The sequence below is a fragment of the Pezoporus occidentalis genome, unplaced genomic scaffold (genome assembly GCF_034315485.1).
Source record: "Pezoporus occidentalis ecotype Australia unplaced genomic scaffold, CSIRO_AGI_Poc_V1 ctg59, whole genome shotgun sequence".
Lineage (NCBI taxonomy): Eukaryota > Metazoa > Chordata > Aves > Psittaciformes > Psittacidae > Pezoporus > Pezoporus occidentalis.
In genome coordinates, this window is record NW_026915932.1 from 2,488,083 (window position 1) to 2,559,795 (window position 71,713).

General features: G+C 39.1%; 2 protein-coding genes across 4 annotated transcripts in view; both read left to right on the top strand.

The window, feature by feature from the left end:
- The first annotated feature begins 9,323 nt into the window (after window positions 1-9,323).
- ACSL3 (acyl-CoA synthetase long chain family member 3) lies at window positions 9,324-46,316 on the top strand. Of its 2 annotated transcripts, none has more exons than XR_009968533.1 (15): window positions 9,324-9,450; window positions 13,982-14,403; window positions 20,892-21,069; window positions 25,250-25,359; window positions 26,623-26,761; window positions 29,031-29,181; window positions 29,774-29,897; window positions 30,179-30,250; window positions 30,761-30,900; window positions 31,625-31,797; window positions 32,644-32,718; window positions 33,683-33,874; window positions 35,117-35,231; window positions 39,406-39,599; window positions 39,800-39,937. XR_009968533.1 is itself a non-coding variant. In XM_062638862.1 (15 exons), the coding sequence occupies exons 2-15, from the start codon at window positions 14,053-14,055 to the stop codon at window positions 42,258-42,260; spliced, it is 2,142 nt and encodes a 713-aa protein (XP_062494846.1). In that variant the 5' UTR covers window positions 9,324-9,450; window positions 13,982-14,052; the 3' UTR covers window positions 42,261-46,316. The 2 variants fall into 2 exon arrangements, 1 of the variants encoding a protein (XP_062494846.1); XM_062638862.1 differs by lacking the exon at window positions 39,406-39,599 and adding an exon at window positions 42,097-46,316 and having other exon boundaries at window positions 39,800-39,957.
- Window positions 46,317-70,733: 24,417 nt separating this feature from the next.
- Window positions 70,734-71,713, top strand: part of KCNE4 (potassium voltage-gated channel subfamily E regulatory subunit 4) — a 2,131-nt gene continuing 1,151 nt past the window's right edge. Inside the window, exons 1-2 of one of the 2 annotated variants that reach the window (XM_062638864.1) lie at window positions 70,734-70,991; window positions 71,361-71,713. The exon at window positions 71,361-71,713 is cut by the window's right edge and continues 1,151 nt beyond it. In XM_062638864.1, the coding sequence (XP_062494848.1) occupies window positions 71,438-71,713 (276 nt within the window). In that variant the 5' untranslated portion in view covers window positions 70,734-70,991; window positions 71,361-71,437. The remainder of the gene's footprint in view (window positions 70,992-71,360) is intronic. The other variant, XM_062638863.1, reaches the window with a different exon arrangement.

Consider the following 71,713-nt stretch of genomic DNA (forward strand, 5'->3'; position numbering starts at 1 on the left):
TCAGGAGCACTAACTAAAATGGACATTCATAAAGAAACTTCTGACAACTTTTGTTTTCAAAAATCTGTCATTCGCCAATAAATTAAGTTTTATATAAATAAAAAAAAAAAAAATCTGACCACATCCTGTATTATGTATTCACATTCACAGTTGCGGCCAGGTCCAGGGTGTGAAAGAATGCAAAGATCTGCTGTCCTCATTTTGTCTGTGCATCTGTAAATGTTTATGCATCTCTAGATGTGTATGCACCGAAGATAACAAGAGTACCAGTACAGTGGTTGAATTTTTTATATATTTATATATGCTTTTTACATATATATGTATAAAATACCGTTAACTTAATCTTGCGTAATGCAGTTTGGGATTCTTTTTTAAAATGCAAGATGTAATTGTTTGGGTTTTGAAATGATAGTGCCTTTCGTCATGAAACAGATGAAATATGTTGTTTATATTTTTCTATAGAAATATTTGATAGTTTATTCTGGACTTCCAGTTTGCCAATTTGTGTTAATCTAATCTGACCATCTGTGTAACACAGGCAAGACAGTTTTGCCTAAGAATATTCACAGAACTCCTGAAAATGTGATTGGTACTTTCCTTTTATAAAAAAGGTCAGTGTTCTTGTTTTTTAAAAGTTAATGGTGAGGAGTCTGCTCAGCTTGGTAGGTCGGTGATTTGATCCTGTTTACATAATCACAGGCTAAGGGTGTGTTCGTTTTCCCTGAATAGAAAACCAGGGGTCCCTTCTGCTAAAACCTGCATCTACCTGCACAGCATTTGCATACTGTTTCTGAACTACTGACTTGAATTATGTACTGTGAGGAGTTAGCTCCTCACCTTCATACCCTCTGGTCCGTACCTGTGGGTACTGGATATTGCCCTCTGATTTTAGGGATTGGAACTAGATGACACATCCAACCCAAAACAGCCTGTGATTTTCAACACCTGTGTTTATATGTTTTCTTTTTAAGGGTGACACATAAAGACTTGGAGGCTTAAGACCATGCTTCTTTAATTCTTCACATAGATTATAATGGCCTCTAGTTGAGTGAGTCTTTGTTTTGCATTTGTTTTGTGCTATGGAATTGTTGGGCATGTTCATAACTGACGGGGAAGGTGAGGTTGTCGTGATAGTCTTACTTCTGAGGCTAGAAAATAGGGTGATAACTCAAATGAGCAGGGTGGGCATCTTTATGCTATACTTAAATAGATTCCAGTGCTGGATTTTGCTTGTGGAAATTACACTTTTGCTCAAAGTAGATATAAAATGTAGGTAACATAGCTCTTCAGGAAAACAATGAATTTGAAGTATTTCCTGCTTTCTTTGCTATCTTTTTCTTTTGAAATACTGTTTTCTCCACTGTCCTAGAATTTCAGAGCAGCCAAGAGGGGAAAAAAAGCCTAATAAAGTGGTTTGCAGTGAACCAGCCTGCTAGACTTTCTGTAACTTAAGCTTTTGTGTGACACCCTGTGGGTCATCCCCCACTTTTTGAATGCAGAGAATAATGTCTGCCCATAAATACATGGGGGAATGAGGCTGAAGCAGTAATGGCTGAAACCTGCTTCTGTGGTAGCCTTCCCTGGAATTCGTAAAGTGCTTAGTTCAGGGTCTGTTTTGGCCAGCTTTGATGCTACAGAGAACAGAATTGTGCATCTGTGATAAAGTTCCTAAGTGGCTTGCAGATGACATTCATTTTGGTAACTTGGCGTTTATAGTGCCATGCTTACATCCATAAGAAACATTTAAGTCCTATTTCTACTGATTGACTGCATGCAACATTCCTAGTGTCTTAGAAATCGGTTAAGAGTAGTTTGATCCTTTTTGAAATCTGGAGTTGAATAAGCCAGGTAATTTTTTAGTGTTCTTTTCTGAAAGAATACTAGGAGAAAGGCCATTTCTGTGTGTTGCACTACAATTTGGGTATACGTTCAAATATAATCTTAAAGTTAAAACAGCTCAGGAGTCAAGGGTAGTCATCTGTAAAGGTGTGTGTGTGTGTTTAGGAGGTGGGAATTCACAGATACCAATGTAAGCAAGTCTAAGAAACAGAAACTAATAACTTGTGGCAGAGGTATGATTACTTAAAGTGTACTTGAAAATTGCATAATCACAGAACTTTGAGCTAATTTAATTTCTCCCTTTCTATTTGTACTCAGGAAAAGCTCCAGAAATTATTTTCTGCATTTTTATAGTTGCTGGAGTGCAATACTGCTTTGATACGTCTTGCTTAGTCCTTGTGGAGAGGTTTGCTTCATGAGGTATGAAACAGCCGTTGAGTCTTCTGCAGGTGTTGCCTTGAGGCAACATTTCCAGGGGCTGTGATTCTTATAAATTGTGGTCCTGTTGCTTTTATGCTGCATTGCTTGCGGGGGGATTTAATTATATTGGGAGTGAATGTTACTAAACACTGTCTGAAGCATGCATGTGGGCTTGGGAGCAGTAAGTAGTCTTTCCCTGACAAGGTGTAGTGGTCGTCTCTGAAGGACTTGTGACCTCAATTGCCAGCTAGAGGAGAGGGATTGCTCCTGTTCGGGAGGTGTAGTCACCAAGTGGAAAGTGAGGGGGGAGAAAAACAGATGTTCTGATAGGAATTTATTCATTAATTTCTTTTTTATGAATCACCATAGATGACTGGACACACTGTTAAAAAAAACAGCAAAACCCAAACCACCCCCTCCAAACCATTAAGAAAAGCCAACACTGCCTCACCCCTTACGTCCCACCCCCCCAAAAAAAACAACAAACAAAAAAAAAAACAAAAAAAAAAACAACACCCCCCCCCAAAAAAAAAAACACAAAACAAACTCCACAAAATAAACCACAAAAACACACTAAATCCAAGCAGTTAGAACCTGAATATGCATTTTTCTGTCAAAAGAGAAAGTATATTGAAAAGGTCAACAGCTCAGCCTTTCAGATTAAGTTGTGAGACATCCCTCTTTTATCACTTCGATCATGCTGGGGATGTCCTTACTCCTTTGAAATGTATTGTGAAATTTCTCTGGAAGGTGTGGTTCATCTGGATGATGTTTTTCTTGTGAGGAGCTTCTCTAAAGACTTGGAATAAATCCTTTTTCTTCTGAAGTCTATGTCATCATGTTCTCTCAGGTTTGCTGTGTTGCCTGAGTTTATTTGTCTGCTGCTTTTTCTTAAAGAGGTTCTGGCTTAAGGTTATTCCTAATTAAAGCCCATCATAAAAAGAAGAAATGTTGCAGAAAGAAGGCAGAGGCAATACAAATATATGGGTTTACCAGGTTTTGAAGCTTGCCACCTGGTATTTAAAAAAAAAAGGTACATGATAATGGGTAATAATTTTTATGTCACACTACATGAACCCTAATTCATCTAAAAGTGAGTACATTTTTATATCTAGCTTCTGCTAGAGGAAAAAAAAACCCAACAGAAGAACTTCACTGCTAAAAATCTCTGATGGCTGTTAATGTTACTTTGGTCTGGTCTGACAATTACATGACTAGAATGCAGCACACAACCAGTTTAAATACATGACAGCAGAGCATCTATTTCTGGTTTGTTTACTAAGAAACAAACAAACCAGACCTGTTCACTCCTTATCATTTTGGATTTCCCAGAAGTTAGAGAACTGTATTACTAAAGCTGTATTTTGTAGCAGAAAATGGTACATAAAACTGTTCTGGTCATTCTCTTCCATTCAGATGCAAAGCAGAGTCTGCCTCCCAGTGGAAGTAGTTGTGAGCGTTGTCCTGTACAATTGGAAAATTATTGTAGGACTTTGGAGAGTAATAAACTGGCAGCCATAACTGGACTGTTACACAATTCTCCAGTAGCCAGAGGTTGAGGGTAGTTATGAAGCATGTGGTTTATTTTTATGCAGGCTTTTTTTCATACTGTGTGTGCAGTGGTATTGGTGTTGTGCTTCAAGTGCTCTCTCGTGTTTAATTTGTATATATGGTTTAAAAATCTAGCAGTTTTCTTGGCAAATTGGTGGTTTTGTGTCCCTTTGACAGTTAATTAACAGATATCAAAATTAATCTGAGGCCTTCTCCAGTAGTAAGGTACTTTATCCATTAATTTATTTGTTTCTCTGATACAAATATGAAAGCACTTAATTTAGTTTGGCATTAAATACATCTCCTAAATGCTCTAACAACTGCTTATGAGAAGGAATGGAAGCAATGTATTGACAATATCTAATAAATCAAACTGGCTGAAGCTAAGACACTTGTTTGCCTTGAAACGCTATTACGTAGTGGGAAAAAGAAACAAAAGATGTAGCAGCACTGGATTGTGTTCCTGGCATAGCCATTGCTTTGTTAAATTACTTCAAATAATTATTTTTATCACAATGTTTTCTTCTCTGTATTAGTAATAACAGTGATGTAAACTTCTTGGAAAGTGCTTTGAGGTTTGCTGACAACAATTGTTACCTTAGAGCTGTGTTTTATTACTCTTATTAATAGAAGATGTATTAATCTGTCTTGTGTAAGTTAAAAAAGACCAAGTTATTTTCTTCACATAGGTTTTAAGGTATTTTGAGAATAGGAAACTTTCTAGGGTTCAGAATTGCAATGGGGTCTGAGTTTTCAGCTGGTTTTATTATCTTGGAAGGATATTTGTGTTGTATGTAAGGTAGCTTTAGGAATGCCTGTTGAAGTATTGCTCCTGCATTAGTGCAGAACCCATTTTGATTTAGTTTTACTTTTTATCTGCAGCAAAGGTTTAAATTTCAGTTTGTAGCCCATGCAGTCAGACTGTGGATTGAAAGTCCCATAGTTCTGAGGTTGTTTTTTTTTTCTTGTTTGTTTGTGTGGTGGTTATAAAGAAAGCCGCCTACTTTTGTGACTGTCACTTTAGTTTTCAGGTCATCATAAATATTGCTCTGTGTGTTTCCCTAGAAAGTAGAGAATAGATTTACAAATGAAAGCCTCCTACTTTCCTGCAACATGCAGTGATACTTCATACAGGTGGGGCATGGAACAATGTAGAAGAGGTTGGCGGCAAATCATTTAACCATTACCTTTTTAACTGGATGTACCAAGGATCCATTTAAGAGAAAGCACAGATATTTGCCCTCAAATGTCAACTGCTTCTCTGTACTTCAGTTCTGAGCTACCGCATTTGTCTCCCTGTTCTCTGCCGCCACTAGGTGTGACTTTTTTCCCCTCTCTTGGTGTAAATGGGCCTACTAAGAAGAAAAGAAAATGTTGATGTTTTGCTGACTTTTCTAGGTAATAAAGGTATTTCCTTTGTCTCAAGATTTAATTAATATAGTAGAAAGTCCTTAAGGTAAAGGACTACTTTGGTTCATGCAGTTCCTACTGTTATCGAATCTTGGTGTCTAACAAGTACATAATAATGTATTTGTCCTAATAGCAGGGCCTTCTGGCTGCCTCCTAAGCAAATGGGAATATCATTTTACAAACGTAGTGTTGAAATGTAAAGGACATAAATTAAACCACTTTGTATTTATAGGAATATTTAATAGCCTGCATCCAAAGTTCAAAAGTATTTAGGCAGTAGCACTTGAAACCACAAAAAAAAAAAGTAGTGAGCAGACCACAACTCTTCTAATCCCACAGTGTACTGGTGATGACCAAGTCACAAGGTGTTTTGTATATTGGTCTGTGCTGATCTTGGTTGTCTGGCAGCCAAGTGGAGGTTTGATTTACAGCATGACTGCCAGGCTCCTAGCCTTTACTCCTCCAACTGTGTATTTCCTCTTGTCCATGGCATTAACTCCTGTCTATTCATGGTTATCCAAGTTTGAGATAGCAGAAAAATAACTTATTTTGTAATGCTAATTTTCTGTTGATTTAGCTGTCTGCAGTGACTCCCCTGGGCTCAAGCAAATGCCAAAGTTGATACAAAGGAAAACCCACCCTTCTGTCCTGAGGAGAGGGTTTAAACTGGATCAGCAAGCTAATCTGACTCATTCCTAGCCACACAGGCACTTGTGTTGGTACAATGGAGGGAAAGAGCTGGATCACGTTTTGGAAATGAACAGTCTGTTTTTATTAGCAGCCAAGTGTTAAATCTGCTTGAGCCGTACTGAAACCATACCCCCTGGCTGTGCACTTCATTCAATGGCTGCCCCAGTGGTCTGTTCAACACTTGCCTTGGAAATTGGTTTGGTCCAGGTGATGGTGTCTTTCCTGGTGGTCTGTGCATGCCCTCATGTATTTTCTCAGAAACACAGTTGTGCACAGAAGTGTCTGATTTGCCATCAGGATGGATGTGAGCAGGAGTAGATTGCTGAGGTGGCTCCAGCAGTCTGCCTGCATGTGTTTGTGACCTCCGTCAGAGTAACTGGAAGTGATATCAAAAGCTTAATAAAATTAAATGCATAGTAGCTTCTCTAAGAACAGATGTTTATTAATAGTTCAGATAATAAGCATTTTTATATGCTCTGATAAGCATTCTGTCAAGCACCAGTGAACTCTTTAACAGAGGAGCTCCAAGAAGGAAGTACTGCCACAGGATGGATAAGCTGACCTACAGCAAAACTAAGCACTGATAGGGAGGACATGGTGAGCACCAACTCATTGACTGCCAACTCAAGAAACTCTCTGACCCAAAGAGAAGTAGAGATTGAGTATGCAGACTAAATAACGTAAGTGGGAGAGTTGCTTAACAAATTGGAAACTGACTATCAAATAACTCGGTTTGTGTGACTTGTAATCAATGAAGGCTGATGATGGTTTTGCTTTCTAAAATGTATAAATAGCGTAAATTTTGACAGCTGGAGAGCTAGGCATTTGTAGGTTACCACCAAGCTTCCTACTTTGTGCAAATCAGAATAAAAGAGTAGGAATACCTTGACTTGGTGTGTGAATTGGCAGTGCCCATTGGGTGCCTGCATTTGGGGTGACAGAAGTGTTTAAACAGCCCGAGTATTCACTCAGGGTTCTGCCAGAGGTGGTCACAGTGGGAGGCTGTTAGTGTAATCTGGAAAAGGTATCTCAAAAGTACCCTAGATGTGCTTGGAAAGAGTAGTTATTCTCCCCACATCCAGAAAATCCGTGTCTTCTTGAGAGAATAACTCTAATCAGTAGTATTTTTGGTCTCCTGCTATACCTCTTCCTGTGCAAGCTAATAGCAGTTCACAGTATGTAGTGGTGAGGAGAGCAATGTCCAGGGAGAGACACATTATCTTCTGTTCAGGACTTGGAGTGAGAAATCGAAGACTGTGGGTGACATGGGAATTGCTTTCGTTCTGTGTCTGCTTGCTTGAAGAAGTTTTGTGACTACCTCTGGGTTTGTGTAGGTCAGACTGTGACAGCCAGCAGGCCTGTTCTCCTAGATCTTTCTTTAGCAGAGGCTATTTAATAACTGTAACATGCCCTGTGTAGTCACATGGAGCTGTTGAGGAATCTACTGCTGCTAGGTTTGTTTCCAGTGGGTAGCGGTAACCAAAGAGTTGATGGACCAAGCATATTTTTTTCCTCCCTATTGCAAGCAGATGTCCTTTTGGACAGAGCTGCAGGTCAGTTCCTAACTTGCCACAGTAGATGCAGTTCATTTTGGAGCAGGTTTTCAGGTCTGTCTGGTGATGGATTTTGTGGATGCTTGATGAGAGGCATGTGGAAGTTCTCCCCGTCTCCCTTGCTCTAGAAGTGATGCTGAGACCCAGGTAGCAGGGTAAGGAGGCTGGAAAACAAGCAAGCATTTGCACTTGCATGGAAACCACTGGGCCTGGGAGTGAGAGAACCACCAGGATGGCTTGGAGAGAGCTGGACCCTGGGGAGTGGCATGTGAGCAGTTGGTCTCATGGCAGCAGCTCTCTGGGGATACAGAAGGTGGTGAAGAGAAGAGGCTGGCCGCAGAAAGCAGCAGGTGATGTGTGTGAGCCAGGAACCTGAGGTGGGTGCTTGTGCTCACTCTGCTGTCACTTCAAATTTGGTAAAATATGCTGGGCACTAACTCTTCCCTAGGGATCCAAGGCATCCATTTCCACCATTCCCTAGGGCTTGTTGGGATTTCTGTCCTCTGTTTCAGGAAATGTGTGAAAGCAATTCTGTTGTAGCCGTGAGGAGCATCTGTTTTCAAAAGTAACCATGTCTTAAACCCATATTGCAAAGCAAACCTTCCACTTAGGTGGGTATACATTTAGGACTCTGGCCTCAGTCAGGCTCCACTTCATAGGCAAGGGACCTTCCTTGTGAAACATAGGCCTTTGCACCTGTGCACATTTGGTTTTCTTTTCTATTTTTATATAGATGAGTACATGAGTATTTATAAAGGAATAATAGTAATTTGTTTAATATCTCTTGTTAAGGAAAGCTTGCTTGCTGAATGTTTTCACTGAAAGCTCTAATAGTGAATTCCAGGTGTAATAAAAAAAGTTTCCTTTGTGTTGTTAATGTTTTTGGTAGTGGTCATTTAATGTTTACATCTGGACTTAAAAAGTAAACTAGTAGAGGCTAATTTCAGATACAGTTAACTTTGTATATTATGGGCTTTGTTATATTGGCTTGAGTTGGGTTTTATAATGAAAGTATGAGGCAATACATGAGGATACTTTTGTCCAGTAAAGCCTAACCTTATAAATAACCTTTTTATCCTTTCTATGAATGTTAACAAATCAGTTTCTTTTTGCAAGACTTGCTGATAAGAAAAATCTAATGTATGTTCCTGTAACTATAAATTGCGTGGTTTATTCCCTCCCCCCCCTCTTTGAGTTAGGTTTTGTTTAAATAGTACGTGTGAAATGGAAATGGAGAAATGGGGCTTACCTCAAGCAGCAAATAGTCCACTGAGTCTTTTCTGGAAAAGTTTATCTGTGTAAGAGCTAAGTAATTTTGTAAATAATAATGTTTGCAGACAAGCAACAGGTACAAAATAGTTTAAATATGAATTGCTGGCACAGGTTTTTAAGACTTCTTTCTGGAATGAACTATAAAGAAAACCTCGGTATATAGTAGAGCAAAATCGATCAATGTAATGATTACTATTTCATGTAGTCTTTTTATAAAGTTTCCAGGAGTATTTATTAGGCTGAAATGCATTCTTTGAGTAGCTTGGTACATAAAGATAGGTATGTGTTTTCCACCCCAGATGGTAGAACCAGAGTTACACTGAAAGACAGTGGGGAGTTAGTCAAGGAGGTGAGAAGCATGAGCTGCTGAATTTAACTATTGCTCTTCCAACTACCTTGATTATCCTGGACTTGAATATGAGCCACAACTGTGTTGTGTGTTACAGTTGGTCTTATTTTAACTTGAATGTAGTGGGCCTAGACTCTCTGAAATGATAGAGTGAAGTATTAGATGAGTAAAAGGTTTTATTTATTTACTGTAAAAGACAAGAGAAAGAATGGAGGATGTGTTTTATAATTGCAACGTTTAATGGGGATTTTCCATCTTTCAAATTTCACGCAGTTGCCTGGGACAGCTCCTGTTGAGGAAACTGAGCCAGGAACATCTGGTATCAACTGTTGCACCTGTACCTGCCACAATGAGAAGTTGCATAAGGTTTCTTTTTCTTGTTAATTCATGCTTTTGTTGTACTGATTATTATAAGAAGGTCAATTAGTAAACACATTCCTTTAAGGATTTTTTTTTTTCCTCATTTAACAAAAGTTTTCTTCTAAAACTAAAGGTAGTAACAGTATTAGTATAAGTACTGTATCAGGCCAAATCCCTGATTATGTATTAAGTGGAATGGGTCCTGAAAACTGCCGGTTTACTTCTCCAGACTTTATGAATGAGCATGCTGGTTGCTGCTTCTCTTTGATGTTGTAAAAAGTGAATAATTTTACCTTGTGGTCTTACTCTGTCGCATTTGACTGCTTCAAGAAAGAGAATTACATGTAAACTGAACAGCTGCTGTATGTGTGCAGAAACATTTGCTTGCACGGTTTTTCTGTAAGTTGTATTGCATAAATTAGCAGCTCTTGCCTCCAGGATTTAACCTGCCAACCTTTTATGCATTGCTGGTTGGGATTTGAACACCAATTCTGCAAACCCCAGAGGGATTATGTGAAACCAGAATGGATGCATGTTCTGTAGGAACCTCAGTATTTGCAGTGACTTTGTTGCAGTGTCATAGTCTAATAGTTACAAAAATGGGTTGGGATCTGTTGTCCTCTGCTTGCCATTTCCTGCCCCAGAATAAGGGGACTTCCAGAATTAGTGAGGTGACCACAAATTGTATTTCCTTGAAATTTTAATTCCCACAATAGTATTTCACCAAGTCTTTCAGAGTTTTGTGGGTTTTTTTTTGTTTTTTTGCTTGATACTTTTTAAAAGGCAGAATTTTAAACAGCAAATAGTGCACCCCTTTCAAACTTGCTACAATCTTGAAAATTTCCCTAAAACTTTCAATTTTCTGATTAGTTTTGCAAATTTATTAATATTTATTTTCATTTTGAGCTTTTAAAATACCATACACTAAAAGTTCAAAATAACATTTGTAGAGAAAAATGCATGTACAAACACTTTATCTTAATAAAAACAAATTTGTTTTATGATGTCCTTAAAACTGGGGTTTTCTTGAAGCTTAATTGACCCTTTACTTAAAACAAACAAACAGCCCTAAAAAACAACAACCAAAACCTTCAAAACTGGCTGTCATATTCAGCTGTGTTGGTTTTGCTTGCAGGAAAGGATAATTGTCTTACTGCCAGCATTCCAGTGTCAAGTTAGGGGGAAGTTGTGCTTCCTTTGTGCTGTGGTTCAGCTCTCCTTAGAGTCATCAACCTACAAAGACACTGGAGTGCATCCTTCTAATGAAAATACTAGGATACACTTTTCATGCTTGTTCAAAAAGGATTGTACTTTTGCCGATTACAGTAGTAATTACAGTGTTAATTACAGTTAGTTACAAGCATAGATGGTCTGTAAATATCACAGTTTGAAATCAATTGCCAAATTGTTAGGCACTGGCACAGGCATACTCTTGCCAAAGTTTGGTACCTCCTAGTTACAAGATTTTAAAGCAAGAAAAATGGAGGCTTAATTGGCCTTTAAGGCAAGAAACTGCATTTGCAAATGACACTTTATCATAAAAAGAAAAATCAGTTTAAGTGGAAAAATATTTTTGTGTTAATTTTTAAAAGGAACTGTGTGAAATAGATGACTTTCAGTAGCCTCACTTTACTGAAGCAGAGAGTGAAATAATTAGCAATTTATTCAGTAACAGATATATATCAGAGTAGAGTTCTAGAGCTTGATGCATACTTTTCTAAGCCAGAGTGACATTCCAAAATATTTCCCCTTACTCTGTGTTGGAGTGTTCCTTAGACCCTTTCTAGTGATACAGCCTTTATGAAACAGTGGACATAGCATAATTATGATCAGCAATTTGGAGCAAGCGGTTCCACACTGGTGTTCTGTGGGAGGCTTCAGGTAAGCCAGAATAGAGGGCTTGACATGAGACCTTGGTGTGGTTGTTTCAGAAATGGTGGGGAAGCTTGCCCTTTCCTTCTGAGGTAGGAACAACTTCTGTTAGGATAGCTGCAAAATCAAATGAGAAGCTGCTATTCTAGAAGGGCTCAGTGCCTCTCAAAAGTTATGAAACCCAGAGGGAGTACTTTTGAACAGGCTCCACTGTTTGTCAGATAGGGAATTTCTTTGGAGAAAGTTTTCCAAAACGTATTAAATCAGTTGCCTTAATTTTTGCTTGTAACAGTGTTTGGTTAAATTATGTTTTTACTTGGCAGGCACAGAGAAGTTTTTCAGCTTTATAAAGAGAAAAAAAGTGCCCCCACCCCTGAATCTGGCCAGACAAAATTATAGTACAGCTTTCTGAAAAATGGGTAAAATTTTGTTGCTTGAACTCTGGATTCAGCTTTAAAATATTACGTTCTATGCTATCAACAACAGCATAATTTTTCTGACTGCGGTAACTTACTGCCTTGCACATGATTATTTCCATTAAGCATCTTTCAGTGACAGCTGAAGAACACAAGTCTCTTCAAACGATTACTGAATTTGCCCTTTAGCCTATTTAAGTGTTTTTTTGTTGTTGTTTTTTTGTTTGTTTTAAATTTGTCATAGCTTTTTGTCTTTGTGAAAATTAAATTATAAACACTTCCCTTCTTTGTTAAAGTTTTAAATCCGTTTTACCCTCCTGCTGTTTGATCCAGTAAGCCTTCACTGTGAAGAGCTCTTACGCTTTATTTGAATACATGTCCCTGGGTGCTTTACAGAATAGACTCTGATGTCACTTGGTTCCTTCAAACTGCCTCTAACAATGTAAGGTTATTGATGAGGTTACAGCAGTTTGTTAGAGAAGAAGTTGGTGGTAAAATCATTTTGGAGTTTAAAAAAATTCTGTACTTTAGGGAGAGATAGAATTAATTCCATTCTACAAATGAAGGATATTGGATTGATCAGTTCCCAAAAGGATTTACAAATCCAAGATCCATAAAGCAAGGTTTCTTTTCATTGCTATTGAAGAATCTTTTAAATAATTTAAACATTACTTTTTCAACTAAAATTTCTTTTCATTAGGGTTTTCAAAGAGTCAGTGGATGTAAGGCATCAGTAAAGAAGAATATGGTATTGCCATTGTGTCTTACAAATAAAAATGTACTTAATTTAGAAAGAATTATCAAAGTTACGCATCTCTCGTCATTATTAGTTGCTTGGTTTATGGTATTGCTTTTCATACAATTGCATCATAGTGATATGATAATGATAGGACATGGGGTAATGGCTCTAAACTGAAGAGGGTAGATATTAGATAAGATATTAGGAAGAAAGTCTTTGAGGGTGGTTGGTGGGGCAGTGAAACAGGTTTTCCAGAGAAGTTGTGGATGCTCCCATCCCTGGCAGTGTTCAAGGCCAGGTTGGAGAGGGCATCTTGGTCTAGTGGAAGCTGTCCCTGCCCATAGTAGGGGGATTGGACCAGGTGATCTTTCAGTTCCTTTCCAACCTGTTCTATGCGTCTACAGTTCTATGACAGGAGGAACAACTCATCCATTCCCATTTAGAAGGCTGCAATACCTACTCATACTGGCATTTCTTTGGACACTGCACAACATAAATAGAGAACCACAAACATAGAAATGACGTGATTGGCATACATTTATCTGAAAATGTTGTCTGATTATACAATTTAAAAGATTCTTTCCATCCATATCAGAATACCTATGTGCATATCTTCACTAGCCGTCTTTTTGACATTTGACTGTAAATCATCAACCTTCATACAGCTGTAAGAACACAAGTAATGCTACCACTCTGTACATGAGAACCCAAACCAGTGTGTTGAAATACATTTCCAAAGATCATACAGACTGGGGCACCTACATGAGAGAAGGAAACACTAACCGTCCTCCATGAAGGCCTGTATGTGACAGAACTTTGCTGGTTTTTTTGTCCCTAGGGACTTCTCATCTGTCCTACACTTCTAGCCCAAGTAGCAGTATGCAGTGGGCATGCTTATTATGTAAATACATGACAAAAAGTTAACTAATATTTAGTAAATACTGGAAAATAGCTTGGAAATATTCCCAAAATCCTAGCAACAGCACTATGAAGAGAACAGTAACTTTTTCCAAGATCCCTATGATGCCAGGATATTCAATTCAACTTTTTTTTTGTAAGCATTTATCCTATCAAACACTGCAGTGATGTAACTTTCTAATGTATTCTGCTGTGGAGTCAAGAAATTATGCTATCTATCTAAAAGATTTTTTAAAAATCAAAATAATCAAAATTTTTATGGAAAACAAGGACCCTTGTTATAATGGCTGACTATGAATTTCTGCAGTGGTGAGCCAGCAGTTATAAATATTAGTGTTCTGCTCATAAAAGCAGAATGAACTGTAAATGCAATTTACACTTCACTCAGGTAACTTCTCAAGTGTGTTACCGTAGACTCAGAAAAGTTTGGGTTGGAAGAGACCTTAAAGATCTTCTGTCAGTGCCTTGTTTCATTATGTTAAGACTGCCAGCCTAATTTCTGCATGAAAAGACCTCTTCAGATACTGGTTGTAAGAATACATTTGAAAATAAGCCACCTGCCAACAGCTGACATTCTCTCTTCTCTTTTCAGATCTTTTCAGATCCCTGTCTAATTGGTCCATGTTTCTGAATTCTTCCTTGTAACCTTCGCAAGCAGACAAAATGAAGTTGAAGCATAACATCAACCCTGTTCTTCTACAGTTTATAAACTTTGTAATTTTGGTGTACACCTTTGTAACATACATTCCGTGGTACATATTTTCAGGGTCAAGGCAGGCTATAGCAAAAGCCAAGCAGGTTAAAGCTAAACCTGTGAATAACAAGCCTGGGGCTGCGTACAGATCTGTTAACAGTCTACATTGCTTAGCTTCAGTTTTATATCCTGGGTGTGATACACTTGACAAAGTTTTTAAATATGCCAAAACTAAATTTAAGGACAGAAAGCTCTTGGGAACACGTGAGATCCTAAAAGAGGAAGATGAAATCCAGCCATCAGGAAAAGTTTTTAAAAAGGTAAGTGTTTTTGCAGACTGCCTTCAAGAATTATTTTCAAAGTGTGTTTACTTTCTCTTGCAATGCTTCTAGTCCAGTAAAGTGCATCTGGGCTAAAAACCAAGTTTCTCTACTTAAGCGTATGTAGTGATAAAAAGAGTTAAATTACCTAATTCCCAACCTTTCATTACTTGACATTTAAAACAGATCTAAACCTTTTTGCACACTTGAGTAGATATCCTTTTTTGTATGATTTCAGACAAAGAAAAAATGCAAATGTGTTTTAGGTATTTGTTTTTACTATTCAGCTGATGACACAACTGGCTTTAAGGTTTTCCTTCTCGGTGAATGAAAAAACAAGTCTCCCTTTGTGTTATTCTGAACTATAATGAGAGAAACAAAGTTACTAGATACCTGTACTCAGATGTGCCTTTCCAGTAAATTTAATTGTAATTTAATGATTTACTGTTCTACCCTGTGAATTCGGGGCTTAAATGAGATTTTTGTTTGGAAAAGGGTTGCACAGACTTTAATTGAGAGTTTTTTTTTCTTTTTCTCTTACAATCTCCTTTAAGGTGAATTAGTACTGTGCTACCATGGTATGTGCGGGAGATTTAATTTCAGTGTAAAACTCCATTGTTTCAAGGGACTGATTTTGTTGTGGGGTTGTTGTTTGTTTTTTTTTTTTTCAATCTTAAATTCAGTCCTGTATTGCCAGTTGCAGTTTGTGACTTTAAAATCTTTTAAATTTGGTCAGAGGCATTTGAAAATGCCTGAAGAAGCAAGTCAGGATACCATTAACAGGATACATGTAAATGTGCAGATATGTGCTAAATGTCTACATTTATGTATTGGAAGTTAACTATACGCTGTAAATCCAATTTTTAGTTAAGATTAGTTTTTCTGCAGCAGAAAAACTTACCTCTTCATATAATAAATACATTCAATGCTGCTAGTTTTAATTCTAATATGGGAATAAAATTTGGCAATACCACAGTATATTGTGAGGCTATTTCCTTTAAAGTCTTTATAGAAGATTTAATTGTTAGTGAAACTTCCTCCCAACTATGGAGTTAAATTTTCAGTATGAACGAAATGCCGTGAGAAATAGGTACATGTAATCTTTCTTGGTGGATGTTTTGCTGTTTCATTGCCCCATACAGAAACAAAGTTCATGTTGTATAAAGTGTGCTTCTGAGCACAAATCAGCATTTTGGCTGCTTATGATCTGTGCTGTGTTTTTTAAACAGTAATGTAAGTCTTAAGAACTTAGGAGTTTTAGCCTTTGCCGTTATGCAAGCAGAGTGTTCTGAGTATTGGAAAGCTGAAGAATGTTGCTGTGACCTACTTAAATTACTTTGTGTCTAAGTATTTAGATTTAGAAATTACCTAAGTTAGATAATTTTGTGTAAGCTTGTCACAACACTGTTATGGTTGATTGCTGTACTTGCCCTCATATTTTGTTCCAAGTTGTGGCATTATCATGTAAGTCTACTTTTAATTTTTTTTCCTGTTAAGGAATACAGTGTTTCTTAATAACTCATAACATGTGCTAGCGAGTCAGGAATATTGGAAAGTTTCCCGAGATACCTTATTGATTCTAAATGTCAAGGTTCTTTCCCTGTGATTTTTGTCTTTTGTGCCGTGCATCTTTATATTGCCTGTTTTCTTTTACTAACGCCAACTTATTGGGGTATAATTGGTACAGCTTTTCAAAAAGGTGCATAACAATTTTAGTTCTTAGATCTAATACATAGAATTTCAATACCTTGCAGGAGTTGCAAAATTTGTTCAATATTTTTTCCCTTTCAAAAATTGAACACAGTGGTGGGGAGTGATTGATGCATTTTTCTGAGGTCATCTGTAAGTCAGGGGGAGATCTGAATGTAAACCTATATACTGAGTTACATTACCTATTAGAAGATGTGTCTCTGTGCACATTGCTATGGGATAAATTAGCCTAATTAATGATTCATTAGTAGAGTATATATCTCAAGTAAAATATGAAGCTTCTATTCTTAGGAAAGCTAAATGTCCTCATGCTTTAGCTAAAATTATTTAAAGCGAGATACTGAACATCGTTTAGAACAGATACTACATGAATTTATTCTGAGAACAGTAATACCCTATTATTTTGCAATATCTTGAAATTTTATGATACTGTAGTGTTCAAAAGATTTATTGCTTTGTGATTGCCAAAGTAGCAGAACTTCATGAATGTTAAAATCACATACTTGCTTCTGCTCACTTTGTATTTTATAATATTTCATATGTAGTTAGCTTTTCTTGTTTGCTTCTGTAGTCTACTTAATATATTAGATAGAGGGCATATGTAATACTAATATAAAATATGCACTTAAGTCAGATAAAGGTGAAAATACTTCAGAGATTAAGGTATAATTAATTGAAAAAATAATTTAAGCAGATCTTTATGATGTCCAAAAGAGAAACTTTCTTCTGATGGTTAATTATTTAATGTTATGTTAAAAGCAAGAACACGACAATATAAACTGTAATTGTATGTTGGTATGTGGATTTTTGTGTGTGGGGTTATTTGGGTGTTATAGCTGTTTTGGGGATTGGTTGGTTGTTGTGTTTTAAAAACAGAACAAATTCTGTTCTTGTAGCCAAGAGCAGAATTAATGTGAACATAATAATAAGACGTAGGGAAAACTAAGCATGGTTTTGGTAAGGGAAATAAATTTAGATAAAGCTTGTGAGACGTTCATGAAACAAGCACTTGGGCATTCAGAACATTACTGATTATAGCTGATACTGAAACTTACGTGAGGTTGCAGGGAGGTACTTGCCATGACAAGTGATTGAGTGATAGAAGAATAGCTTTCCTGTTAGGGTGCTGAGGCACTGGAATAGGTTGCCCAGGGAGGTTGTGAATGCTCCATCCCTGTCAGTGCTCAAGACCAGCTTGGACGAAGCCTTGGGTGATACGGTTTAGTGTGAGGTGTCCCTGCCCATGGCAGGGGGGTTGGAACTAGATGATCTTAAGGTCCTTTCCAACCCTAACTATTCTATGATTCTCTGATGTTGAAAAATACATGATGCTGTGTAAATAATATTTTCGAAGTGTTCAGCTACAATCCATGTTTTTATGTGAAAAAGGCAAAGAATTGGGTATTTTCAAATAACTTCCATTGTATTATTTTTAATATACTTTCTACAAGGAAATATATTTAATTCATTATCACCGATTTCCAAATTGTGTAGTCAAGGTTTTTCAAGCCTTTTAAACAACTTCTAGGAAGACCTTGAAAAGTAATTGGGGTCGGCTAGTTCAATGACTCTACACATGCCCTCAGCTTTTTGAGACTATTTTATGACACCTTCATGCTAAAAATTTGAATGTGGTTGCCCTGAACTCAAGACTAAATAAACTTTTATTGTGTAGCAAGTGTTTAGTCTCTATACTTTGCTGGATTTCCAAATGCTAATACAGTGCTGGTGTTCAGTAATATTTTCCAAGGTGTTAAATAGGCAACTCAAATATTTTTAGTAACTTGCAGTTGAAGTACGTTTAAAAGCGGGTGCACTAGAGGGCAGTGTTTTCCTATTTAATGTAGCCTTTTGACAGGTCTCCTGATGCACTGTTTGGGTTTACGTCTGTTTAAAACAGTTCTCAGTAATCTTGAGTTTTTCAGCCATCCCAAGAGCTCTTGGAGTTGCTTTCTTTACATACGTAAGTAGTTATCTAGCAGAAATAAGTTCCGAGAGTCACAAAATTAAGCGTGTGTGAATGTTTAAAAGATTATGGCACTTGACATCGGTCTTAACAGCTGTTTGCAGTAGAAACCATGCATTGGAAAATATTAGCAAAAGCTACTGAGGGGAGGGCTAAGGAGGTGGATTTGGGGGCATACTGAAACATAAGGAAGGATGAGAGAAACCATAACCAGCTCTGTGTCCTACTAAAGAAGCATATAGAGAAATGCAAAAGAAAAGGTCATACAGATATATGCAATATATTAATATGTCACAGGAAGGGACTAGAGAGGAAATGCTGGGTATGGGGAGGGAGGGAACATAGAAATTTAAATGTATCAAAGGCAGTAGGAAGAATGAATATCAAAAGAGCTGCACTGAAAAAGGTCTTCTTGTGTATTTTCACATGTCGGTGTTCTTCATAAATATATTTCTATATATATAAAAATAACTAGAACAGTGCTATACTTCCTGTGGATTTTCTAACCTTTGCAGAAAGGAAAACACCAGTAAAGCCTTTTTTTGTTACTTTATATCAAACGTGCTTAAGCGATCAGGATAAATTATTTAATAGAATAAAAAAGGAAAAAAAGGCAGAATCACAAATATTATTCAGAAAGATCAGTTCTTGACCCTTCAATGATTTATTATTCCGGCCTTGGTGAGTTACATTGTGAATGGTGAAAATGCCAAAACCTTCTTATTTACCAATTGGTAAACTTGTCAGAAATGCTAACAGGAATCTACTTGTATTTCTTGGCTGAATTATTTGAGAGCAGTGTTCCTGAGGCCATACTGTAGGTAGAGTATAATGATGGAAAGGGTGTTACCCATTCACTGCTATAAATTGTTTTCAACTGATAAGCTTGTCATGAATTGCAAGGTCTGCCAAAAATACTTTACTTGGACCCAAACTGGAATTCTAATTTGAAATTGGTAAAATTTGGATGGACAGGAAGAGGTACAGTGTTTTCTTTGGAAGCAGTAGAAGTTTTCCACACCAGAAAAAAGTGTAATGAAACTGAAAGGAACTCCCTGGTCCTTCTCTTTGTGGGGGCTGTAGCTGTGAGCCCCAGTCGTGGTGTGAGCCCTCTGCCCTGCGGTGCTGCAGATGTGATCAGCCAGCAATTCTGCTGTGATTCTGTCACTGGTTACAGCAGAGAAATTCAGTGTGATCTTTCTTCTCCAGTAAGGTTTTTTTTTGCTCTGGAACAGCCTATTTGCCAATGAAGGTGAGCTGCTGTGAATGAAATGGGAAAACCTGAGCAGATATTTTTGTGAGAGATGTTTTGGTTTCTGATGGAATCACTAAGTATTGCTATTGTTGGCAAGTATATTTCATTTTTGTAAAACTGTATTTTCCCATGAAAACGTTTATGAATTTTCCAAGCAGCTGCACATATACCTGTCCTCAGTTAAGAAAGGTTTGTCCTGCTTAAACACGTAGGTTAATGAGAAATATGCAGCAAGGCTGTAGTAGGTACATCTCAGTTGCCCAATGCAAACTTCAGCAGTTTGAAAATGCTTTAGTGAAAGGAATCTTTTAGATGCTATTTTTCTACTGGAGGTCGAGAGATTTTCAAATCCATTGTATTAAGGAAGTGGATTTGGAAGTACAGACTCATTAGAAATGCAGTTACATGCCAAAAAGCTGTTAGATTTTACATCCTACAATTTTGAAATTTAGTTAAAGTTGATAAATGCTGACAACAGAATGGGAGAGGAGGAAGTTTGCTTTTCTAGCTTTTTTTTTTTCCCTAGTGTTTGCTTGCATTTAGTATTAATGCTGCATAGTCAAATGAAATGTCAGAAATACTTGACTAATAAAAAACTGTGTTTTTCAAAATTGTCAAGGTGCTTGTATAACTAGATGAGTAAGGTGGAATATAGTCTGGATTTTCAGTGTAAAATATCTTCATACTACATCTGTCTATGAAAACATCTATGATATCCTCAAATAAATACTGTCTGTAAGTGAGAATGTAGTACTGCAAGGTGCAAGTGCACACATAAAAAAAATTTGATGGATAGTGATCTGTAAATTCAAATTCAATTTTGTAGTGCACCAGCTTTCCCATATAGAAGAAAACTGAAATTACTTAATGTTTTCCACATAATTTCTCAGTACTGAGATTTACCAGTAGTTTTCAGTCTAGTCTTCTGACCCACTTTTGTTTTAATGGCAAAAACAGGGCAAGAAGATTATTCTTCTCCCCCCTGACATTCATTTTTGAACAAAGGGGAAGGGATTTAGCAATTTCTGACTGCAGACCCATTGATATACTGCTTCCTGTATTCCAGTTTCCCTTTCTTCTTGTTTTATGCATGATTTTGTTTGTTTTTAAATAAGAATGAACACCTAAATATCATACTTGCGTAGAATTGTAGTCCAAGTATCCAAGAAAGCAAATATAAAGAATGTATTGTACTAGCTAGTGGTTGTTACTCTTTGCTTAAAATAAAATAAACCTTTGTAAAAGCTAAAGGCATGTGGGTTTGATAACTGTGGCCTTTCAAAAGGTTCTGAAAGTACTAAATACAGTGGGAATCACGTGCTTTCCTAATGTGAAAATAGCAACTGAGGTGATAACTGAGGAGATATTGCAGTATTTGTGTTGGAACTTCCACAGTCCCTGTAGTTTTTGGCAAGAATATTATTCATTATCTTGAGTAAACTGCTGTTACAGTTCAGGCAAGTACTGCTTCAAACATCTGTGGTTTCTTCATGTGGATGGACTTGGACACGTGTTAAGGATTTTCATTTTCTAAACTGAATTTATTATTCTCATTAGGTCATCCTTGGCAAGTACACCTGGCTTTCATATGAAGATGTATACATTAAAGCTGTTAATTTTGGAAATGGCTTAGCAGTATTGGGTCAGCAACCAAAGACTAACATTGCTATCTTTTGTGAGACTAGAGCTGAGTGGATGATTGCAGCACAAGCCTGTTTCATGTGCAGCTACCAGCGTAAGTATGCGTCTTTCCTAAAATTTTCTTGATCTTGCAACGCAATCTGAAAATAAACCTTCTATTTCATATACTAAGAAAACTTTATATAGATTTTTATGTAGGACATTTAAATATACAAATTAAAAGCTGCATAGGGTGGAGATTGCACTTTGTAGTGTTTTGTTTTATTGAACAGAGAAACCTGTATCTGTGTCCAGATGGAGTATGGTTTCAGTAAGTATAACTTGCTTAATGAATTTGTGAGAGGCTTATTTTCCTTTACTCTCAAATCAGTACAGATTCCTGAGTTTCTAAAAACAAACAAAAATCGCACATTAATTAATTGACTCAGTTTCAGGAGTTGACCTCAAACCTTCATCTGTAAGTTTTGTTTTAACTGCTTATTTTGTCAGTTCTTCAGTTTTGATTTTAATTGGGCCTGTTTTTCTTTCAGAGAAATTGATTGAATGCTGATCTCAACTTGAAATATAAATTGTATTCAGGTGCCTGTTTCATCATCACTTCTTAATAGGTCATTCACCTAACTGTAAGCCCAGCCTGTGGCTGTGTTCTGTGATGCTCCCAGACACATTTCTCTTTCCCAAAGGCACTCTAAAAGCTGCTGTTCCTTACTGGCTTTGGCCTCCTCTCTCCCATGCTGCACTTATTCTCCTGCAGTAAGAGATGGACTGTAAAAGGCAGATGTGGAGAAATTACTGATTTACTACCTGCCTACACTAAAGGTGTATATCAGTTAGACTTCATTTAGATTTTGGAAGCAAGCTGAAGAATCTTAAATGGTCCCTCTTTGCTATGAGTCTGTTTCAATTTGAGAATCCATGTGTTCATGAGTATATAGCAGTTTTCATTTAAGTAAGACTACCTAATAGAAGCATATTGGTAAGATGAAGTCAGATTCTATTCAAGATGTTGTTTGAGAAGACTGGAGGCAACACACAGAAGTTGAAACACAGGAAAACTAGGTAGTAGGGCAAACTTCTGAGTGGTTATGAAATCTCCATCCTTGGAGATACAATCATAGAATACTTATGGTTGGAAAGGACCTTAAGACCATCTAGTTCCAGCCCCCCTGCCCATACCTCACACTAGGCCATGGCCGTGAGCACTCTGCTGTAATGAACTGTTTTATGGATGTGATCTTCCCAGGTGCCTTCTAGCCTAAATTCAGTGATATTTTTTTTTTTTTTGTTCTTTCTTCACTGAGTGATGGCTTCTGAGTTGTCTACCAGGGCAGAGATCTGCACAGGCTGTTCTTGGATGAGATGATGTGTTGCTTTTAAACTATGTGTCTCTTAATACAGTGTGTCAGTTCCCTCTTGTGGGATCTATTAGATGCCTTGTGACTGTCCTGGGAATAAAGTGCGAAGGCTTGTATCAATTATTTTTTCCTTGGAAGTGCAGTATACTTAGAAATCCAAGGAAGATTTTGTGATTTGAGGGGAAAAAAATGTATCTGAGATAGTGGATGGATGTCATGTGCTGAATGGCATGCATATGGTTTTGGGTTTGTTGGATTAATGTTTTAAATTCCCTTACTGAGATGTGCGCCAGCACACTGTCTCATCTAAGCTGTATGTCATCTTGTGTGAACTTGGCTGACTTGAGTACTGGCAGATGATGATATTATCATGCAGTATTCACAGTCAGTTTGCTGAATGAAGTATAAAATTCAGATGACATTGAAGAAGTAGTGTGGCAAGACATTGCTAAATGACTTATATTAGCATTTTTCAGTTTACAAGTTTTGCAAGAGCTTGCTGCTGTGGTAGGGTTGTGACATGCTTTCAGAATGTGAAATGTATTAAATTCGATGGTATGTGCGCAGAACTGATGTCAAGAGGACAGGTTCATCTGCTTCATATGTAGTGCTGGAGAGAATTAAATGGGGAAAATAATTTTTATTGCATAAAGAATTTTACTTGCATAAAGAATTGGCTTTATGATTAGAAATACTTGCTTGATTGTAAATTTGACACTGAAGCTGTCTAAGTCTTGTATTTCAGGAGGTAAGAGTGGAATTGCTGGCTCAAAATGGGGGAAAAAAAAAAATGAGTACTAGCATGAAAACACGTTTTCTTCCATAGTATCTCTTCATCTGTGTGAAGAGCTCTTCACCAGTATGGGCAGATAAAACATCTGAGTGTGTAACCAAATAATGAGATAAATAGGAAAGGTTATGTTTAATTTTTCAGTCATGCATTCGAGAGGCTTGAGCAAAAATGGTTTTGTAAGTATTGATTTACCTGAAGCCTTTAAAGGTATATTTTGCTTTATATTTGTGATGTGTGATGAATGCTGTAATACTCAGTGTAACATTTTGCTTGCAGTGAAATAAATGGCAAAAGTTCTGTTTGTTTCCTTAGGGCAAGGCTTTGTTCTCGTATATTAGCTGACGAATTTAGTGGTACTGAGATTTTCTTTGTTGATTGATTGTTGGAGCAGTATTACTAGCAGAAGTTCAGGTATCAAACGCTTATTCTATTGTGTGTGTAAAGATGAACTCAAAAGATAATCTGTTCTCAGTCAGTTTTCAAGAGAACAAGGGGAGAAAAAAATTACCCAAACTTTCAGATTTGCCTGAAAAAGTTTTACATGCCAGTGTGGAGAAGGGGGAATTTCACAGGTCAGTCATTCCTCAGGTTTTTTCTCTCCATGACATCAGTACACCATTATATAAATGGGAGAGCTCTCTTTGGCTCTGTCATATAGCTCTAAGTTGCCCTTGATGTAGATGAGTAATTAGGTACATAAATGGCTATTTCAGAGATTATGCTTTTCTCTCCAGGCAGCATGTTGTCTTGGTTGCGCTTGTTGGCTTGGGGAAGCTGAATTTCTGCTAGATGTTTATATAACAGGGGTCACTGCAGTAAGTAGAGAGAGCTCGTGGGAACTAGTAGAGGCACTCTTTAGGACTTTGCTCCCACCAAATTAAAGAAAACACAGTGCATGTGCATTTGCCCTGCAACAGTTCTGAACTATGATGGACTGTTTTAACAAGGAAAAAATAAGTGGAGGTCAACTATTTACTCATCTGTGTAAGAAAACTGCTTTTGAGTTCTTCCTTAGTATGCGGCACTGGGTTTGTAACTCCCTGGATTTCACATCCTAGAATACAGCAGGGTTTGATTTGATTTTACTGTTAATTTTTGTTGCAGTGAACATAATATAGTTCTAGCCCTAATATGCAGTAGGTGTCTTGTTTTAATCATTGTTTAAATATTCATTTAGGTCCAGACTAAAATACAAAAGAAACTCGAATACTTAATGTGACAAACCCGCCAACACTGATGCTGTAGTTACTAGTGATTGTGATTATTTACCTTGCAACTTTTTTGAGATGCCCCTGTTTAACAGTCTGCTTGGAAAATAGGGAATTTTTATTGTTTTTAAGAGCAATATCTCTCTTCCTCTTTGAGCTGCCTTTTTCTTCCCAGTCTCTTCTGGTTTTTCTCATGCATTTCCCATAAAAATGGCAAGGTATTAAATACGATTTTTAAATTGTTAATATAAAGTAATTGTTGTTTAACACTACATCTAATGAGCAGTCCTTAAATACAGGAAATGGTGTTTCTAATAGTCAATTTCCTAAATATTTTGTTTCCTTGGTATTCTGTATTCTCAGTTCAATGTCTAATGATTGTGATGGTTAAACCTTTATTATGTTGTTACAAATAGATGGGAGGAGGCTTATTACCGAGTATGAGAATTAGCCTGCTGATGACAAGTATTGCGGTATTCTAAATGTTTTATTAGCAGTCAGTTGTTAAAGGTTAGTAACAAAGCATGTGAATTCTGAAAAGAGAACTCACATAAATGAAATCTGTAAGAGGACTCTCAAACTGAGAACAGATGCCTGCTTTTAAAATGGTAAAAGCCATGAAGGTACAAGAATAGATCTAGAAGAGAATTACATAGGGTAATGTGGTTTTGGTGCCTCTAGTTAGACCTCAAAAAATAGCAAACACTTGCATAGACAATGGTTGTTCTTTATTCCTTCTGAGAGTAACTGAAAGTTATGCTGTATTTAAATTCATTCTGTAAGGTGGTGTTTTTTTTTTTAACAAATGCTTACTGTATTGCCTAGTTTAAAATAGGTTAATCTCAGCCCTTTATGGTAAACTGTACTTGGAAGTGTAACATAGAAATTCAGCATTTTTATTCCCATTTTCTGTTCTAGTTGTTACTCTGTATGCTACTCTGGGAGGCCCAGCAATAGTACATGGACTGAATGAAACAGAGGTGACCACCATAATTACTAGTAAAGAATTGATGCAAACAAAGCTGAAGGTCAGAAAACTGTTGTCTCTCTCTTTCCAATGTATCTGTTTATTATTGTTAAAAGGCCTGGTTCCATTGTACAAAACAATGATTTATTGCCTTTCTGTAGGGGAGACTCTCATTTTAGAGTATGTATCTGTCTTCATGTACAGAAAAATGATAGCCTTCATTTTAGGGGTTTAGGCTCCTCAGTAACTCTTGAGCAGCTGCAGTGTTGCCTGGAATAACACCTTTACAAAAAACTGCTATGGTTCCTGCATGGATTTAGTCCCTATAAATTTAACAGTTGAAGCAAATGGGAAGAACAGAAAAATGTGCAAACTGTGTATGAGTAGCTAAATGTGGTCATCTGCCTGATTTATTGTAGGATGTTTTCCCAGCAGAGACTGGCTCTTAAATCTAAAGATGTGTACTTGGAAGAGTTAAGAGCTGTTTTCCAGTGTGGGGAGGAGCTTATTAAACATTTTAACAGTCAAAAAACTTTTTTGACTTACCCAGATTGAATACACAAGTGGATCAATTTATCTGCATGGGTTTCGTCATCCTGTGTTTTGGGGGAACTAGACCTCTCACATAAGGGAGTTGTTCTAATGAAAAACCATGCTCTATTGCTGAACTTCAAATAAGACTTTCCCAAACCTTTTTGAGTTACTAGAATGAGAATATATATATAATGCACTTTTATTTCAGCTCACATTAAGAGACTAAATTTCTTCAGCTTGAGAAGATAATAATCTCCTCTTCCACTTGGACACTGATAAATGTTTTAGAACTCTTATTTTGCTTGAAATGCTTAACTAGTGCCTAACTAATAATTTTCTGTACTTTTGCTGGCTGTTGCTAATTTTAAATAGCATAGTAATCAAGGAGCAACATAAGAATTATTGTGAGCTCAGTGTCGCCAGTTTCTCTGTGTTCTATGAGAGTGGAAAGTCAATTATCTCTACAAATCATTGCAGTTTCACTTGTGGGCTTTTCTTGAAATAAGACCGAGATCAGTAAACAGTTGGAAAAGTTTTTGGAGTTGTAAGTGGAAAGTTCAATCAGTTCTGCAAATGTAAATGTGGAAAGTTTTAAGCTTTATAGCTATTTGAGTTGGACAAAGCTTAGACAAGTTCACCCTCTAGTCCAAATCCTCAGCTAATTTATATCAATGTTTTTTTAACATATACACTAGTGTGGTGGGGTTTTTTTTTGTGGTTTGTTTTGGGTATTTTCCTTCTTGTTGGCATAAGTCTCATGTATGATTTCTAAGCACGTTTATTTCCACAGGAAATTGTTTCTCAAGTTCCACTGCTGCGACATATTATTACAGTGGACGGTAAACCAACAACATGGTCAGAGTTTCCCAAGGGTGTCATTGTTCATACTATGGCTTCTGTGCAAGCTATGGGGGCCAAGGCAGATACTGGTAGGTTATCTTTTCTTTCTATTTGGAGCATCTCATTTGTTGTCCTACTTTGACCCTGTTGAGTAAATGTGGGTAAACTGCAGATCTCAAAAAGACAGTGCAGTGATGAACTTTTTATCATCTGCTTTTTCTTTAAATGAAATCTGTGGGGTTTTTTTGTTTGGTTGAGATTGGATTTTGGGGTGTATGAGGGGAGTTTGTTTTGTTTTTTTGTTTTGAGAGATTAACATGGTTTCAAAAAGAGCTGTTTTTTTCCCACAATGGAGAATAATTTCTAGGACAGGAATTTACACCAGGATAGCAACTTGGGAAGCATTCTGATGATCAGACATACTAAAACCAAGTTGTTCAGAGCATATGGAGAATACAATTGTACATTTTAAAGCAAAATACATCAGTAATTTTCTACCATTAAGTTTTGTTAAATGCACAAATAAGGAAATGTAAAATAGCCAGTTAAATCTGATAGAACTTGGTCACTTTTATTGCATTTCTGGAAGTATCAATCTACTATGTATGTTTCTGGAAATCTATTTCCAATCTATGTAACACTTAAAATTCAGAATTTCAGGAGGCTTTGGTTTGGTTTTGTTCTTGTTTTAACTTTTATAACAAACTGATATTCTTGGCTCTGAAACCTGATAAACCTAGTATTGTAAGATTTCATTATATTCAGTCGTTTCTTTCTTCTGTTCTTACTCTTCATGTTTTCATAATCTTTCAACCACATGGATGTTGGATTGGATTTTGTTTTGGGAGTACTGTGGGTGGGTAGTCCTTTTGATATTTGGGGAATGGATATTTTTACTTCCAACATCATGACATCTCAATTTCTTTAAAAGATGTTTTTTCCTTTTTTACCAGTTTTGCGTACTCTCAAAACTATTTCAGAAAACACCAGTATAAAAAAATTGCAGCTATAGTTCATTAGTACCTTGAGATGGCCTAATCCCTCATTCTTTGGTCTTCTAAATATCACATACTATGTACTATAAAAACGTTATCTTGGTCAAGTTTACCATTCGTAAGTTGTGGAATGCTACAGTGATATTTTTTTATGGTCAAGCATGTTCAATTAATAATATATTAAATATATGAGCTGCTGCTTATGTCTCTGTTTTCTTCTGTGATGTTAATCTTGCAGCATAGGCAGGGCTCAGGGAGTGGAAAATTAAATGTTTTCATTCTTCTCATTCAGTATGTGTGGTGTGTTACACATATTGCTCATTGCGGTTCAAGAAAACAATATTCACCTGGCGTGATATTATAGAAGATAACATGCCTGCTTGTTGCTTACTTACCACGTAAACTGTCTGCTCTTTTAGACTTCCTAATCTGCTAGTGAGTCAGCATGGTAGGGAGGTTAACTTTACTTCTCAACTGCGTTCCAGCATTATCTGCAGCATCTTGCTGGTCTTCCTACAAAATTCTGAGGAAGAAAACAAAGTAATTTGCTTACTGCGAAGAACCATCAAGCAAATCTTGCTTTGAAAATTCTGTCATTGTTATTTCATCTTTATTCTTACTCTTTTCTTAATTCATGCTATCAAAATAGCAGGTTGGATGGGGCTTTAAGCAACCTGGTCTAGTGGAAGGGGAATGGCAAGGGGGACTGGAACTAGGTGATCTTAATGTCCCTTACAAGCTAAACCATTCTGTGATTAAGCAGTTTTTCCTCTGAATAAACACATTTGTTTTTGTATTTTCTTGCTCTCAGAGCAAGCAGTTTAAAAAACTTCAATCCTATTAAAGTTGTTGAGCCTACTTTAAATATTTATAGAAATTGGACCTTGTGTTGGCTCAGCAGTGTCTTGCTTCAGGTGTTGTAAATGAGGCAGCATGTTGTTTCCCTGCCAGGGAACACAGGAGAAACCAGCTTTTTAAATGGGGATTAATGTTGTGTCAATGTGGAACCAGTGCAGCCTATCTTCCTGAGGATGTTAAAGCTCAGTGGCATTTTGGAGATGCCAGAGCTTCTCTTTTTTTGTCTTCTCTGCAGGAATATGGGAAGCATTATAGAAGAAGTGTTGTTGTGGTAGACTAGGACAATGACTCAAAGCATTGCTCAGCTAATGCAAAGAAGTTCCTGCTCTTTGTGAAGGCACTTAAGCTTGGCCACAATCTTTTTAACTGAAAGCAAAATGTAGTAACAGTAGTCATGTGGTAATGTATTTCAGTGACTGCTAAAATCAGTTAGTATATCAGACCTCCCAGTCTAATAGGCTCTCCTCATATTATATGTGTTTCTCTCTTTTAATACAAATTATAGGAAACAAACAGCAGGCCAGGCCTGTGCCCTCAGATATTGCAGTGATCATGTACACAAGTGGATCCACAGGAGTTCCCAAAGGAGTTATGATCTCCCACTGCAACATAATTGCTGGGATAACAGGAATGGCTGAGAGGATTCCAAATCTGGGGTATGTACCAATGGTTGCTTACCAGCAAATAAACTGATCATAGTTGCATATTCTTTTAGATTAAGTAGTTTAAAAGATCAACTATCTTATATTGCTTTGTCTGGGGCACATCTTACTCTGCACTGATGTTTGAGCATCTTCCAGTACTGCATTAAATGACATGAATACTTCATGTGCTGTTTGTTCTCTTATATTCTCTATGTGGGCAAGACTGGGGCACACAAGTCTGTGAGGCTGCCTTGCACTAGAGTGTTTGAAAGCTTTCCTAAGCAGTACTTCCTTTGGTTAGTGTTAATTTCTGTGGTTTCTCTCTGTTTGGTACAGTTTTTAACCTTGTCCACAGAGTTGCCTTTGCAGCCATAGCAACGGTTAGTTGTCTTGGGATGAGTAAACCCCACACTTTGTTCATGACATAGGCCTACAGTATATAGTACGCAACTTTTTAAACAAAACCCATATTTGAAATGTAGTCTCAAGGCAATTTTCCATTTTCTTTTGTTCTGCAGTAAGCTCTGTGTAAATTTGGCTTAATGACTTACCTGATGACTCCTATGGTACAGAATAAACCTATTCTTTAAAAATCTTTTTACAGAGAAAAAGATATCTATATTGGCTATTTGCCTCTTGCCCATGTTCTGGAGCTGAGTGCTGAACTTGTGTGTCTGTCTCATGGATGCCGCATTGGTTACTCTTCACCTCAGACACTAGCTGACCAGGTATGTTACAGACGTTAAGCACTTGCAGTAAAAAAAACCCAAACCAAAACATAAATAATTACTGAAGTCAGATCTTTGTAATATTTCTTGAAAAATATTAAAGTCTTTTCTGCAGTTCATGAAACAGGGTATGCATGGTTATGACTTGGACTCTGGACTAGTTTTAATTGTTAAAATATAATTTAAATGAAAATGATTGTTTGAAAGATGTGCTGTGTCATTTTGTTTGTCTTGTTAAAAATCTTGAATGTGTCTGCTAATAAACATGTTCTTTGCTTTAGTCATCTAAAATAAAGAAAGGAAGCAAAGGTGATGTTACTACACTTAAGCCAACCCTAATGGCAGCTGTCCCGGTAAGTAACTGAAGGATAAATATTTATAAATATATTTTTAATGTATTTTTAAAAAATAATCCAGATTTTTAACAACAAAATCAAAACATTTAAATAAAAATGTTAGAACTTCTGATGTTAAGCTAATTTATAATAATATTTTTTGTATTTATGTTGGAGATAAACATTCATCATACAAATGTCAGTATTTTTCAAATTTTAAATAGCTGTGGGTATTAGATCGTAATTTTAAGTAGTCATCTGTTGTTCATTATGCAAATTAAGTTTATGTTCAAATGAGTGGAATAAAGACAGTTGGCTGCAGGCAACTTGGGATTAACTAGTGCTCCTGCTCAGATGTTTGATTTCTGGGTTTCTGTGAACATCTTTATCTCGTCAGTGGAAGAGGAAACAACCTGAGAGTGGGTTATCATCTGAAATGTACTGGAATTTCTAGATCATGTTTCCTTTTTGTACTGAATTTAGGATTTATGTTTCTGTGAGTTAAAGGTAGTCTTTTTATGTAACTAGGAAATTATGGATCGTATCTATAAAAATGTCATGAATAAAGTGAATGAAATGACTACTTTCCAGCGGAATCTATTTATATTGGCCTACAACTACAAAATGGAACAGATTTCCAAAGGTTACACAACCCCGCTCTGCGATAGGTAAGTTTAGTTTTATTTTTCAGTGGCACCAAAAAAATGCTTATCAAAGTCCTTCCACATGAGCATTACCTGATTTTTCTAATTTGTTTTACTGTTGACACTTTGAACATAAACAAGCCTGTAATAAAGTGTAAATTCAGTAGTTTGTGCGATGCTTTAAAACATTTGTTGATATAATTTAGATGAGCGTTATTTAACTTGAAACTGATTGGAGGTTTATATTGATTGCTTTGTCTTCATCAGAAGTTTAATAATAGACTTATACAATTCTGGGTAAGATGGGAAGTCTATTGGTATATACAGCTGTCGATTTCACACTTTGACAGAAGTGAATAGTAAAAGTATTTGGAGTTGGAAGGAACCCATAAGGATCATGGAGTGCAACTCCCAGCTTCAGTGAGACTAAAGCATAATGTAATTGCAAAATTTATACAGCTTTTTTAAATTATTTTTGAAAAAAAAAATTATTTTTGAGAAAAAAATCAGAATTTTACTGTCTTAAGAAATCTGCAGTCTCTAGACATTTAAACCATCTTCAAATTAGAATGTGGAAACAAGATTACAAAACCTGTGTTCCTGAAAACTTAAATGTGCTCCTTCAGAGTTTTTCTTGAATAACATAAAAGTGTATCTGAAGATGGTGCAAACTTTCAGTTCAGATTCAGAATTAAGTACTCTCTTGTTTTAAAGCAACAAATACATACTCTTAATCTTTGCATTTTAGCCTTATTTTCCGGAAAGTACGAATGCTGCTAGGTGGAAAGATTCGCATCCTGCTTTGTGGAGGAGCTCCACTCTCTGCAGCAACTCAGCGGTTTATGAACATTTGTTTCTGTTGCCCTGTAGGACAGGGGTATGGGCTAACTGAATCATCTGGAGCTGGAACAATCATGGAAGGTTGGTGTCAGCGCATCCCACTGAGTGCTGTGGTCCATGCTGGGTGTATCATCTTTGACAGTCTGTTCATTTGGAGTATGCCACCAAATTGTAATTGGGGAATCCTAGGAATTGCATATAATAATCATAAATATATAAAGTAGTAGGAGTACTAATTTTGATACATTGTGATAAAGCTGGTGACTTACATATAAAAAATATTCTCATTTGTAATAGCGATACCCATAATAATGTGAATGGGATCTGGTCATTACTGCACTTCGCAGTTGAACTGAATAAATAATTTTGAGACTTTAGGAAAATAAAAAATTGAATGCAAAAGTCTGCACCAGACTTTTAATTTCATATCATAGAACTTAATGGTGTCTGTAACATGGAACTGTAATATAAATGAAGTAGTCTGCAGTGATGCTTTTTCAGCAACGAGCCTAGATGTAGAAGTGTTTGGAAATGAGACTTCAGGAAGGTGAATCGAAATAGAGTATCCCTGAATTGTTATGAAATATTGCTACTTATCTTAGTCCAGCAAAACGCTATTTAAAGTGGTTGTGCCACTTCTAAAGTGTGATCCGCATGGATAGCTTACTGTGAAAGCTGTGTTGATATGACTGGAGGTATCTGTAAATACAGCAATCTGTTCTCTTTGTGAGATAAGTATTTTAGCTGCGTGACGTTGATAGATCCACTGGTTTTCTTGGAAGTTCTGTTCTATGAATTAAAGTTTAGAAATAAATAACAGTTAATTTTCACTAAATAAGATGCATGACAACAAAGACTTTTTTGTTTTTTTCCCACTCTTTGACTTCTTTTTTTTTCCTGAAAAATGCTTTTTTTAATATATTTTAGTTTGGGACTACACTACAGGGAGAGTGGGAGCACCTTTGGTCTGTTGTGAAATCAAGTTAATGAACTGGGAAGAAGGTGAGAATTTCTGTATGTGATTTAATTATTGTATGTTTATAAGAACTTTGTATGGCTATTTTTCTGTTGGGCTTTGCAGAGTAGTAGTAATTTGAAATCTATTTCTTGGCTTTTTATTTTTTAAAGGCTACTTTTACCTATAAAAATTTGAACTTGGGAGAGAAAAAAGGTAAATTCCTCAGTGGTTTTAAAACTTAAAGTATCTAGACAGAGCAATCAATGTGAATGTTTTTTTTGCCTCGGCTGTATTATGACTCTTTAGCTATACTATATCTTGTATTCACTGTGCTTGTATATGCATATTGTGGAAGTGTATACAGCATTGTACCTCTTTCTGATTTAGATTAGTGTTCTTGCAGCACAGGGTGCAGGTTGTCTATGTTGTGTCTTAGAGGTGCTGGATACAGGAGGCTTGAACCGAAGTGCATGCATGATACCTTCTGTTGCCATTAAGTTATTTTAAAATAGTCTTCATAATATTATTGTTAATCAATTAATTTAAAATTGGCATATGGAATGGAAGCTTAAAGGATGCTATACAAAATATATTTAATGAAGTTTGAAATGCATTTACATGATTTCTCTGTAGACTTTATTGTAGAGTAGAAGTACTTAATGCTTAAAGGTGTTTGGGGCTAATGTGAAACTTTATACTTTTTTTTAGTTTCCTAAAATATGAGGTGAAATCTCTTTTGTAGGTTTTTGTTGTAGCTTTTTTATGTTTTTGTTTGTTTGTTCATTTTGTTTTTTTTTTAATCTTACTCAAGCTTGTATAAAACAGAGCATGGCAGAAAGTTTCATAGAATTGAAACTGAACTAGAGGCAAGTGAACTATTGAGGCAGGTGGTAACTTTGTCTAAGGACATAGTAGATTGTTTAGTTCTATATTTAAATTATAAAAATAATAGGAATCTTTTGCTTTGGAATGTATTTCAGTTCTTGTTAATTTAACCTGCTCTTTTAGGTGGATATTACAACACTGATAAACCGTATCCTAGAGGTGAGATTCTTATTGGAGGGCCAAATGTGACTGTGGGCTACTACAAAAACGAAGTACGGACCAAAAAAGATTTCTCCGTTGATGAAAATGGGCAGAGGTGGCTCCATACTGGTGACATTGGAGAATTTCATCAAGATGGATGTCTAAAAATTATTGGTGAGTTAATAAATTCGGGTGAACATAATTTCTGATTCTGCTAAATACTGTAATTAACCCCCCAAAATCTCTGTATCTCTGTATGCAGTCTAAAGCCCTAGCATGTATCCCAGGGAAATTCTGATATGTTAACATAAACTTGATTGTGTGCTTTAAAAGCTGATTTTTGGAACAGTTGCTTTCTTTTAAAACAGTCTTAACATTGACTCCTCTCTGTTGGGGCTAGAGACTTAAATTAGAGACTTAATTAGAGACTTAAATATAGGCTAATGGAGCTAGATGAGCTGCCTTAGATTTTGATGATTTTGTAACTGGAATTTGGTTCATTGAAAGGACTCTTTTGATGGTATGTGCTCAGTAATTGAGCCTTTTTCTAATCTTGTCATTCTTCATAATATCTAGGAGAAAAATATAACGAGGTGAAGGTGTTACACATAAAGCTGTGATAGACCCATAATCCTTTGATACCTATAGGCACAAGAATGATGCCATATAAACTACCAGATGTGTCTCTTGGAGGTAGCAGATGATTCAGGATTCTCTTTAATCCTGAAAACTAAGCATATTTGGTTTATTGTATCAGAAAAATCTTAGGTCCCATTGCAGCTGTCTTGCACTGATCAGACTGTTCAGCTGCAAAACTACCTTGCCTGGTTGCACAAAGCACCATCAAAACGCATAGTAAAGGAGAGGTACTCCTGCTTGCCCTCACAGCTAGGAGGGTAAAGCCCCCTTACCCGCCTTACCCTAGTGACCTTTGCCACCTTTGGGCTACATACAATAAGATCAAGTAATTTGGGCTTAAGTTTCAGTTCCTATTGTGTTTCATGTTACAGGTGACAGCTGGTCTTTAAATATGGATTTAGCCTGGTAACGAGTAACAAAGTGTCACCAAATAGAGCATCTCCTGCCTTAAGCATCTGGACCAGACAGCACTAAGTGTGTTTTCAGACAGAAACTGGCTTTTGAATAGTCCTAGTAGTCTTCCATTCACATCACAGTGCTGTCATGCAGGAAATGCTTTTCTAAAGGCAAAAAATGCATTAAATTGAAGAGTGTCTCTTTTTTATGATAGGGAAAGATTGATAAAACGCAAAGCTTGGAAATCTAGTATTAAATGTTTATGATACGTTCACCAAATGTGAGTTGCCTTTTGGCTTTTATACCTACATTTCAGGAAAGTATAAAACCAGTGTCTAAATCTTCTGTAATTAATGTTTAATTCCTGTTTTTCTTCAATAGATCGTAAAAAAGATCTTGTAAAACTCCAGGCAGGAGAATATGTTTCTCTTGGCAAAGTAGAAGCAGCTCTAAAGAGTCTTCCACTGGTAGATAATATTTGTGCATATGCAAGCAGGTAAGAGGCAGCTGCTACTTTATCATTGCTGTATTCTTTGTCCTACTGAAGCCATAAGCAAATTTTTTTTTCACTCAGTGTGTGGAATTTTTTAAACCAGTTGAAAAACTATCTTACTTATACAGTAGAATAACTTTATCAAAACTAAACCATCTGGTAATGTATGTCTTTATTTTTTCTTTCCCATTTTTTTCATCATTCATTGGAAAATGCCTAGAATTAGTGTCTCTTTCCTGTTCCCCAGTCTGAAAAGCAGCTAAGCTCTGACTGCATTCATAATAGATATCACTCAAGCATTTTGGAGATGATTACCTACAGAAGACCTAGGACACCTTGTTCATTGGCGTATTTAGCTGTGATGGAAGGGAGGGAGGGAAACAGTTCAGAGGAAGGGAGGGGGAAAACACTAACAGCTCAGAAGCTGGCTTGTGCGTTGAAAGTGCTTTCCTTTAACACCAGCAGAAGTTTTGCAGCTTGAGAGAAAACAGTCTGTAAATACTTTGCAAACACACATTTAATAAACGATATCAAATGTCCTTTCTACTTACTTTGTACTAATGAATTAGGCATATATGGGCTCAGAGGTATCAAAGTTTCTGTTTCTAGAATTCCCTACCTGTGCATCATATAAACTTAAACATATAAATATACTTCAGGTGGTCTTTGTTTCCTGTTGTCATTTAAATGTTTGGAAAGTAATTTTGGAGTTTATGAACAATCCAGAACTATTCTGATTTCCAGTACGGCAAAAAAAAAAGCTCCACTTGATAACTTTGAAAGAGGCCAGGACAAATATACCAGAGAATTGCTCACTAGTAATAAATAGAAAATTAACTTTTGGTTTGTTCACCTGGTTCTGTGATATTTTTTGTGTTAACTAATGGTAGTCATCCTGGAACTTTATCCTGTAACTTCAGTTTTGATAGTCGTGGTTCAATAGCCTAATATGCATTGGGCACACCACTGCTGAGGAAAGTTCTGTTATATTAAGCTTTCTTTGTGGTTTTGACCCACTAGGTGACTATCATATTTGCTTGCTTAGACTGCCTGAGGTTATGTGCCTCTTCTGAACAACCTCTGTAGTCTGTGGAAAAGGAAGTTCCAACAGGTGGTGATTTCTGCTGGTCTAGGATTGAAATTCACTATTGAAATTTTATTATCAGATTTTGTGTTAATTTTGTCAGGCCAGCCTAACATTGGAGGCTAAAATGTACTTGTCAGACAGGCACTTGTCTCTGACAGTCTGTGTTTTGTCTATTACCTAGAAGTAGGAAAACTTATGAGCAGCCTTTAAAGGTAATCTAGTAAGTGCAGATACATTCCAGATTGTTTTTTCTAATGCTGCTGTATTTCTTCTTAATGCTTTCATGTGTGTTATTTGGCATAAGTAGCCATGTGCTACAGATTCTCTGAATGATTGTCCATATGCACATTTCATTGTGGGTATTATACTCACCTCAGCAAGTGTGAGCTTGAAGGCTTTTTATTAGCAGTGCCTGTGACCTCTCTTATATCCTGTCTCTCCTTATACTTTTGCCTGAGTGGCAGTCTGATATGCAGGAGGAGGCCATTTATAGCTATTCTATCTCCCACATGGAAAAGGACAAGGAGGACAGACTTCTGGGAATGAGTTATATCTGGGATTTGACCTTAGATCTTGGGGTGTAAAACTCCTGAAAATGGTAGTAGGGAATCAGAAGTGTTTGCATAATATGGCTTCTTCAAAAGCTGTATTAATTGACCACTTCAGCCAAAATACTCAGTGAGATAAGGACTAAATTGCTTCCTGAAAGGAATCACGATTAGAGCACCTTCAGAGGAGACTCCTGCTGTTTTATCAGCACTTTACCTATCAAAGACGTGTTCAGTAGGTCTCAAGTGTAATGTCAAGAAAATGAGCAGTTACCAGAGGAATGAGCAAACATGGCAAAAAACCCAAGGGAGTTCTCAACATGAAACTCAAGGGCAGCTGATAAAGAACAGACTTTACAGAACGGAGATAGTGATACCACATGTAGCGTCATTGAGTGTGTCTCTTACCATAGGCCTGAGGGCTGTACTCTGGTAGGATCTCAAGCACGGGAGGGGAATGAGGATGCCCGGTGTAGGAGAGATGTTTTGACAAAATCTCTTAGCATGGAGGAGTTGATTGAGGAGGTCCTGAGGACCAAATTCTGAGAACTTCCTTTGTGCTGTTACGATCTCCAAGACTGAAGATGCAGGCAAATTCAAAAGATCTGCAGAAGGAACAGTAATGGAGAGGGAAGTAGCTGCTCCAGAAAGGTGATGTGGTTTTCAGGATACTTCTCAAGACAAACAGTGCTTTAGCATTTGAACTGCAACAAGTGAGGATTTAACTTAGAAGTACAGAATGAAAAGCTACACATTCCAGGAGCTGTGAGTGTCAAGGTGCTCTTTCCTGGAAAAAGCATAGTTAGATAAAACAGTTTGTCCAGAGGAAGTATGCTTTTACTCAGGAGGCTGAATTTTGGATGAACCAAGAGTTTTGAGGCTACCCCTCAAACAGATTACTTTTATATACTGTTTATCCCTGGAGACACTGGTGATATTGCTGGACATGACCTTAAGCATGTCAAAAGACTATGGGTACCAGTGATCGAAGTGCCAATCCTTTGTGTTCTGGATGCCTTCATGCATAATGCATGCATTACAGACCCTAGACAAAGTTACAAGGCTCAGTACAGAGTATAGCATGAGTGGAGGGGAGGTGTGTGTGGGCAGAATCAGAGAGACAGAGACAAGGTGAGATGCATGCAGTGATACTGAGGCTAGTCTGAAGTCTTTCTGTAAGTATATTCTTAGTGAAAAATGGGAATGGTTCTGAGTCAGCCACCAGGCAAAGCCTGTTGACAGATGATGCTAGGGAAGCCTGTGTTTGTAATGGACTTCATGAAATCTTCACAGCTGCTGTCAGATCATCATTACAACTCATACCAGTAACAAAGGAGAAAATTGCAATGTGCAGTAACCAAAAGGGTATTTAATGTTTAGAGTTAGTATTTTAAAATTGTCAAAGAGACCTTAAAGGATAAGCTGAAGTACTCATCATACTGGGTTTAAAGTTCTGTATTTTGCATTAATGATCTGTCTGGTGAAAGAAAGCTAAAAAGTTTTAATAAACCTGTAGATGGCTAAGGTGGGACAGTACCAAAGTTAGAGTGGAGGACAGCATTAGAATACAGAGCAAGCTTGACTAGAGAGAAATTTGTTTGAAAACAGCAAAAGCAATCAGTTTAAAGAGAGGAGATGTAAATTAGACTTAAATAAAATGCAGAAATACAGGATGAGGACCACCAGCTGCTAGCAGTTCTGCGGGAGCTGACATGAGTCAACAAGTGCCATGCCATTATAAGAAGGTAAATAATATGGCAGAATTGGATTTATAGCCTACAAGATGCAAAATGATCTTCTTGCTAAGCATTAAAGGGTCTAGGTTTTGCATGCAACACTTCAGAAAAGATGAACCTCTTGAAAAGAGTCCAGGAAAAAATGGGAACATCTGGACAGAGATCTGTGATACATGAGAAGGTCATTGCTTAAATTCCTAAACTCAAAGGAAGGGAAGACTAGAAAGGTGAGAAGGAAAAAAGGTAACAGTGAATGAATAAATGGCTTCTGTGTAAAGGAGAGGACTATCTGACTATTGGCTGTATGAAAAATACAACTGATGTGAGCTGCAGAGAGGAAGGAATAGCCATCATCTTAGCTAGGAATAAGGAAGCGTTGCTGTGAGGCGTTTGCCTGATGTTTAAGAATGCATTAGACAAACATCTGTTATATGTTGTTGACTTTGTGTAAAGGCAGGCAAATGAATTTAGATGATCTGAGATTGCTTTTAGCTCTCTGACTCTACTGTGTGAGGTTCCCGTTTTTCTTGAACTTTATGCCATCTGAAAGATCTTGAGTACCTGTTTCAAGACAAATTGTGCTTTGGTGTTCTTTGAAGACTTTTTGAGATCACAGCTTCATATGTGCTGGGCATATCAGGAGCAGACAAGGATTGCCAACAGTAGAGTGAGTGTATGGACAATCACTTGAAGGAGAAGTCACCGCCTTTACAGAAACAGGCTTTCTTTGAGATGTGTTGTGCATATGCTCATTCCACAACCTGCTCCCCAACCCCTCTTCACTGCAGTCCTCTACTCCTCTACAGTAACTGGATTCTGCAGTTGAGAGGGATCTGAGGTAGGGAAGCCGCACACCAGTCTTCATACCGGGATGCAAAACATGAGGAGAGGCAGGGTGCATTGACGTCGTATGGGTACTGCTTCCCCAAAACTTTGAGCATGAGACACAGTGGAATATGCATATGGACAGCACACCTTGAAGCAATCCAGTTGCTGTAAGGTAAGTAGCTTCTCTTTCTATTTATTTTTAAGCAGGAAAAGGTGATTGGTGTCCTACTTGAGAAAGATTATCAGGTGAACAAAAGCCAGCTGTTAAGAGCAATATCTCTGTGTTAACTGCAAACCCCCCAAATTGAAATGTTATTTTTGAAGACTTGTTAACTTTACAAAATTCATACTAAAGGACATTATATTTCTCAGTTTCCATTCTTATGTCATTGGATTTGTTGTGCCAAATCAAAAGGAACTTGCAGAACTAGCTCGAAAGAAAGGATTTAAAGGAACCTGGGAAGAGATCTGTAACAGTCCTGAGATGGAAAAAGAGGTACTGAAGGTGCTAGCTGAGGCTGCCATGGCAGGTGAGTAGCTGGGCAGATAGTATTAATCTCATGGACTGTAATGTCTGTGAAACAGATAAGCAGAGGCCTAAAAATATTTCCTTGAGAGTGTATATTTCATAAAACATGTATGAAGCTCCTGAGAAATTGGGGTGTGTGTGTGTCTAGTGCTCTTTATGATGTCCTGTAGTAGCTTTTTGGCCCTAGCTGCTTGCCCAAAAAAATGTGGGTCATCTGTAGATCCATGTATGTTAGGGATCATACAGTCTGACATGCTACGTGCCAGTGCATAGCTGAAATAAGCCCGTGGTGACAGGGCTCTCCTAGCTTCCAGTGGCTTGCATCTGAGGGGTTTCCTGAAAGCAGTGTCCTTAGTTAATAATTTTCAGTACTTTTCCTCCATTAACTCTTCTAGTCACCTTTTAAAGTTATGTAAGTATTCTGTATCAGTGGCAGAGTTGCACAGCTCAGCTATGTTCATGTGAAGAAATGCCTCTTGTTTGTTATAACTCTGCCATCTGCTAGTTCAATTTCCATCTGCTGAGCTCTTGTATGGGAAGAGCAGTGAAGAGTCACAATGGTAGTTGTGATTTTTTTTTTTTTTCCTTTTCCCCCATTGTCTGTTATACTTCCCCTCTCAGCTGTATCTTTTTTCATGCTAATTGGTCATAGTCTATTCAGCTATGCTGGTGCAGAATTAAACAGTGGCACAGTGACATTTTGTCCGTTCTTTCATAATAATTTCTGCCTTGTTTTTTGCTTTTGACTATTACAAAGTTCTGAGCTTTTTCAGTGAAGCTGTTGGTTATGACCACAAAATGTTGGGTTTTTCTAAATGGCCGTTGTTAAATGTGTTTTTCTTATGCGTTCTTCTTTACACTTTTATGCAATGAATGTTTTCTGCTGTGTGTTTTACACTCACTTTGTATTGTGATGTCCTCCTGCACCTCTTTGCAGTTTGTCCGCATCTTTTTTACCCTGGATAACTTCATGCTTCCAGCTATCTTTATCTTGTTAATCTTTGTCTCTCCTCTGTATTACTTGTATTAAACTCTATGATAAGTGTATTTGCAGACTTCTTTTATAGGAGCGTACTCTTACGAGGCATGTAAACTCAGTACTGCAGCAGACTTCTTTTTTGTCTTGCCCTGTGTCTCCAGTCCTTTTTTAATTCACTGCATGGAGCATATGGGCAAAGTCATTCTAAGACGCTGTTGAGATGGAGAGCATGTACAAGGTTGCTTTCCTCTTTTTTTGTGTAGCAGTAGCTATTTAAAAGAGAATTAAATATGTTGAAATTCATGAAGTGGAATATTTGATTTAATCCTGAGGCACTTTTGCACATTTTGTTACTTCATATTTGAAGTTCATTCATTAATTTCAGTCTGATATCATAGACTTTTAAAGTAATTTAATGAGTTTTAATGCTAGATTGCAAAAAAAAACAAAACAAAACCCCAAGCCCAATGATCTAATGTCAAGGGGAGTAAAGGCACAGGGAAATCTAAAACTGACAAGTAGCACAGAATAATTTCATATTTGTGGTTTTTTTCTGACCAGAAAATAATTTTAATATTGCCCATCTCATGTCTTTTTTTTGTTGTTGTTGTTTTTCATCTATTATGTCTGAAAGCATAATAGAAACTCATGCAAAGGGTACTGGTTTATGCTAAAGGTGTACCATGGAGAGCACTATTCTGTTTCAGTGAGGGGAACAGCTGCCAAATGAACTTACCTTTCTTGAACAGTTGAGAACTATCAGGGGAAAAAAACCCAATCCAACCAACCAACCAAACCCCTGTTTTTTCAAGCTTAAGGAATATGGATTTTAAGGCTATTTCCAGAAGATGGGATCATAACACTGATATAACAGTGTATATTTTGAGGCTGTCAGTTCCACACAGTGGGGATTTTCTGAAGTTGAAGAACAGCACAGGTACCCAAACAGCTGTGGTTTATGTCTATTTTTATGGAAACTGGAGAGCAGTTTCTGATGGACCCTGTCACTCTACCTGTGACCCACACAGGCTTTCAAAGCTAATGGTGGGTTTGAGGAACACTTCATTTATGTCACATGCTTTTCTGTGTGAGAATACAATTCTTCCTTTTGTGCGCTTAATTGTAGAAGCATGCTTACATTTATGTTTTGTATTTTTACAGCTAATCTGGAGAAGTTTGAAATACCAGTAAAAATTCGTTTGAGCCCTGATCCTTGGACCCCTGAGACTGGTCTGGTGACAGATGCGTTCAAGCTAAAACGCAAAGAGCTCACGGCGTACTATCAGATGGACATTGATCGATTGTATGGAAAAAATGTAAAATAATTCCTTTTTTCTGCACCACTTTTCTACAGTGAGCTTGGATCAAATAGGAAATACTTGAATTGCCTGTCTCAGCGCTTGAGATCAACACAGGAAACTACCATTCCTCATTTTCAGCTCAAACCGTTATTTCTGATAGCATCACCATGATGACTGGCAACTTTAGTAAAATGTTATGGCAGCAAACCTGTGTCTGTCTCCTTTTTTCCAGTCTTCTCTGCTACTTTGTCAGTCTGTGGATTTTACCCAAATCTTTTTGGGAAACCATGTTTCTGAAGCCTCAAGTTTTTAAACACTTATAAATCCTGTATAATGTTTTATTTGTATCTTTAAAATTTGGATGTATATAAAGAGAACTTGGCTATATAAGAAATGGTTATACTGGAGGCCTTTTTTTACCTAATTATTTAAAGATAAGGTATTGATGTTGTGACATTATATACATTGAAAATGCTTGTAACAAGGTCATTGTTGAACAGAGAACCATGTTACTTGCTGCTGTGCTAGTTTTCTGTGTGAATTTGAGGGAGAAAGTGTTTGACATTCCAGCTTCTGTAATAGACTTCTAATATGTGCCTAATGGTTACTTTTATTTTTATCTGAAAATGAAAAGGTGGTCATGGCACAGCTCTGCATAAAGGCAGGTACTCTTGCAGGTATTAGTTGATGCTTGTTTAATGCAAAAGACGCTATTAACACAGCGGAAGTTCAACCTAAGAATAATCTGTCAAATACAGAAACTCCTTTTTGACATAGCTCATGACAATTTCACCCAGTAGTTGAATTGTGTAAAGCTAATATGAAATCTCAACATTAATTTCACTTTTAACACTTTGTAAGTTTGACAGTGTCCTCTCCTTTTAGTAGAGGGACTGTAACAGCTTTTGTTGTTTCTTGTTGGGTTTGGACATTACACTTGGTTTGCTCTTCCATTGTTTGGCAAAACCCCTGTTCTGCCTAGCTGCAACCCAAATCTAACTGGGGGGATTTTTAAAGTCATAATGACAGTTATGTTCTCAGCTCACACAGTGCCTAGCTGCCCTTTGTGCCATTAAAAATCTCCCTTTAATTCTGTGTTATTTATATTTTTTTTTCTTTAAAAACACATATTTGAAGTATTTGTCAGCTGGAGTTACTTACGTTGCTTGGTTTGTTACACCCAGTTCTTACCTTGGGAAGGAGTTTCAATTCCTGTTTTACCATAGATATGTGAATATTGTTTGACAAACTAAGGGGGATCTTTTCCTCTTCAGAGAATGTTTAGATTTGTTTCAGATGTGAATTTTATTTTCAAAATATTTCTAGAAAGACTATGTTAAGCAGGGTTACATGAGAATGTGAATAGGCATACGTCAGTCAACTTCTTGATGGAGCAAATATTAAAATGGCTTTAATTTGGAGATTATTCTTTCATGTGTATCATTTACTTGTACTAAAAATCAGGGTCTTGATGCTCACTTAAGTACCCAGCTGTGGTAGCATGTAGCAATTCTGAATGGCAGAAGCTTTGTTTGGGGAGGGAGTTCCTGCTGTTAGCATTTGTGATATGGGAGCTATGGGAGATGTTTGCTATACATATTTTCATTTTAAAATCCTCTGAAATAGTATTTAACTGCTTTCTATGATCCATTGATCATAGAAAGCTGCTTCATAAGAGTTGAAAGTTATCAAGCAGGTTCTTTGTATTTTAATTTTGATGACATTACGCAGTTTGTATTGTATTTTGTTACATTACCATCTCTCCCACTGCTCATGGATTTCCCCTGCTGCTGTCTATGAAAAACTGTTAACCATTTGGTGAATTCAGGTGTAACTTGTCAAATGGAAATAGAAGCAATAAAAAGAAATTGGAACTACATTCCTGAGATTAATGCCTTGCTATATCTAGATCATAAATTAAAAACTTCTGGGAAATACAGTTAAAACTAATGTTGGAAAATGACTGAAGAATCCAGATTCCAGATGCGGAACTTGCTAAGTCTGTAGGGAAGTGTCACACCATGTATTAGGCATTACTAATATTTCAGTATGTATCTGTGCTGCATCAACAGGTTCTTGAATAGTTCACACTTGGCATAGGATGTACATTGTTCAGATATTTTTTGGTGATTATTTTAGTGAAAACAAATAAATTGCAGAAGTACCATATTTATCACTTGGTACATTGTGCAGCAGATTTAAGAAAATAAATCTGTCCTTGGTTAATTCAGCAATCTGAAGTTAGTATTTTATTCTGCGAAGGGTTTAGATCCACTTTTGGATAAATTGCATAAATGATTTTTTAAATGGTTTGCAAATAATAGTTTTAATTTTTCTTCTAATCCAGTCACAAGATAGGGTTGTTGTCTATCTGTGCTTTTGTTTTTACATGTCAAGGGTTTTGTATTTAAAATGGGTATCAATATATATAGTTCCTCTTTCTTTAGATATCAGATTCATTATGGACCTTTATCTCTTCTACAGGATGTGAAAATAAAGCAGTTCATTAACTTTAGTCTGAATGCTGGAAATAGGTTTTAAAATACTTGTATGGGCTTCAAATATTTGAGTGTTTTTTCCTTTGATTTATAAAAAAAGACTGACATTAATAGTGCAAAATTCTGAGCACTTCCATGTCGCATTAAAGCCACCTGTCCTGTGGATTGCCATGCTTCTCACTAATTGGCCAGGGCTATAATGGCATGGTAGATCACAGCTGCTATTGCTGTTCAGGTGCTGAGCTTCCTTGCTCTTGATAGTCCTAGTGCTGCAGCCTGCTCTGCCTGTCAGACACTTTGGCCACCACTGTGTTGTCACTCAGTGCTCATGTTGCTGAGCAGCAAGATGACTTAAGGGGAGTTTGTTGCAACCCTGCATGGATGCAGTACATGTCAGCCAGGAACTTACCTGGTCTATTTTTTTTTTACCTTCTTTTCTCTGTATCTTCCCATGCCCAGTGTAACAAGAACAGAAGTACCTGCTGGAATGTGTAGCATGTGTCCCAAAGGCTGTGGAGTAAATTAGGAATTTAGAGCATGCTTGGGAGTCATGATCTCCATCACATAGGGGATTTTGTAGTGGAAAGAGCTGCAATTTTTAAGTCTTTCTAGAGTTCAAACTAGGAGCATATACCTCACCTGAGTGGCCCCAAAAAGGGGGGATTTTTAATAAAGCTTTTATATTTATAAACTTCCCAGGACTCTGAGTCATTGGAATTTGTAACTATGTACTCTGTTGTGAAAATTTACATATTTCATTATAAAAAATGACTGAGAAATTCCAAGGGTGCTGTGAATCTTCTTCACATTCCTACCATTATTTAAGAATATCTTGGGACTTCAGGCTAAATTCAGTGTGGATGTCGTAAGCATTCTTTGCAATGACTAGTATTTCTGGAGTAGGTTAGGAAGTTAAAAAATTACATGCCAAAAGTCCTTGCAAACTTATTGATACTACTGCTGCAGTTTATACATGAGCAGGACTATATCTCAGAAGCTGTGTATCAGTAGTAAAACGTTTTGCTGAAACGAGCAAAAACCCATGTGCAGCTAAAACTAAGACTATGATGTATGCCTTCATCCTACTGGTTTTATAGATAGGATGCAGAAACGGATATGGAATTGAAACTATACGTAAAGAACATCCTGTAAAGCTTGTAAGTTGGAGCAGAAATCGCTATAGGACCCAAGACTCCTTTGCAATGACCTTTATCCTGCTAAAATTCACAAGCTTTTATTCTGTACTAAAACTACATCTCAGTGATGCAATGCAGCATTTTAATTTTTATTAATGTGGTATATTAACTACGTTGGACTCGGTGTAAAACTGTGTACATCTGTTTCTTCACTGGTAAAAGGAAAAATCTCCAACTTGCATACGCCTTGGACCAGGCTGAAAAGTTAATTGAATGACCAGTTGTATGTTATTGAATTGGTTATTTAATGAAAACTCATTCTTAGTGGGGTCTTGGTTGTTACGATGAACTGCCCAAACATTGTATATCCCTAATTGAGTTATGTTGTATTAATTATTTATTTGTAATTGGGTACCATGTTACAAAAATAAAATTAATTTCACAAATCAGGTCCCATGTGTCCGTTTTTTTAAGTGGCGTTTTGTGTTTATCTGTCTGAGCCTACATGTTATGTAAATTACTGAGTTTAAATCATATTAGCTGAATACGTGGCTGTTTTAAGAAGGGTTGTGGGTTAGGACAGTTCAAAAAGGATCCTGTCTGATGGTGGGCGTGTCCTCTTGGTTTGCTCTCTGCCTCACACTGCTGGTAACCCTTTGCAAAAGGCTCCATGCGTGCATTGCTCGTCTTTGGTACCTTGGCACTTTGCTATGTAAACAGCCACGAGCTTGTGTGTTTCAGAGAGTGAATGTTCTGGTTGATTACTTGGCCATTTGTGCTATACAGGTATTGCTGATGTGTTGTTCTGTAAATATTGTTGTGAGTTCTTGTATCTGGACTGGGTGCTGGACCCTTATGTGCTGGGCTTGCTAATTCAGCAGTATACAGCCTTTTGAATCTCTTATTTCAAGTCTTGTCCAATATTCAAAATAAATGGGACTGTTTCTGGATGAATGCAGGAACACCAATTATCAGGTTAACCTGGGTTGCCACTACAATAAAGTTACCATTCTGTTTTGTCTGGTTTATTTGCATATGGTCAATTTACCCTTTTTTTTTAAGAGCCCCAACTACGGTAATACTTTATGTCAAGCTGTAACTTTCTGATGTTTTTTTTAACTAAGTGCACTAGGGCTTACATTTGGTGTGTAATTTTCTTTTTAAAAGAAAGGGGGTGGCTGAAGGGGTCTTGATCATTTAAGGTTTTGCTTACAAGCACACAGTCACTGGTAACAATCCAACCTGGAGGCATCACGGTTTACAGATGCCTCTTTTTCCCCTTTTTTTTTTTGAGGTGTGGGTGTGTGTGTGTGTGTCTTTATAGGTTCCCCAGATGCATAAGGTCTGCATAGTGCTGGCCAAACATCAAGCCTTCCCTGTGGCATAGCTGATCCTTATTTGTATCCCTTTCATCAGCCATGAGAAGGCTTCAGCTTCCTCCTAATTTTCAATTACATTCAAAGTTTATTTTCTTAAAAAATACTGAGTTTTTATAGACTAAAAACTTCCTCCCCCCCCCCGATTAATTTAGGGCAATATGACACACTTTAATTGATTTCCCCTTCCCCTGCCCTTAGACATCCATAGCTACTAAAATGCCTTTAGGGGGCTCCTTAATAAAATAAAAAGTAAACAAGTTCTGAACTATTATAGTAGGTAATTTATGACAGCAACTAATTTCAGGAAGGATAAGCATGTAACCATTTTTGGTTTATTTACTTTTTAGCCTTATTTTTCAGAAAATATTATGTTAAGCAATTAGAGAGGCACAGGATCCAAAATAATAGACACAAATTACAAATGAAAACACTGGAGTCCTGGATTGTTGTCTACAGCAGAAAAGTCTAGGGGGGCAGATGAGAGATTTAATATCTTTTAATGTTCCTGTGTATATGCAATTTCTATCTTGTCAAGAAAAGTTAAACTACCTGCTCTTAAGTGCCACCACATGGTAATAGCTGAGAAATGACCAGCCAGAGGGCTGCAGCTGGGTGACCAGGCCCTGCCTTTGTAAAAGGGGAGAGCACGTGAAAGGTGAAGGGTGTGGAAAATTACCACTGTCTTTCCTTAGAAATTGTATGCGTGAAGTGGATTTGTCGTCCCTTGGCAAGCTGAGGGAGCAGGTGATGGGTCAGCGTTTACTTTGTGCTGGGAAGACAGTGGTAGAAATACTTAGCTTTTGGGAATGAAAGGGTTGTGTAGTTCTCACCTGCTTTCTGAGATGACAGTGAAAATTGGGAAATTAACGCGCGTTGCCAGGAGGGGTAGCTTTGGTACATGGATAACTGAAGCCAAACTCTGGTCCAGAACTGATGTTGGTGGGCACAGCTGGATGGGATCCAGCTACTGTGGCTGCAGGGACAGCAAACGCAGGTAGCTCAAACCTGTTAACACCAGTAACTTTCAGCAAATAGTCTGTAAGACTTGAATCCCAAATTTCATTCTATACTGATTTAAACTGAGCATTTAATTCCTGCTTTACAAGGGAACCACTGCTCAGCTTTACCTGCCTGTCTACCTAACATCAGGATGTTGTAGCCTTTTAACCACAGGGCTGGGTGTTGGACCACCTGTGTTTCCACGTGGTCCTGAATGGCCATCCCCTAACTGCTGCTTGGTCCCCAGTGTGAGACGGCTCATAGAAAAGCAAACACTGTGTCCCTGGTGGGGCAGATGGGTTTTGTTTGCTCTGAACACAGGTGCCTGAAGGAGTGGTGTGGCTGTCCATAATAACATATTCTTTGCATGTAGCACCAAAACGATGCTTTATTTCAGGCTGCAGGGTTATGCAGCACTGCCAAGTGCAACAGCAGGAAAAAAGGCACATGCCATGTTTTAAACCCTCTTCTGATGCGCCCTTTCCACTTGATTGCAAGCATGTGTTTAGTTTACTTTTTTCTCTAACTTTCTATTAGTGGCAGGGTAGTTTTGGGGGTTGGGATTTTTTGTATTCCCCCCCCAGATGATTGAGAGACAGCTTCATGAATGTAAATGGCTTTAACAGAAAAGTTCATGTGGCTTGATTGGTGCGTAATCACAGTAACTGTGTTTGGCAACAGGCCTGGTGGGTGGTGTCCTTAATCCTTCTGAAATGGCAAGGTACTGACACAGATCCTTACATTTCCATAGAGTTTCTCCTGCTTCAGGCTCCTATAAAAGGTGGTGGTGGGGAAGTAGAATGATTTTGAAACATGAAGATATTATTAGCAAAAGAAAAGTGTATCAAATTCCCATAACACTAACTGTATACCAGCCCCGTAAAAGTCTTTAGCTGATTAATAAACTGATTTAGATATTTACCTTAATGATGCTGATCAGATGCTGTTCATTCTTTTTCTAAAGATTTGCATCAGGAGTCTTGCTGCAAACTGGCTATTTTTGATACCTTTCCTAGTACCCTGTGTATCCATAGTTGTTATTAAAGCTTCAGTGCATGAATGATAGGATTTAAGAATGACCTGGAAAGCATCGTTTCCATAGTTTGGTGTAGCTGGAAGGCAGGTTGTGGATGTTTAACAAGCTGTAAGGAAACTAATTGCTAAAACTCATTAAGAATTTCATGTCTCATCAGTTCCCTGGATCTCACCCATCCTTACTGGGTATTGCTGCCAGGCTTCTTGGAAATGAAACAATTCCGCTTAATTTTGTTGCAATTCAGAACTGGGTCTGTTCCAGCCAAAGTAGTGTAACAAAAGCAGCGGGAAGACCAAGAATGCCAGTGAGCAATCTGGCCTATTCAGCACCGCGTCCTGTTTCTGCCCCTTCTTGCCAAAGTCACATAATAGCCATATAAAAATGGTGGGGGGGGGTAGATTTAAAAAAATAATTTCTGTATCAAAATGGTCCAATAAAATTGTGATTTAGTGCAACTCCACTGGGATATCTGCATGTGCACTTACACTCCCTGACACACACATGCAAATGTTGTGTAAGTGACCTGCAAAAGGGCAAAGGATTCAGGGCCAGAAAGGTTTGGATTGTCCTTACCTGGTGCGGATCAGCATGGAGGTTCTGGAGGGTAGTTTCTGCCTACCTGCTTTGTCTCACCAAGGATGTTATGAGTAAAATGTGATGATATTTCTTTGAGACCTATTTTTATTTGAAGTCTTGATAACCTTGATAATATTACTTTGTAAACATCTCCCATGTAGTTATTCTTCCAAGTATTTACTAGTGGATTATCTGATGCTTACCAGGAATGGCAGGTGATGGGTCTTGTTATAGGCAATGTTGCCGATGGTGAGCGATCCTCCATGTCTGGCTTCCTTCCAGTGCTAAATCAAAGGAGCTGCTGTTGGTGCTGGATAGCCTAACTTTACTTTGCTCAAATGTAGTTGTCCTTCCAGCTGCAACTATGGTGTTTCCTCTGAGCATGCAGAAAAGTTTATGTGCCCTCACGTGCCCTCCAGTACCCCAGTCTGCTTGTTTTGTCTTTGCTTCTGGTTATATTCATAGATGTGCCTTTGATAACGTACTTTGCAGTAATTTTCCTCATGCTTTCATAAATAGATGAGATTTGGGACTTTTTTCAGAGTTTTTCCCAGTAGTACCAAGGGATACTTGCTTTTAAATAACTTTTCTGGTTATTTCTGTCAGCTTTATTTTCTGCCAGTAACTTTTCATTACACCAGATCTTTCTGGTGTGGTCTTTTCCGTAAGTGATGTTTTGTCTTTGTGAATTGATTCACAAAATTTGGACTATAGTAGATGAAGATGCAATGGATTGCTTGCAGAGAAGGCAGGATGCTCTCTGTAAATCTTGACTGGCAGAGAATTCTAGATGCAGTTTTTCCTGTCTTGGAACATTGAGCGTGTAATTGTTGCTTGGAGCAGCCAGTGTGCAGGTGTATATCCCACCCTGCCTTTGCTGGTCCTTCTGGAAAGGTGGGCCCACTGCTAATTTGGGTTTGAGTATTGCCTGCATTGGAAGCAAAGTCTTGCTGTCCTCAGGATCTGTGAATAGTCAGTGCAGCAGCCCCTGGTTCAGTGGGAAATGGAAAACAACAGTAGCAAAAAATAACCAAATTTTACATTGTCCTGGCACCTTCTTTTCTGCATTGGTCTTAATGTTCCATAGTTAAACAAGGCAATGAATTGCATTGTGATGTCTTACGGTTGCAAGATGTGCTCCTGGTGAAAGGATGCTGCCCCTGCTCTGTTACTCTCTGTGCTGAGCGGATGCGCAGCTGCCTCCCTCTTCTGCTGACAGCAGCAGCCATGATGGGTTTGATAAACCATTGCACTTGCCTGTCGCCCTTCCCTAGAACAGTAATTACTTGGTTAATCACCTCCTGAACCCCTCATGAGCTGGTTTTCTCCTTGGGTGCACAGGAGGGAAGATGCTGCATCGTGTCCTGGGGACTTGCTGGCTTTCCTGGTTTATGGCTTTCTGCTACCCTGTGTATTTTTTCCTCAGAGACCTTCCCTGCTCCCAGCACTGTACTACATCTCACAGAGTGCAGACTAACGTGCCTCCTTTTTTCCTGCCCTGAGCATGTCTCAGCTGGGGCTGTCCTGCTGTGCCTAGGGCCTCAGCGATGGTACCAGTCTGCTGCAACCCCGCTTCTACTTTTCCAGAGTTCTGTTGTACAGTAAGTATGTAAGGAGGGGCACAGCAAGCAGAGGGCAGTCTAGCTTTATCTCTGTCAGCTGAAGGGGGCTGTTCAGCAGAAACAGGCAACCCCGGGCACGGAAGGATGGCTGGGCTCCCCCACTCCTGGGCCAGTGTGCAGGGTGTGATGCCAGCCCAGCTCTCCTCCTCATGGAGCTCCCACAGGTGAGCTGGAGGGCTGCCAGTGAGGCTGCTGTGCCTTCAGATGCCATCATGGGAAATTAATGCTCAGCAAGTACCCAAACCCCATGTTTATCAGCCTGTTTTGCAGTGTCTACGCAAGGCATGTGTGATGAGTGCGGCTGACACCAGTGTTTCACTCTCCTGGACTACGTTCTCATGAAAAGCCCTTTCAGCCATGCTCTTCCCCTGGCCTGTGGTACTTGTGGCATGGGCTAGCGCACTGGAAAGCTCAAACTGCTGGTGGCTGCAAAGGGAGCTGCCATGCAGCCTCCTCCATGAATCACACCCTGGGAGAAGGAGCTGCTGATATATCCCAGATATGAGCTGCTATTGTCATCTCTGCCTAAAGTTCTCTTTTTCTTCCTCTATCCAAAAATGGTACATGGGGAGAAGTGCTGTGCTCTGAGTCTCTGGGCCTGCTGTCACAGAGTGCAGTTTATTTAAATCACTGCAACGAGACTGGCTTTTGGACAAATTGGAAAATGTCAGGTAGGCAAAAGATGCTAAATTGTTGTAGTAAGTAGCCATCATATGCTGGTAAACCAGACACTGCACCCCAGGCCTTCTTTCAGAGCTTTCCTCTGCTTCCCACAATGGAAAATATGACTAAATAAACTTTGCACTATTTATAATTAGATCTGCCACAGATTTTGGGTGGAGAGTTATTGTTTGTTTGTTTTTAAGGAAGGTGGTGAGTTATCAGAAGATAGGAGTTATCCAGTTTTAAGCAGCTTGGAATTTATCCACCCTGATGGAGCTCTCTGAAAGAAAGGACTGGCCAAAGCACAAGAAATGTGTTTTATTTGCATCATCTCTCTTTTCCTTAGGGAAACAGAAGCTGAAATACTTTAAAGAGCAGAGAAACCTGCCTGACCCCACCTGTGGGGCATGTGCTTTGGAACCCGTGGTGTGACCTTGCCCTAGACCAGGTACTTGTGTGGGGCTCAGCTGGGGCCAGGGTTGCTCCAAACAAGTGTGGGGATACCTGCAGGAGCAGTGCTGAGCCCGGGCTGAGCTTCACCGGAGCTCACAGACATCGTGCTCCTCATAGCTAGCAGAAAGGGGAGCTGCGGGGCTGGTGCACTGGAAAGCTCTTGGGGGACTGAGGGGAGGAAAACAGCTCTGCTCATTTGGTGCTGCTCACAGCTGTTTGTGTGTCATGAGACAAAAACCCCATCCCGGTACCAGCAAACACAGCCATCAGGAATATGTCACAATTCTCTCTGTGTTTCAGGGCTGCTCATCACCTGACGGCAGCTGTGATTTTTTGTGGGGCTGCCCATGGAACTGCTCATCTCTCAGGTGCCTTTTGGAAACCGGTGGCATTAGCCACAGCAATGGGTACTGTGTGGGTAACTGGTTTGGGGGAGTAATCTGCAGTGTGGGCTTTTCCCCTCGCACATGGAATGCAGTTTCATGGTTTTTAAAAGCTTTCACTTTAAAAAATAGAAATTAAAAGCAGAGAGTTAACAGTAAGAGTTCCGTGTTTGATGCAGCTGAAGGAGAGGTAGGTAGATAACTTAGTGGCTGCGTTCCAGGGGCAACCAGCAGGCAGGGGAGGGGAGCACCTTTGGCCAGTGCACACGCAGCACGCATTGCCAGAGCTCCTGCAGTACCCGGTGCTGCAGCCTGACATCGGCTTTATCTCCCGCGCAGGGAGCAATACGCTGCTGCGTGTGCTCAGCCCCACTCAGAGGCAGGGGGTGCCGTGCTCCTGGGCTGTGTCACACGGACTCCTCCGGAGCCCCCTGCGTGCCGGGATGGGTGCCTGTGCACAAGCCCTGCCTGCACACTTGGTGGGTTTCGCGGCTGATAGCAGAGGCCCTGCTGGAGTTTGAGACCCCAGGAGCCTCACAACTGAGTATGCCAGGAGTGGTTTCAGAGCTTTAGCTGTCTGGATGGGGTTTAGGGCTCAGGCCAGTCTGGGATAATTGAAAAATGCACTCCAGCAATGCTAAGCATGTGGATTCCAGTTATTTCCATCTGTGTGTTTGTTTTCCTTTTCAAGAAAGCTCCAGTAGTACTCAGAACAGTTTTATTGTGCTGGAAATTTCTAGCCCACTGTGATTTGCAGGTTCCTGTGCTGGTTCAGTGCAACAAAGCCTTAGGAAGTCTATTCAAGACTGAAGGCTGACACTATTTCATGCTTCCTTTCCCACCTTGGACTGAGACTACAGCATACACCTTGCTTCATTCAATTTCTGTTTAATGTCACAGGGAATGCGGGTGCTGGATGGACTCCTGATCGTCTCTTTTCAAGGAGTTTACCCATGTGTTTGCCCTCTATTACTGCTGAGTGTGGCTGCAGGCAGCAGCAATACTGGCCTTCTGACAGGGAGAGCAGAGGTGTGGTGTGCTTCCCCATTCCAAGTGCTGTGGTCCATGTCACCACGTGCAGCCAGCTACTGAGTAAAGATTTGTACTAAAGCCCAGCAAGGCAAAGGGAGCTTTTCCTCCTGTATTTTTCTAATTTTGTTGTCAGGACCTTTCTCATAGTTTTTTTGAGACAAATAGCCTTAAAGATTCATACATCTCTAATGCTTCTAGCACCTCTACATCTGGTGTTGTACCCATAGTTTATAAATCAGTGACATTGGGATAATGTGAATTACAGAGGTTTTATTTCACAGGCTGATAAACTGAATCGTTGGTAGCTTCAAAGAAAAAAAAAAATCTCTGCTGATTTTTGTCTGTTGCTCAATCTGATCTTAAATGGGAGCTGCATGAATATCTTGGGGCACAGCTTGAGTGTGTTCGTACCCTGAAAATGCAGCATGAGAAAATATGTCTGTCAATAGGTATGAGAGATATTTATACTAGTTAAATAGTATTTAAGCTATGTTTAAAACATTACTCAGGAGTAGCATTCATGTTGTTTTCTTCACAGCTTTGTCTTGATTTTATCCTGGGCTGTGTGAGCAGTGGTGTGCATGCATAAGCATCAGGACATATCAGTGTCCCTGTGCCAGACCCTGGTTTCTGAGTACAAAGATTCCTACTTTCCTTGTTGACCTACTCAAACAATATTTGCTTTTCTTCTGGGTAAGATCTCAGTTTCTTTGCTAATATTACTTTGGGGTAGGATCTTTACAAGTTACCTATTTATTTATTTATTAATATATTGACACACCCTATTTAGGATCCTAAGCAACTTTGTGTTGCATGGTTAAGGCTTATGCATATGTAAATAAGGCAAGGATGTCTTTGTATTTGACTTCAGCTTTAAATGCCTGTAAGCTAAATACTTCAATAATTGCAAGCTGCCCATGAGACAGAGCCCTCAAGACAGGCAACAACTTATAGAAAAATTGGCTCTAAGAATTGCCATCAGAGCAAGCAGAATGAGGAAAGGCAGAAAGAAGATTTGCACCTATATAACATGATTCTCTCTCCATGGCTGGTGTTTCCAGGCTGTGGAGCTGTCCCCATGTTATGCCTGAGTCTCCCCTTTCTTATGACCAACAAGGATCATCTCACCCAGACATCGTAGGTCCCACTTAGGTGGGTCTGCTTAGGAGAGCATCCCCTGCAGAAGAAGGATGCTTTATGCCACCACAGCCAAATCTGCAAAACCTAATCCTTAGTGGGTTTGGGGAGCAGAGGGAAGTAAAGCAAGCTCTGCCTGGCTGTGTGGATGAATGCAGGCAGCCCTGTTCTCTCCCTAGACAAATCTGCATGCTGCATCACCAGTGTGTGAAGCTGCAACCAGCCAGTGTCTGCAGGCAAAGGGATCGTGGTCCTTGGCTCCTGCCTGTACGGAGTTGTATGCCTACTTCCTCAGGGTAAATAATAAAACCTCACCAGTGCCCGAGTCTCCTCCAATTCACTGGTGTTTGAAGAGTGGATTTTTGGGGTGGAGCTGACTTGGTTTTCTCCTTCTCAGATGCTTGAAGAAAAAAGTCAGCCCTTACAGGACTAATAAATTGTAGGAAATGTTTGCAATTTGTCAGTGCCTCAGTCACAGTCACACTTGTGTGCAACAGGTGATTCAGTGAGCAGCAGTGAAATGTGTTTTCCTGTGAATTTGAGAAGCTTGTACAAGAACAAAGACCCATGGTCCTGACCTGACTCCATCACATTCTGGATCTAGAAAAAAGCAATGCCTTCAAGTGTTGTAAAGAATTTTCTCCTCAGTCCTGCTTTCATTATTTTGCAAATATTTTGAGTATCTTCACAATAGCAAAACTAAATAAAAATTAAATCTTTCTCACTTTCTAATCCATCCTGCAAAGCTTTCCTGCTGTATGGAGGAACTCCTGACCTCCCTGGAGGCTGTTTCCCTCTCGGGCAGTGACCCAGCCACTCTTTGCTTCTCAGTCCCGGAGGATTGAGACAGAAGAGACAGGAGGAAGGGCACAAATCAGAAATCTCCGCTTCTCAAGCCCAGGTATCTTCACACCAACCTCAGAACAAAGTGCATTGGTTTGCAGTTCTTGTACCCTTTTTGTCTGCAATATTTTTTTTTGGTAGATATAAAGATTTTTAAAAAAAGCTGTTTTAAAGGCTCATATAAAGTTAAACTGAAGTAGAATCTAAAGCAAAACTTTACCTGAGGGTAAGGATAGTCTTGTTGCTACAGTAGAGGGTGGGCAGCAGGACATTCATTCTGTCATTGGCTTCCTGCTAGCCTTGGTGTTAATCTTTCTCTGCTGCCTCTACCTTCCTTACCAAGTGGTAAACACATGTACTGAGCATCACACCAATGCAAAACCTAGAAAATACAGCCCCATAAACATGGTGATTACTAAATGTGTTTAGCTTTTGCTCTGTCTCTGAGGTCTGTGGGACTGATTTCGCTAGTGTGGATTTACTTTTGCAGAAGCAGCAGCATTTCAGAAGTGCTTTGATTGCATCCTTGAGGGAGAGTAGGGTCAAAGATAACAGCAGTTCTGTCTCAGTCAGAGCAAACTGATGGGGTGAGATCAGGCTGGAATTCAGTGTGTCTGCCCTCATCCATGCCAACCTCACCATCTGCATGCTACAGCAGCACCGGCTGGGCTCTGCAGCAGGGCTTCCCCCAGCCCTGGCACTGGGACCCGGCTCCACACAGCTTTGCCCAGGATGAACAATTTCTGTGCCCTTGCCTGAACCTCTGCTCAAATCGTCTGTGTTTGAACAACATGGGAAAGCAGCTGAGAAAAGTAAGGGCTGTGCTGTGGGCTTCCAGGGAAGCAGGAGGGACCCAGCTGTGATCGTAAGCAGAGAGCTTGCTTAACACTTGAGGGAGAGGAGGGTGGAAACAGGGGAACTTGTGGTCATGTCTGCTTTTTAAAGCTTCATTGCTCTTGCTAATTCCAAGCAAGTTGTGACTCAGAAATAACAAGACAGATCCCCAGATGATTAAAGTAGTGGATTTGGGGTTTCATTTTCTGGTTTCCTGGTTATCTGAGGCATGCAAAAGCCATAGGCTGAACTTCTTCCTTTGACTGCTACAGCAAGCAGCTTTTCTCCTTGCCTTGTCCTTTTCTTATAGCAGAAATGCCTTCTTATGCCTTTCTTATTCTTAAATCCTTCTAGAGCCTTTGAAAACCAGCCAGCAGATTATTAGCTGATACTAATGAGGAACTGGAAGCATGAATGGTGTCTTGGCAACAATGGAAGAGCATGAGATAAGTATCTCTGTACTGCCAGGCACCTAGTTAAATGAGGGGAGCTGATGGAGCCTGTTTAAGGGTGCATGTGGATCATGCAGGCTGAGTCCTGTACACCCCCAGTCATGGACAAACTTCCAGTATTAAAAATCCTGATACAGAGGAGTTTGCTTCTTGCTTGGTTTCTCTTGCACTATAATTGCCTCCTGGGAAGCCTTTATCTTTCTCATCTTTAGAAAGCAGTAATATGCAGTTAATACAAGCTTAGCAGTAGTTAAAGGATCCTTGTTTGGTTTTTACTTATGTTTAGTGCATAATAATTGTTCTCACTTTATTGTTATAACAATAGAAATTAATGTATTTTGTCTGTATTTTGTTTTGTTAACAAGATCTTGAATTTTTGCCATTTGTTTTTTAAAGCTAGATTAAAACCTCTCCTAAATACTACTAAAGTTCTGCATTACCTGTAAGTGGATACATTGTATTCTGTTATTAATTAAACAGATGACATTCAGATTTGGAGTGTTACTTGCCCAGTGTAGCCTCCCCCTTGCCTTGGTGTCGTGGCAATCTCATCTCTGTGGCAGGGCTGGTGTCCGAGCATCACTCATAGCCATGGCAGCGTGGAGTAACAGGGAAGTCTGGGCTGGCCCGCGGTGGGGATGTGGCAGCTCACTCCTGCTGTAGTTGTTATTTTTAAGGGTGTTAGTGCAGGCTATAGCACTGTCTGGCATGTGGGGTTTCCATGTGATAATGAACCTACTTGTTTGAAACTTGACCCGTTTTGAAATGAAGGATTGAGGTATATAAATGAAATAAAAGTGCTAATATAGATTAGAGGGAAAGCCTAGGCTGTCTTTACTCATAAGACTTCTTAAACCTTTCATTCAGCAAATTGGCTGCTTTCCTGAGCTAAATTACAGAGAGGAGCTGGGCAATTTATTTGCAGTGTTTGAGCACTGGGTACCTGAATCAATGTCTGTATCTTTCTTTTTGAGATTCATCAGACCCTGAAACCAGTCATGATGAGGGAAGGAAAAAACAAACAGACAACCCAAAACAAATACAAAACCACCTAAAAAGGCAACTTAGTATCTTGGTGATGACCTTGGCTTCCCCCACTAAGCTTACCAGTGATGAGGTAGGACCTTTTACACCTTTCCTCTGTGTAAAGTATTGAAGCCTGTTGTGGTTTGCTGGGTACCAAAGAGGGGTCCAATGAGTTGCATTCGAGAGGGAGGTAACGCAAGGGTTGTACCAGAGACTGGCAAACATTAAACCATGAGACCTGGAAGTGCTATAGCTGTGTCTGCAAAGGGGACAAATTTGTAGTAACATGAATTTGGTGGTTTGGTGCACTAGGGAGAGGTGACCAACTCACTGCTATTGACATTGATGGGATATGAGGTTACGAGGCTGGCAACTTAGAGATGAGTTAGTGGAAATATTATCAAGAAAAGTATTTAGGTATTAAGCACAAACGGCAGAATATGATTTACCTTACAGAAAAACAAACCTAGAATTCCTACAGTCTGTGATTCAAAAGAAGTGCTGTGACATTCTCAGGGCTTCTGGTCTATGCCCTGTTCTGGGTGATGGTGCAGCTGCTTTTTACCCTTCTCATAACTAGAAGGGATTGATTTTGTTTCCTTTGCTCCCACATCATGCAGGAGACCAGAACAACATGGTTCTTCCCTTGCTGCCCTGAACTTGCTGCCTGGCACAGCTCATCACCCAGTTTCCTGGGGTTTTTATGCTACCTACTCCTTAGTTACCTTCCACAGTAGTCTTCAAAGAGCCCGATACTTAAAAGAAGACTTATAATAGACCAAATCACTGATGGGAATTTGTTTTGTTTTGACTTGTTAGCTCTTGGGTTTAGTTAAAAATAAAAGTGTGTTTAGATGTGTTGGTTGGTTCAGCAGTAAATCATAAAGCTTAACTGTCAAGATTCCTTAGTCCTAAGGAACTGTGTTTTTGTGGGGATTTTTTGTTTATTTGGGGATTTTTTTAATTTATTTTTTTTTTTACTGGAGGGGTTGTCCTTTTCTTTTGTTGGCTGTTTTTTGTTTTGTTTTGTGCTTTTTTCTGCTATTTTATTATTTTTATTCTGCTATTATTATGTTGCAAGCTAATCCTGATGCTGAGATTATTACACCCACATCAATTAATTCTGTGTCCACTTTTTCATTTTGATCTTATTAAATCTTTGTTATTAACAAACAAAAATGAATTCAGACGAACATTTTCTAGATCTGGGCTCCAATCCATGTAAGATACACTAGGCAATGAGGACTTGGGAAGGGAACCTTCCAGAATAGATGCCCCCATCTCTGCTTGAGAATAGCAACTATTTAAAGAAAGGAGTTAAGTCCAACTGAACCATGGCTGAACATTCAGGAGAAGGAGGAGAGTCAGAAGCATGGGGTGTGTTGACTGGAAGCATTCCTGGAATGCATCTTACAGGGGGCAAGGGGCTGAGCTGCAGACCCACGGAGATGTGGCAAAGAGAGTTTATCTTTTGGGAGAAGGAAGGAACGGGTTCTGGCAGCTCTTTCTTGCACAGAGGTATTGGGAAAACACTTGGAGCTTTGCAGAGCTGTCCCAGCTGAGCGCTCTTCACAAATGTATGGGGTGTGATTGCTATTTCAGGGTTCAGAAAAATGTGAGGAATCTCGCTACAGGCAGACACAGTCCTGCCCCAACACAAACACAGCAGTGTGGTTTGATGTGACACATTATGGTTTTAGCAAGAAATGTCAGAGAAAAGACAGAGGGGACATGGACAAGTAATATGGACATCTGTAAAAATACAAGAGTATTTTCATTGTCTTAGTGTTATTTATACTCTTAAAATCTCATTTCTATCTCTCATCCCTCCCTACCCCTATAGGCAAGCAGGTGGATTTTAGAAAGGGATTGGAGGTGATGCTTTCACAACCTGGTTTGTGAAGAACATTGATGGTGAAAATGAGATAACATGGGAGAAACCAGAGGAGAGGAACAAGAGTCATGGATGGATAAGGTGGTGGGAGGAATGTAGGTAAGGATTCCATGCATTCCAGTCTTCAAAACAATGGCTTCCAGCTTGCATTTTCAGTTCACAGTTGAAGGAGTTGATAGATGAGAGTAGCCAGTGTCCTCTTGTTGTTGCAATACACAGAGTGTAAAGCTGAGCCTGTGGGGCAGAAGGAGCCAACAAATCTTGAGAAGTTAGCAAACCTCTTGTGGGTTTTGGCTGAGCTGGACTGAGTGGCTCGGAGGGGTAGAGATCAAGACCATGCAGAGGAAGGTTCAGAGGGATAGGGACATGGATGGGTCTTGTGGAAGAGAAGTTGTATGGTAGGGAAAGGGAGCAAGCAGTTAGAAAACACACTGAGTAAATGGTCTGTATGTGTCCCCTACCACAATGGGTGCGGGCAGGGTGTGCTGAGGTCAAGTGAGCAAGAGACAAACAAGAAAACCAACACAAACTTTCCACACCCCATACCACTTGAAAATGGGTAGCAGTGTGTTAAACAGTTGTTGTTTTTCAGGATCCTTGCTGAGGAAAGCAGCAATGGATTCCTTGCCTGCAGTGCAACAGCAAAGGGAACACAGACACTGCTGTGCCGAGCCGTTTCATCTGCTGAGGCACTATTTCTCTTCCCTAAGTAGATGATTTATGTGACCAACCACTGCACACCATGATCTGTATTTACAAATACTCCTGCAGTTGCGTTGCTTTCAGGAACTCTAACACTGCAGTGTACGAATTGGTTAGTACTTCACTGACGTTGAACACTCAAATGCTGATGAAAGAGTCTGGAAAATCTGTGAATACAGCTACATCAAAATTCTTCTGTTATGTGACTTAAAGTACTACTAATTCATTGGATGTGTCTAGGTGTATCTTTTTGTATTTTCCATCTGGAATAGCAATAATACTTTTCCCAAGCACACTGTATGTCTACAGCTTATTAGGAAAGCACAGGTTCTCCTGTATCTGCAGAATTCCCCACTTCCTGTCACTTCCTAGATTAGAGTGAAATACCAGCCTCATATGAAGAGCAAAAAGACCACACAAGACCACATGTTGTTTACTTTGGGCTGCTTATTCATGTGTTATGAGCAGCCAAGAGAGGAGAGTGTTTTCCCCTATGTTCTAAAAGCATAATTCCATCAAACCAGTGGTTGTCTTTGCTTTAACAAAAGAAGTTCAAGAAGGGACGCTGCCTCCCAACTGAGATGTAAATACTCACACTTGAAAAATATATCCCCTCCGGTTTCCTTTATCATTTGCCAATGAGCCACCCCTGCTCAGAGCAGAGCTTCTTTTCTTTGGTGTCACTTTTTAAAGTTAATTTGGGCAGTTAATTTTGATTCCTCTGATCGACTTTGTTGCAATGTTGATGCATGCTCTCTCCCTTCTTCCTGTTCAACACATGGCAGGGGGATAGTGTTGCATGGGATGGCATGGCCATGGACACCAGTGCTTCCCAGAGGGCTGCACACCTTCTCTCTGTTCAATTTCAACGGTACAATGGGCTGTTAAAAACTACACTGAGAGCATGGAAGGACACGGGGTTTTCTGGGTCTGGCTCGTTTTACGGCAGGTGGTGTCATATTCTCTCTGGGCCAGCCCTGTTGGCAGATTCTCTGGTGTTGACCAACCAGGTGGCCTTTGGTAAGTGTGTATCCCAATGCTTGAAAGTTCTGACTGGGCTGGCCTAGTTACTTCTGGGTGACTCCCAGTTACTTTTTGACTTCCCTCCAACCATCATCCCAACAGATATTGCTGCCCGGGTGCAGAGCCTGGTGGTTGGGAGCCAAAAAGTAACTGGGAGTTACCCAGAAGGGCTAGGGGACTGCGGAGTTGGAGGAGGTATCGGCTGGTGCTTGGTCGGGCTGGAGGGGGGCGAGTTACTGGTCGGCTGGTGTTGAGATATTGTATTCTCTTCCCTTGTTATTTCCTTTATCATTATTATTATTGGTGGTAGCAGCAGTGATTTGTGTTATACCTTAGTTACTAAACTGTTCTTATCTCAACCCGTGGGAGTTGCATTCTTTTTGATTCTCCTTTCCATCCCTCCGGGAGTAGGGGGAGGGCAAGAAAGGGGGGAAGTGAGTGAACGAGCTGACTGAGTGGTTTTAAACCACATGTGCACCCACAGGGTGCCCCTAATCTGCAGGGTGAGAACTCACTGTGATGATGATGGAAACGTCCGAGGGGATTCTCCTTGGCCTTTTCCAAGTCTCTTGGAACTGTCTGAAATTTCTTTCATGCAGGAAGTATGGGAGGGTGTTGGGGGCTGTTACATCGATCAGGATCCTTGTAATGGAAGATTAGATCATTTGGGCTCCATCAGTTGTTCACGCAAGGCTGGATTATTAGTGCTTGTGTTAACTGAAAGAAATTAAGTCCTTCTATCAGTTGAGAACGAAGAAATCCCCTTCTGATAAAGCTGCCATGACCCTGTATTGCGTGCCGCAAATTCTCTGTGTTACACTTTCAGGGACTTGTCCTCTGCATGCTCACAGCTCTGCCTCCACAATCGAATACGGAAATACAGAAATATAGGAACAGCTGATTTTCAGGAATCAACTTAACTTCTTGTATCCAGACAGTAAAGCAGAAATCCAGACTTTACAGGAACCAAGGGCAAACTGCAGATGGGTTCATCGTCTGAGACTGGGAGTTTGGTGTTGAGTTTCAGAAACTACAGCTTCATGCTTTTCCTCCTTTGCCTTGCAGAATCCAAGAGGATGCATGTGCTATTCCTCCCTCTTCTGTACAATTTCTGTTCTCTTTGCTGTACACCTGAAGTTCATCCAGCTGATGCTATTTATGCCCCGATTGCTATTTTGTGCCTTGTGTTGTGTTTTCCAAAGCAGACTTTTGGAAAAAGAATGCAAATAGCTGTTCTGAGTATTTTATGCTCTAAAAGTGAGTACAGTCAATGGCTGCCAAGATGTAACAAATCAAACTGAAGTACTGTCTTAATTGTTTCAGCTTGGAGGGGAACTGCTGTAGAAAAAGGCAGCAACAAAATCTAAACTGCATTTGAAATCCTGTGAAGGTTCAGGTCAACAGGGTTGAAAGCAGAAATTAATGGAGTGTGATGTTTGCTGCAACAGTTACAGTAAATGAGGAGATTTCACAACAAAAACTGAAAGGGGGTGAACAAACACACATGATGCTGAGTGCTTGATATTGTACACAAGCCCAAAGGCCTTGAACATCAGAGGGAGAGATGGCTCAACATCTAGTATCTATGTGAAGGTAAAAAATCCCATATGTGCTGAAGGTCACAGTGACCTGGAATGCTGTGCTGTCATGGCTGTGAAACAGCATGGGCTACTTACTTTGTGAACAAGTATCCAGGACTGGAAGAAATAATAATGAAGAGAAATCTGGCTTGTTCCTCTAAGGCATTGCAAGTACTTTCACTTCAGCTGCGCTGGATGTGTGCCACTGAGAGAGCACTGTCTTGTGCCTTTCTTCTCTTCTCTACACTTGTTTCTGGGAGAAGAGGGTGAATTTACCTTTGCATGTGTTTTCTCTCCTCGGGAGGGTGGAAGATCACTGTGACACTTGTGTCTCATTCTTGACTGTGTGCTGTCGTGAGTTCTTAAATGGGTAGAATTGCTTTTGTGGTAAAAGTCATGATGGTCTTCCTCCCTTTTTTCAATCTCTTTGAATACTCTGTTCAACTCTGTCCTCCAGAGCAGTGTTAGAGATTAATATGAAAAACCCCTTACATACTGGCCAGGTACTTTGGTCTCAAGGCAGAAAGATAGACATAGTCCATGCAGGAAGCCAGAGTGGTACTGTGCTTTGTGTTACTGGTTGTATTCTTCACACTCACCAAAGTCCTTCTGGTTTCACCGGGAGTTCTGGGCACATATCTGAGTCAGGACTTGCTTATCTAAATGTTGGGGTCTTTACCATTTCTTCATGTATGAAAATTAAAATCACAAAGCTATGGTTTAGTAAGATTAAGCAACAGCTGCCTCCTTAAGTTTGGATTCTGTGGTTTCCCCAGTGGTTAATTTTTTGTTTGTTTTTCTTCTCAAGTTCTTTGGAGGGCAGTGGACTTTGAGAACTGTTACACCTCTGTGCCAGTGCAAATGAAGTCACTGGGTGTGTGAGAACCTTGCCCTATCCATTTCATGAGAGAGCATCCCACTCCCCTGTTCTCCTTGGTTTCCAAATGCTTTCAAAATAGCCCAAAGCAAAATAACCAGACTGTGCTGGGTCTCCATATAGCCAGCATTAACTGAGAAGCAGGAAGAGATTAACTGGGGGGAGGCATGAACTTGCATGAGTGGCAATAGCTAGTGTGTAGCTGCCCCTTGTGAAGAAGAGTCCCAACTAAAGTGAATGCAACCAAACAAAATGTTTCCTGGCACAAGCGAATGAATGTATGCTTTTGTATGTGATTATATCAGTTATGTTTAACTCGATAGCTAGATGTTTATCAATGTCTCTGTAGGTTTTCTGCCTTATGTTGGGCAAGCATCTCTTAAATTTCCCAAAGACCTTTCTCTAATTTCTGATCTGTAGCCAGGTGATGGTTCAAATTGAGGACTTGAATGTTTTCAGTGGTTTTTGTCACCTTTATTCCTTATGCTTCTCAGTTACTGTTGTGTACTGAATCTTTCAGATCATAAAGAATCTCAAAATGAACAAAGAAATAAAATAGAAAACTGAGGTCATGCTCTGTGCAGAGGAATTTTCCAAAAACCTTCAAAACATTCTTGTCCTTTCACCTACGATTTGTTTGTTAGAAGCCTTCTCTAATGTAAATACAAGTGTTAATTCTTAGCAGATTAGAGTCAGAAGCAGTTCAGAGAGAGGGTGAATGGTCCTACATAAGGCACATTTCCATAGTTGGAAAAGTAAGCACTGACTCTTCACTGAAGAAACAGAAACGTGTGTTTTGATTTGTCAGTGAATTTCTTCTAAATACTGCTAATCAAATTTAGAGGTTCTTGATTTAGTTTTCAATGGCATCCAAAATGTATTATGTTGCTAGCTGGTTTAAATCCCAAATAGAAGCAAGTGCGTCAAACACAGCTGATCTCACACTCTGTAACTAAATCTAACACTTGACACTGAAAGCAAAGATAACTTTTAACTTATTTTGTTTTTAAAAGTAGTAGATCCAACAGATAGCTGTATTTGGGAAAAACAAAAAAAGAAAAAAAAGGAAAAAAAAATCATTTTCAAATCAAACACACCTACATTTTCCATGCCACATCAAAGGAAATATGTAAGGCAATATGAAGGATTAATTTTATTGTATAGAAATATATATTGGTAAAATAACTTTGTAACCTGTCTTAGCCACAGGAAAGAGACCTGAGGACTCAGGTTCTCATATTAGCCACTGAAAAATCTTTGATTTTTAAATGCAATTTCTTATTATTACTATGATGAGGGTTACCTGTTTCATTTGTTTCCAGTCACTCATAGCTTTCTGAAAATCAGTCTGGAGATTGAAAAGAAATGCCTATCCCAAAACTCCAAGACTCCCACAATACAAGCCTTACAGTAGATGCTAAATTTAGTGTGAACTGTCATTACAGATATCACTGAGATTTTCTGTTGCTTGTCATCTCTCAAGATCAGAAACCAATTTGCCCTAGTGATCTTTGTTGTGTGCTTGGAGGGTAATTGCAATGATCCAGACATGACTTCTGGGAAAGTTCTTGCCATTGCTAGAGTTGAGCACACAAGGGCAGATGGCCACCTTCTGAGCGCCGTATTTACTACTATTGATAAAACCAGAAAACTCTTGCTGTTCTGGGTTCAGGGAACACCTGAGAATCTTGGCGCTTCATGATGTGGGGATCTGCTATGGAAATTAAATAGAATTTGACTTAAAGCAAGCTAAACCTTGAAGATGTATAAAAGGATGATGTATGCAATCTTCTGGACTTATATTTGTATGTTTTCAACAGTGAAGACTGTAAGGTATCAAGGCAGAGTGTAGCATTTTACTAAGCTTATTGCAGTTAATAACTGGGCAGAGCATTACTTCAATTTGATATCCAGATGGTAACACAGTGTATTGTGGATAACACTGAGAAAATTGTTACCTTCCTCTAGAAATTGCTTGTGTGAAGTATATGAAAAAATGTCATCCATTTCTGCAGTGTGAAAAATAAGGAAGAGTGATGGAAAGTGACACTGAACTTAGAGCTGTGTGAGAATTGCTCAGATACCAGCCCAGACACCTGGTAATGCTGTTGCACTTATGAACACAATAGTTATTACCTTTTCATGTAGTGATCTGTACAAACGTTACCATACTGTAGCCTCACGGCACATGTAATTTGTAGATTTTAGATTCATTCCACAAGTGGGTGAACTGAAGCACAGAACTGTTAAAAGTGTGTAGTAAAGCTCATAGATTTCATACTGTAAGTAGGCTTGTTAAGGAGGAGGCACGTGGCTTGTGTTGGCTGCTACTCATTCTCTACTCCGAGAATGAGTGCATGACTTGCTTGCTGCTTTTGAACTTGCTCTTTTATTCCAACACACTCAGAGGCTACACTGAAAATTGTCTCTGAGTTACAAGAACTTGAAAAGAGAAGGTGATGTTCTTGATCTGACATTTAGGTGAGGCACTGCCATTTAGGTGAGGCATCTGACTTTAGGTGAGGCACTGCCATTAACTTTTTAAGGGGCTTTGACTTCAAGGAGCTTTGGATCAGGTCCTCAGTGAGGTTTGTGTTTTGCAGCCGGCCCAAAAGTCAGTGCGTACATCTCAGCATGGCAGGAACAACCCTTTCACTGTGTCTACCGTTATGGTGTCAAACTCAGGTCTCGATCTCTAATTTTACTTTAATTGAAATCACATATGCGAGTGAAAAATACTGATCATCTTTGCTGTCCTTTCCTAACTGCAGTGTCTGGAAGATCTAAATCATAACTAAATCAATATCTGCATGGCAAAACTCTCCCTTCTTTTTCTCCCTACTGGTGAATTTCCAACCATTACTTCCATTAAATGTCTACATGCAGGAAGAAAAAAAACCCAACCCCTCTGTCCTTCCCATTTCTATTTGCTTTCTCTTTTTTTTCCCTCTTTTTTATATTTTCAGGTGATTACTGCAAAAATGCACTTGCTCAGATACTCTTTAGAGTGATGCTGTTAGCACACACTTACTAAACAGGCTCAGCTTCTCACAGGAACTAGCCCTTTAACAGTTGTTTCTTGTACCTTTAGTCTTATTAACTCAGTAACTGGAAAAAAGAGAAAGGTAAATGCAGCATCAGACTGTGGGTTATGCCTGCAGTGAAGGGTTAGGCATGTATTTTCCATGGCAGCCTGCAGAGAGTCATCCGAGTCTCTGCGGATGTTTTATGTTGTTTTCATAATGGATTCTGTCTTTGGTTAGTTTTCTGACTGTCCTCACATTCTTATTTGGAGAAAGGGTTCACATTATACTATCCCTTAAGCCATGCTGTGAAGAATTCCTGCACCATGGGATGCCTCAAGCCTCAAGTTCTGCGTCCTTTGGTGACGGAGGTTGCTGCCACAAAAGGCTCTCTACGAGACAGGGACCTTGAGAAAAAAAAATCTGGCATCAGCAACTATGTTGTGAACTTCCCATCACTGGAGTGCTTGGCAGTTGCTCTGCTTTGTTAGTCTAAATGTCTTCCAAAGGGGGGATCTGGAAAGTGGGAGCAACAGCATGAGGATTATTCTTAAACATTATAGCCTAGGTTGGGATTGATGCAAAGAAAGTGAAGAGGAACATGTGAAAGGCAACTGACGATAGCATAAAAGATCTGTAAGTGAAATTTCAGGGGAAATTCTGTGACGTTTAGGGGAAAAAATTGACCTGAATGGAAGAAAGAAACATCAATAAAGAAACAGCTGATAACCTTAATTTAAAAAAAGAAAAAGGTACTTCAAACTAAGCAAGTATTTTTGCTGTGAACAATGATTTTACAGTATAATGTGAAGCAAAACTAGTTTTGAAACACAGACTCAAAAGGCTCAAATTTTCTATTTTCTTGGCCTTGTTATTAGACTAAAATATAGTTTCCACAGGCAACAGCTTGAAAAATCTTACTTATAGCACCAGTAAGCAAGTGGCGTATGTTTTTCAGGTGGTTATTCCCCAGTGTCTTCTTATCCCTCCTCTTCATGTCTATAGAAGACTCAGGGATTCCTTCCAGGCCTTTTTAAAATGAAATTGTTTTTCAGAATCATGGGCTAACAGATGGAGAGGAGCTGTTGTCATCAGCTAACTAAAGTAAACATAGTTGGAAAGAGTTTAGGCAGTAACTCTGCATAATCATGCAATTCGGTCATCTTTCAGTTGAATTTCATGGGATTGCATAAACCTGTGGATGTACCTGACCAGCCTTCCTGTGCTCCTGCTATGTGCTGCATTGCATCTTGGTAACCTTGCACAGACCTGCACCTACATGAAGAACATGAATGGAGCAAATAAGAGACCTTATTCTCACTCATGGGCACCTGAAGAAGAGGGTCTGGCCCTGCTCTGCTGGCTCACAGGCAGGAGCTGTTGTGTGTCAGTGCCTCCAGATGTCTGAAAGCACTCTTCCTGTTGAGGTGGGTGACGACCTGTGTGTAACACTGACCACAGGAGGCAGGGGGACAGGCTTTAGGCGGTGTTTTTCCCAGGATCAACCAGCTTCAAAGCTGGGATTTCTCCATGTATTGAGTCAGTCTTCAATGACACAACAATGTTGGGCATTTCCTCACCATTCTGCAACAGTCCTGCATAGATGGGTGTTGGTAAAACCTGACTTGTTGTCTTTAATTTTCCAAATTCCAAATCCCCAGGCATGAATGGGGGAGAAAAATATCATATGGAGCTGAGAAACATGTGAAATAAAATTTCTCCAAAGTCAGCTAGAAAATCCAGATACTTGCTCTGGGTTATGCTTTAGACTAACAGTTAACATGCTCTTGCTGCCTGCTTCGTAATTTGTCGGGAACGGGAAGAAGAATCCAGACTTGGCAAGCCGGTGCTGCAGACAGATTTTGTCACATGAAATCCCAGTAGACACTAGGCCAACATCAACAGCTCCTGAGCTATCACATGGGAATGCGCAAGAAGATAAAACCAACATCCGAAGGGGTGGAACCTCTATTTTAAGGGGCAAAGAAGGGAATCTGGCTAATGTAATTTCTTTTTACTTTTCTTTGTGGAGTTGTTCAGAGAAATAATGGAAAACGCTGGTTCAAAACACAGATACGGTTATGTCTTTTCTTGAATTCTTCAGTTACAGTTGCTTAACTCCTCTCCCTTGCCTTCTCCTTCATGTGAAGAGAGGTTAATCCTATCTGCCTTTACCTCAGAGGGATTGTGAGGGCAGAATTTGGAAAAGAATTTGCTGTCTATGTAAAGAATCCACAAGTGATTGCAAGGGAAAAAAAAAAACCAGACCTGCCGTTGGGAAACTCCAGCACCAGTCAACTACTTTCTGGAAGTGGAGTGTTCCGTTACATAAACATCCTTGAAGCTTTGCAGAAGGGGTGACATTCACATGTAGAGCCTGACTAATTGGGCTTTGTGTGTGAAGAATGGGGATGGAGAGAATAAGGAAGTGAAATCCCCAAGGTGCAAGCTGGGCCTCCTTCTTCCCATGGCCTGTGCTGCTGCTTACGTGTTGAAAAGGGGTCTTGCTGCCTCCTGTATCACTGAGCTGATGACCGGGAACTCTGTGGGCCCCCACAACCCAGCCTGCATCTTCACTCTGCCCTCCCCGGCAGTCTGGGACGCCTCCTGCTCAGCCCAGAAGCCAGCTGCAACAGCCTCCAGCAGTCGCTCAGAGGGCATCCCTCTGCTCAGAAGTTGTTAATGCCCCTTCATACTAAAACCTGCATTAACTCAGCAGTCCTGGTCTATTTATGCATAAACAGCATGCAGACCACATAGCACTTGGCTGCTTCTACAGTGAGAATAGGGGGCTGGCAACTTCAGGAGCTCCAAATTGCTCTCTGGAGGAGTCTGCACCCTTCCACTGATTATGTGGAGAACCAAAATCCATAGTTACTGCTTTGACGGCAAAAGTTAGGTGGCCCCAGCACTCCTCCATTCAAAACTCACATGAGACCCAGGTGTAGCTCTCCCACAGTCCCAAAACTTGTGCCAAAGTGGAGCTGCATCATGAGTTGAAGGTCACCGCTTTTGTTCTGCACACACTTTGTAAAGCTTTGTCACTAGTCCCAGGCAAAGAAAATAATCCTGTTTCCTCCACCATCTCTTAGGGAAAACTACATAGAGCAGCCATTTAAATAACTTGATAGTGGCTGCTACAAAATTCACAGTATATTTTGCTATATTTTATGACAAATGCAGAATGATGGTCCGCAGGTTTTCCATTCTGCTGTACCCAAGAGTACTCAAAGGATATTCAGTGTAACAGGTCAGATTCAGCAATTGGGGTGGTAGTAAAAAAGGACAGATTCACCGGCTCAAAGAGCTAGTGCTGAACTGGTAAGGAAAGAGTAAAATCTGAATTCCCAACTCTTTTTCTTTTCACAGCTGTTAAGGGTTCAGTGGGTTGAACTGCAATCCTTCAAGTTCATCTGTTGACTCCAACACAAAACTATTATAAACTGTGCCTCTAAAACACGTGATGAAACGTTTCTTTAGAGCTATTTATTCCAACTGCAGCAGAGGAAAGTTTTCAGAACACCCGGCATTTGGTAGAGGAAAGGTCTCTTGAGCTTTGCACAAGGACGAATTATTTGCATACCAACGTAAGTTGCTTTTTGATTATTTTTTTTCCCCTGAATCGTTGAATAAAATAATGCTTCTAACTTTTCTCCCCTTTATGGAAGAATGGTCAAATAGAACAAAACTATGTTTAAATGCCTAGCAGAGTATTTCTATATACGTTTTTTTTTTCTTTAATCATGTGGGGTGGGTGTTTTATAATTCAGCATAGAACTCTGATGTGATTTAATATGCATTTTCTTTCTTCTAATGTTTTCTGTGTCTGAAGAACAATTCAGTCAATTACAGTAGTAAAGCAGAGTTATGATAGACTGCAGGTTCCAATCAGGTGTGTGTTTTGTAAGATTACATATTACAGGTAGAAAGGAATAATTTGGGGTATCTTTTTTCAGATGTTTCTTTTACATCTTTGATCTGAAGTTTGACTTTACACATACATACACATTCTCCTCCAGGGTTTAGCTTCTCCATGCTGAAAATGGACCATGCAAACATGACCCAAGCCATGCTTGATGCTGAATCCCGCAACACAGACAAGAGCAGCAGCAATGAGTATTTTTACATTCTGATCGTCATGTCTTTCTATGGGATCTTCCTGATAGGGATAATGCTTGGCTACATGAAATCCAAAAGAAAAGAGAAGAAGTCCAATTTGCTTCTGCTCTACAAAGATGAGGAGAGAGAATGGGGGGAAGCTGTGAAGCCTCTACCAACCATATCGGGGCTGAAATCTGTCCAGATCCCC

Bases quoted from the DNA above. Each gene is read 5' to 3' on its own strand.
- ACSL3 (XM_062638862.1), top strand. From the start codon at position 14,053: ATGAAGTTGAAGCATAACATCAACCCTGTTCTTCTACAGTTTATAAAC. The intron at 21,070-25,249 runs GTAAGTATGCGT...TTTCTGTTCTAG, and splicing joins TTTCATGTGCAGCTACCAGC to TTGTTACTCTGTATGCTACT. The intron at 29,182-29,773 runs GTATGTACCAAT...ATCTTTTTACAG, and splicing joins GAGAGGATTCCAAATCTGGG to AGAAAAAGATATCTATATTG.